The sequence below is a fragment of the Callorhinchus milii genome, unplaced genomic scaffold, assembly GCF_018977255.1.
Source record: "Callorhinchus milii isolate IMCB2004 unplaced genomic scaffold, IMCB_Cmil_1.0 Scaffold4, whole genome shotgun sequence".
NCBI classification, from domain to species: domain Eukaryota; kingdom Metazoa; phylum Chordata; class Chondrichthyes; order Chimaeriformes; family Callorhinchidae; genus Callorhinchus; species Callorhinchus milii.
The window spans coordinates 25,177,630-25,249,718 of record NW_024704745.1 but is presented as its reverse complement, the minus strand read 5'-3'; the positions used below and the strand labels follow the sequence as shown (position 1 = coordinate 25,249,718).

The 72,089-nt window shown below is 42.8% G+C and overlaps 2 protein-coding genes across 2 annotated transcripts; both read left to right on the top strand.

The window, feature by feature from the left end:
* Positions 1 to 16,679: 16,679 nt before the first annotated feature.
* On the top strand, positions 16,680 to 27,571 carry LOC103178632 (palmitoyl-protein thioesterase ABHD10, mitochondrial). Its single transcript, XM_007893477.1, has 5 exons — positions 16,680 to 16,822; positions 19,648 to 19,831; positions 22,413 to 22,524; positions 23,124 to 23,261; positions 25,752 to 27,571. Exons 1-5 carry the CDS (start codon positions 16,681 to 16,683, stop codon positions 26,091 to 26,093), a joined length of 918 nt encoding a protein of 305 aa, XP_007891668.1. The 5' UTR covers position 16,680; the 3' UTR covers positions 26,094 to 27,571.
* A 9,893-nt stretch (positions 27,572 to 37,464) lies between these two features.
* On the top strand, positions 37,465 to 58,065 carry LOC121848892 (uncharacterized protein C3orf85-like). The gene is made up of 5 exons (XM_042334372.1): positions 37,465 to 37,520; positions 39,030 to 39,085; positions 50,363 to 50,487; positions 56,416 to 56,507; positions 57,778 to 58,065. Exons 2-5 carry the CDS (start codon positions 39,031 to 39,033, stop codon positions 57,851 to 57,853), a joined length of 348 nt encoding a protein of 115 aa, XP_042190306.1. The 5' UTR covers positions 37,465 to 37,520; position 39,030; the 3' UTR covers positions 57,854 to 58,065.
* Positions 58,066 to 72,089: the final 14,024 nt, after the last annotated feature.

The window sequence follows — 72,089 nt, the reverse complement described above, 5'->3', positions numbered from 1 at the left end:
CTGTCCTTTCTTCCTCATATTCGCGCCACAACTGGCACCGCCTTCCATCACCTCCGGAACATCACCAGACTACGGCACTACCTCACCCCTCACGCTGCTGAAACTCTGGTCCATGCCTTTATCACCTCGAGGCTGGACTATGGGAAATCTCTCCTCGCCGGCCTTCCCGGCACCTCCCTCCACAAGCTGCAGGTCATTCAGAACTCTGCAACTCGTGTACTGTCCCGCACCAGGCTTCGAGACCACATCACTCCCACCCTCGCTCGCCTCCACTGGCTCCCCATCCCCCAGAGGATCGAATTCAAGATCCTCATCTCACCTACAAGGCCATTCATTCATGGCCTTGCTCCCTCCTACCTCTCCTACCCCTACGTACCTGTCTGTACCTTCCGTTCCTCTGGCTCCGGTCTGCTCCACATCCCCCGCCCAACTGCCCTACCATCGGTGGCCGGGCCTTCAGCCTCTCAGCCCCTAGGCTCTGGAACTCTATCCCCCAGTGCCTTCGCCGCCTCCTCCCTTTCCTCCTTCAAGGCCGGTCTCAAGACCTTTCTCTTTGACCATGCCTTCAGCTCCCCTCTCAACTCTCTACCCCCTCCTCGCTCCCTCCCTTCCCTCCACTCACCCTGACCATTTCCCCCTGCTCGCGTTCTGACCCAACTGTACAGACTCCTTGGGACGTCCTCCCGACGTGAAAGGCTTTCTATAAATGGAATCTTGTTGTTGTTGTTGTAATATGGAGCGTATATTTTGCACAGAGCTTCAAAGCACTCATTCAGAAGCTGTTGGAAAATCAAGTCAGAAGCTTTTATCTGATGCCATTTAATAAGCAGTGTTATTGATGCATAGGCAGACAAACTAGTTCCTTCAGTCAGCCTATATGACTCAGAGTTGCACAGTATGTCCATTAATCAACTGAAAAAGTGCTAACAAGATTTTCAAACAGATTCCATTTTTCGTCCTCAATATATCAAGTGTGTATGGAGGCTTCTTAGTCATATGCGAACCACAAAATACACAGCAGTGGAAAACAGCTGAATAATTATTTTTTCCCATGTTATAACCTTTATGCTGGAACAAAATGTACTTTTAAAAGCACTTCTGATTTGATGTTTCAATTATTTCTATGTATTAGGATTTTTTTAGGGGGGCAAAATGCAGCATGTGATAATTATCATCAGTGATATCACATCATATATAACAATTTTCCTCCTTATGAGGTTTATATACAAGATAAGCTATTGAATTAAAGGGATGCACTTATCCTGGTCCAGAAGTAATTTAATCTCATCTCGCATTCTGTTAAATTGAAATATTATTGACTGGATGAAAAATATTAAGAAGCCAATGATGACTTATACCCATGGTGATATTAATGCTTTAAAATAAAATACTCAATTATGACAAACTATTGCATATTTTGTGATAAATCTCCGGTATTTTGGCAGCACATTTATGCAATATATACTGGGGTTGAGCCTGCACAAAACATGCATGGGACTTGTCATGATGGCCCTAACTGAGATAAAACAACAAAATTACATTTGTTTAGTGCCTAACATCACATCGGGAGGGCATCCCAAGGTGCTGAAATATGGTCTGCACCCCAAGAGATGGTTGCAGGAAGAGTTTGCAATATAAACACAATAATGTAAATCCAACTGGGAGTCACTTCTTTGTAATTTCTTGAAAGTTCTTTGCTGTGGAGTGGAAGGCCCACAATAACTTTCAGTGACCACTGTTTAATATTATTAGAGTCCGTTGCTTGACTAGCTTTATCAACACAATAAAAGTAACCCAATTTCAGAGTTCCCTACAAGCTGTGTTAAGCTCCTATCTAAAATCAGGTGTTTTTTTTGCTTGGAGAGGGAAATAGAAATCTGGCTTCTCTGATCTGTAATTTGCTTTCACCCTCTGGTACTTTTAGTTCACTTTGGAGCAATGTTAAATTTGTATCAGAAAATGTGACATAGTTACAATATTGTACCACTAAGTATCAATTCCTGTCCATTGTGTAACCTTTTCCTCAGTGACAGTGAAACCAGATATGGATCGCAAGTTTGACAGAAGCCGAGAGAAAGAATCCCAGGTTTCAGTCTGCTCCTCCAAGTCCTGCTGACCAGGCTGACTAGTCCATCACTAACAATGCATTTGAGTACTGTGGATCTGCCTGGTTCAGGAACTGGACTGACTTAGAGGAACTTGATTTTGCATTTCCAGGTGAGCGAACTCAGCTCCAAAGAAATCCTGCTTAAAACCCCCACTGGAAGACCGTAAACTGGGACCTTCCTAGTCTATGTAGCTAAACATCACTTGTGGTGGTGCATGGTCACTTCATTTTTGGGATAGCAAAGGCAATCTGCAATAATACAAATGCACATTGGAATGGAGAGTTACTGACAAGGGAATGGTGTATAACCAAAGACATTGCAGTTAAAAATAGTGACAGTTCAAAATGGGATCCCGTTAACAGCAAGACTAGCTAATGGGGAATGCTTCTGGTAACCATCACGACTTCATGGCTGACTTGCAGGACTCCCACTCCCCTCTACCTTACCATAGCTAAGGTAAGGGAGTACGTCCAAATGAAAACATTACAAATATCTACCCTTCAATTATGCGTATGTTTCACAGATAAGTTGTTTATTGTACTGTATTCAATTCTTGCCCTAATTTTTTTTAAGAAGCACAGATATGGGTGGAAAATGGGTGGGATGGTACAGATTTATTTATACTTTACAGGAGAATAGGAATGGTTCTCTTTGCTGTTCCCTCAGGCACACGTGAGATGTTTAATGCTCAAAAGGATATGTTAAATCAATAACTTGAAGCAGATAGACAAAATGATTGTTTCTCATCCTTCATGTTATTGGATTGGAACATCAAAAGCAGGTGATCGAAAGCATGGAAGAGAATATAAGATAGAATTTCCAATGCTAAATACTATATTAATCCCACAAACACTCTCTAGAAGTATGCTGTGACAACTCTGCCTGAAAGTAGATTGGATTCTGGCAGATCCTACATTCAAATAATCCAGGAACACTGACCATCCATATAAAGAATGACCAGTTGCCAGAGATACTCACCTCGGCTGCTGCTATAGTATAGGGGCAAAGGGATATGGGGATAGGACGGGTAAATGGAACTAGGTTAGAAGATCAGCCATGATCTTATTAAATGGCGGGGCAGGCTCGAGAGGCTGAATGGCCTACTCCTGCTCCTACATTTTATGGTCTTATGGTCAAAGGCTAAGCAGAAAAGTGATATTGCCAAGCCTGCCAGGGTCAGGGTGCTGGGCATACAAAATATCAAAATAATAATAACATAGGAGAGAGGATAACAAATATTTTTATACATGAAAGCGGTGACAATATGTTAGGAAACGGAAGTTTGTTGAAGATTAGATACATTATCTGATCCATAATAAATTATGTCAGACATCAGCTTCAATAAAGACAGCCCTTTTATTTTACCCATATAAAACTATGCAGAGGTTGTAAAAGCACTTCTTAGCAAAGTAGTAGCAATACTGACACCTAGCCAAGAGCAAAGGCAGCTCAGAACATAAACTACATCAATTGTTCACTATATATCACACTGATCGACCCTCATTTTTAGGCAATATCAGGATGCCAGATATGGTTTATGTCCTAAAGTGCTTTTTCTGGTGGTAGGTCCCAGTAATGCTATCGCTTTCCTGAGGATTGCTTTTTCAACCCTATCGTACATTTTGTTTCTTGCAGTTCCATTTCACAAGTCACTCTGATCAGGAAATCAGTCGCTAACTCACAGAGCTTTTAAAGTTATCTGTTCCTTTCAGGTATCTGAGAGAAAGCTTAAAACCTGTAAATTCTCCACTGTTTAATCACTGAACTATTAAACGCAGATTGCAAAATAAATCCTCTATCACTCTTTATGTGTATGTCTGTTGTGTACTTTTACGTTTCTTTTTGCGTGTAGAATTTCATACAAGAGCCATAAACACAGCTCTAGACTTTAGACTGTTGCATACAAACATACAAAAGAGAAAAACAATGAAATCAAATGCAAACAGCAGCACACAGGGACGCATGTGCAAGATACTTGTAGTCAAGTAGTCAAACAGCAGTCAATCTCCATTCAAATGTGCGGTATGTTTTTGTGACTCAGTGGACCCAAGAAGATCACATCTAGTTTCTTGTATGTTTACAATGGTTACATAGAATTACATAGAATATTATAGCACAGAAACATGCCATTTGGTCAAAATAGTTGATGCTTGTGTTTATACTCCACATGAGCCTCCTCCCCTCCCAATCCCCTCTCCCAAAACCCAATATCCCTTCAGTCTCATATATGCACCGAGTTTCTTTTTAAATATGTTGATGTTCTGGTTCAACCACAGTTTCCAACATTCTCATCATTCTTTGTGTAAGATATTCCTTCTTAACTTTCCTTTTGATCTGCTGCTGGCTATCTTATACATTGTGGTCAGTGTACATTCCCAAAAGCTGCATGGTGATCCTTGCTGAATAATCTCGCACAACAGTTCTCTGACTGTCTGTTGTTCCTTGTGGAAGATTGGAACTTCAAAGGTGGAACAAGAGCCTTCGACAGCGATGCTCTCTGCTTCTGTTCCAAGGTTCACCAATTGCACGGCATTGGTGTGGACTGCAGAAGGAACAGCAATCGATCAACAACAATAACAACAATGAAATTACATTTATAGAGCGCCTTTCACATTGGGAGGATGTCCCAAAGTGCTGAACAGTCAGGTGTTGGGGCCCAAGCATGGGGGAGGGGGGGTGGTGGTGTAGGGGTGAGGGAAGGCAGAGAGGTGGGAGGGAGACCAAAGGCACGGTCGAAGAGAAAGGTCTTGAAACCGACCTTCAAGGAGGCAAGGAAGGAAGCGAGGCGAAGGGACCGTGGAATGGAGTTCCAGATTGTGGGGGCAGAGAGGCTGAAAGCCCGGCCACCAATGGTAGGGCGGGTCGGGCGGGAGACACGGAGCAGGCCGGAGCCCGATGAACGGAGGAAGCGGGCAGGCTCGTAGAGAGTCAGTAGGTCAGAGAGGTGGAGGGGGCAAGGCCGTGGATGGCCTTAAAGGTGAGATCATGTGGTGGTGAGTGGATCGGCACGCCCTATTCTCTCTAATTGTGTTGTTCAAAGTCACTGGGAAACCTCTGACCACTGGCCAGTCACCTTCAGTGTCAAGAGGGCAGCCCTTGGTCTTCTAGGGCGGAGTGCTGACCCTGTGGCATGGGATGGTTGTCAGGTTGGAGCCGTAGGTGTGCCTTGTGCCATGAGTGATTGTACCAAGGTGCTCCAGCATGCAAGGGGTATCATCGAACATGAAGTCTGGGACCAATTCTGTGTGAGGGCTGACAGTGCGGAATTGACGATTGACGATGTAGCCAAGGACTTTCTTGCTTCTGCAGTTGAGGTTGTAAAGAAATGAAAGCTACAGCCTGCAAGGCATCCATCTTGAAAGCGGGACCCAGTCAGGGTAACGACAAAGGGAAGGAGAGACATTAGACAAAAACAGGGCTTTAAAAGTGGTTCTGGAAGCTTCCTCGGAGCAAGCTAGAACTGCAGCAAAGGCAACTTACGACCAAGCATGGCATGAAGCTAGGAACGTCATCAGATAAATGAAGTGGGATCAATGGGCTGCGTCACTCCAAAAGGGGTTGCAATTGTATAGGACGATCCCAAATCTTTCTTCCGCTGCCTGAAGTCTATTGTCAACCATGGTTGGAGGTGCCCCTCTGGTCCTGCACCATTACTGGACAAGTCCGATGTCTACAACAGACCCATGAGGGTATCCTTGGGGTCTGAAAGAAACATTATGTGCAGTTGGTGTCTGACCCAACAGGCCGTAGCAGCGACCCATCTGCATGGAGGCTAAAAGAGCTGGCGGGAGGCGTGGATCTGATTGAAGGCCTAAATGACCTAATCAGCAGGGAGGAGGTGGACTTCGCACTGTGGTGTCAATGATAAGGCAACTGGTGTGGATGACATTAATTCTCAATTCCTAAAAGCTGCTCTGAGAAAGGAGATGGAGAAGGGTGAGGATCTTTCAGGTCCAAGCCAGGAATCTCCAACTCACCTTGGAGCTGCCCTCCTAGCGCTGATCAACAGGATTCTATCTGAGGCACCCACCCCGTCAGTGTTCCAGAGTGCAATTGTGGTGACTTTCCACAAGAAGGGTGACACTAGTGAAACTGATAACCACAGGAGGATCTTGCTGATTTCAGCGGTTCTTAAAGTGGTGGTTCGGGTATTCACTGCACGTACATCGCACACATTGGAGGCGTGTGGTTTGAGAAGGAAGGAGCAGGCTGGCTTCTGGTGTCGTGAGGAATGGGTGGGACAGGTTGTGGCTCTGTTTGAGATCGCAGAAAGGCGTAAAGGTAAGAGGAAACCCACCTAGAGTGCATTCATCGACATTCGTAAAACTTTCAACTTTGTGCCTCACGGATTTTATCCATACCAAGACCTCAGCTCTCCCACACTATCCTCACTGACAAAAACTGGTTCCATTACGCTGTGCGGATCTGGAATGGAGTGAAAAAATCCCCTGCTCTCTCTGATTATGGTCGTTTGTTGGCCTAACGTGTTTCGTCCGCAAAACATGGAGAAGATGGCCAAATCCTGGATTTTATCTGGAATTGTGTAGTCCAGCTCCAAGATCCGTGTAAGGATCAAAAGTGGATTTACTGAGCCCGTCCCTCTGGAAGGGTGGGTAAGGCAAGGCTGCCCATTGTCACCCACCCTGTTCGATGTGTTCATCAACAATGTGTTGGGTGGCATCGTGGTGGAAGGACTTGGTATAGGCCTCTCTGACAGGATTGCAGCGCTTCTGTTTGCAGATGATATTGTGCTGTTGACGGACTCACCTGGTGACTTTCTGCACTGCACCCACCATCCTAAACACTGAACCAACCAGTGGGACATGGTGGTATGCGCCCCCAAGTGTGGAATCATGGTTCTGGACTGCCCAAGGGAAGACATCAACGGAATTGATTGGAAGATACAAGGGGTGTCAGTCTCAATTGTTGACTCTTATCAGTACCTCGGAGTCGAGGTGGACACCAACTTCAGCCTGGACACTGTCCTGAAGGACTGCGCTGAGAGGGGGTGAAGGGCACTCTGGTCATGCTCATCCTTCTTCAAGGACAGTGAGGTCCCAATGCAGGTCAAGCTTGTGGCATACAAGTCCTGTGTGTAAACATTTCTCCTTTATGGATCTGAGGTCCTGGGGATGCATCTGCAAAGTCTAGGATCAAGCAGTGAGGTGAATTTGTGGCAAACACGGGAAGTGGCTACAGGGAGGGAGGGCTCCGGCCTACACTGACCTGTTGCTAATCATCCTGGAGGTGGAGGCGGCTTCACTGTGGGCACTTCTATTTACCAAGGCCCCTCACATGAGGACCTGGATTAAGCAGTTGGTGCTGAGTAATGCTGGTACTCAGCATTGGACCTGGACCTTGAGATCATTAACATGGCTGGCACATCACAAGCTATAGTGTAAAGATCTGCCCACCATTCTGAAAGCAGATGCCGGCCAGATAGCTGAGGAAATTCTGAGGCTTGGGACGACAGCTGCTGCAAGGTGCTACCTGGAATCCAAGTTTGTGAATCCACGTTTGTACATCCAGCGTCTGGTTGGCCTGCAGAGAGGGAGCAACTGCTGCATAAACTACGCACCTTCAATTGGTGGGAACTATCGCTTAATGGGAAGGGATGTGTGACCCAGCTGTGGACAGAAAGACGAAGGCAATGTTCTCACGCAATTCATGCTGAGATGCATTGCCCACCGGGAAGCTCGGTGTTAACCCTGCAAGCCAAAAAGTTTGCAAGCGGGAAAATTTGCCGAACAGGAATATCAATGGCAAGCTATGCGGTTCTAGCTGGTTAGACTCCAACACACACTCTGAGGTCCCCAAGCCTTGGCTCTTGCCTAATGCTTTCTGGAATTAGGTAAGCAGGATGCGACCCTCCAGGGAACGAGTGTGCATTCCATTCCAACAATCTTTCTCTGGGATGTCCATGTGTAGGTGGGATGCATGGAAATATCAGCTTAGTTTGGATACTCTTAAGCATGGTGATGGGTTTCTGCATTTGTCAGACACCTAGCTGACCAAAAAAATACATTGTGAACTTATTAACAAGTGGAAACACCCTATTTCAGTTGAATGACTGCAAAATACACCCTTAAAAAGTATTATTATGAAGCATAGGGGTGCATGTGTTGCGACAATTATTGCATCTAACACACATACGTCTTTCATAGGGGAAAAGGTACGCTTTGGAAAAGCAGCAAAACAAATCTTTGACTGCCCTCCAGTGGAAAGCACTTGTAACAAATATCATCCTTGCTTTTTTTTGATACAGCACTTTTTATCACGTCCTTGCGATGTCTCAAAGCGTTTCACAGAATATACCGTAAAGTGTAGTTATTGAATATTTGTGGGTGAAACGTGGCAGACAATTGCACACAGCAGTGTTCCCACAAACAGTCGTGGAGTGAGTGACCAATTTATTGGTATTTATTTTGAAAGAATAATTATTGTTATAAATAATTATTATTTAAATTATTATTAATTATGCTTGGAATCTGCAGAACGTATGTTGGGGTACTGCTGGAGTTTAACCAGTTTTACTATGAAAACATTGTCTGTCAAATTTCCCATTGCTTGTCCAGCTCGGATATTAGCACTTTGGCTTGCAGGGTTAACAGGAGCTGGGAAGAATCTCTGGCCCCAGTGATCAGTCTGCTCCTCTAAATCCTGCTAATTAGCCTCACTGGCTTGTCTTGCATCAGGAGGACCCTGGAATATTGAGGACCCACCTGATTTAGGAACCAGACTACCAAAATTTCCACAGACGGTTGATTTGATTCCAATATTCCATTCCCAAGCATGTCACCTTGGAGCCAGGTGAACTTCAAGTAGACCCCGCTTACCTCCTTGAAACACAAAACTACCGTTTAGAGCATAAAAAGCACAGCATAAGGAAACAATTTACACTTGTATAGTGCCATTCAAATAGGATAATGTCTCAAAGTTCTTTACAAAGACAATATAGATCATAGAGGAAGGTGGGGCTTTAAGGATGGTGAACAAAAGTCTGAGTGGGAGCAGGAGACGGTATGGACAGAATGGGACTGGAGGTGATTGTAAAATGTGGGTGGGGCTAGATTATGGGAGTTGATATTCAGGGCCAGAATCCTGAATTTGATATAATGGCCAATGAGACCCAGTGGAGCTGGCATGGATGCAGTTAAAGAACATGTGGAGCCTGGTGTGGAAGCAGATATAAACTGCAGAGTTATATAAACTGGAGCAGGCATGGAAGCAAGGAGAACATCACAGAAATCATGTTTTACAGTAACAAAAGCACATTGTGAAAGATCTTGAATTGAAGCCTCAAGGAGCATGGCTTTAGCACTTGGTTACCAGATATCAATATAAAAGTAATTCTACAACTATAAAATTTAAGTTGCAAACCCATTATAGCAGCTATGATTCCACAATACAAAATCACTTGCTGGGTTACAATCCAGGTACCAAATTTGTTCTAAAACAGTTGAGGGAAAAATAATTCCCCAGAAGCTGGAGGGATGTTCAGTTCAAAGTAATCATTAAATGCACAACATAAACAATTGCAAATTCTAGCTTTATGATGTTAATGATATTTATCCCATCTCAACCTACAAATTTCCCCCCATACTAAATGCCCTTGAGATGCAACCTAATATTTGATTTGCTTTGTTGATTCAGGTTGACTGGAGATGCTCAGTGAATAATCAATAATCACACACAAATGTTTTCCCTTCTCACCTCTGCAAATGGACAGCTCTTCATTGTGTACAAATATTTACTGTTTCTTGTGCCAATAGGCATTACCTTACATTTATCTATGTTAAATCTATCTGACCTCTTTTCCCATCTACTTAAAAGGTCCAGGTCATCTTGAGTGCTATTTGTTCTCCTTTATATTGTTATACTGCCCACATAGTTTAGTAGTGTATGCAAATTGCATCATATTATAAGTAGTGTTCTCCTTCAAATGATACCCAAATGGTATGAACAGCAGGAGACTCTGAAAAGACTTTTGTGGAACTCCAATCGACTTTGCCTCCCAAGACTACTTTTTCCCATTCATCATTTCCTTCTGTTTCCTATTGCAATCCAAATAGCTAATTATGTACTAATTCTGTGAGATTATCCTTCTTTCAAATTCTCGAATGGGGATTTTCCATTGTAATTGCACATCACCAAAGGTCGATATATTTATTGACAGGAGAAAAACATCTCCGATTGTGGATTAGCAGATCATTTGTAAGGTTTATTTATGTGTTCAAAACATATAATATGTAATAATTAACCACATCAATTTGGCAAACAGATTCGTGTGAAATGTATACAATTATTGTCAGAAATTAGCATTGTTTCTTAACATTTGATTTGATAGCTCCAGTATCTTGTCAAAATGTTCACAGGATATGAACCTACCAATTGTGTAGTCTGCTGGGAATCTTATCGACTAATCTAAGCAGATTGACTTCAAGATCCTCATTCTAGTGTTTAAATCCCTCCATGCCTTGGCAACCCCCATCTCTCCAACCTCTTCTCTCTTCACAGTACTACCTGATGCCTCAGCTCTACTGGCTTCAGCCTCTTCCTTTTCCCTCAAATCCTCTGCTCCACCATCAACAGCCATGCCTTCAGCCACTAGCCCCGAGGCTATGGAACTCCCTCCCTCAATGCCTTCACCTTGCCCCCACTTTCCCCATTTTCAGGTTGCACCTGAAGATCGGACGTCTTCCCGAAGTGAAAGGCGCTCTACAAATGTAATTTTGTTGTTGTTGTTGTTGTTCCTCTTCAACTGTGCCTATGGTCACCTTCCCCCTCCCCGACTCGGCATCGGGCTCCACCATTGTTAAACACTCTGGGACACTGCCTGGCATGGAGGGCGCTATATAAATACAACTTGTTGTTAATAATAATAATATTATTATTATTTTTATTATTAACTTGTTGTTGGGAGAAATTCTGTCATTGAGATGAGACATTGAAACTTTTCATTCACTCTTTGTTATGCACTTCTCAGCCTATAATATTATATTTAATGCAATATTTTCAGATGCTGAATCACACTCCGGTGAGAATTTTTTCAAAGCGGTTTTTCTATCATTAAAACCACTGGTTCTTTCTGCTGAGACATGAAATCTCTAGTCACAGTCAATCAATTCATTTTCTTTCTGTCTTTTCCAACAAACACCCATGATTTTGTGGGCAATTCATATTTGCTGCACCAATGTGTATTATCTTGTATTTATCCACATTAAGTGATCTCTATTATTTCTTAGCCCATCCATTTTATTTATCACATCTTTGAATATTCTCATTCTCATTTCTACTAGTCATCTGGGCGTAGCACATAACATGTCAAATGCTACATTTGCTTCTGTAGGACCATATAAATTTATGGCACAGAAGAAGGCCATTTGGTGCCAAATACACAGTTACTAAACTTTGCAATAAATCCTGTGAAATGCTTTTAGACATTTCAATGACATGATAAGGTCCTATATCAGATGCAAGGATTAATATTATATTTAAAGCGAAATATATTCATTGTCCACATAGAGTATAAATTAGTGACTGTTAATTCTAATTCCTACTCAGTGTACTTCCTCTTTGATTCACCTTCCCTCTCTTTCCAGCTCAGGGTCATGCTCTGCCACTGTTAAGCACCTCAAGATGCTACCCCACATAAAGAGTGCTATGCAAATGCAAGTTGTTGTTAAACTGCAATGTATCCTACCTCTGCTTCATCAGCCGTGTTGCCCAAAGACTCTCACTGTTACATTTGTGCAATGTCAATATTGTCAATGTTTGCAATAGCTGTGCTACTTTCAGTTCCGATAATATATGCTCCTTACTGTAGTATTAAAGAATTTAAGTTTATTCTTCAACAATTTCTCATTCTTATTTGAATCTGTTATGATATTTCCAATCTTTTTATAGGATTAACATTATTTCCTGCTGCCTCTTTGTAAACAAAACCATTCCTCAGATATTTTTGAAGTCTGAGCTCTTAGACACAAAATGAGTTTAAATTAGTGCTAATTATTGTTTTGTTGACTTCGGCCAGCCGTTTGCGTACTGTTAGCTTTTACACATATAGGCTAGGCTGACACTCATTGCAGTGCTGAGGGGAATTGTAGGTGGTGTCTTTCAGATGAGATATCATCCTTCAGATGAGATGTCTTTTCAGGTGAATGTTAAAGATACAATGGCACCATTCAAAAAGGAGATTCTATCCATGATGTCCTGGCCAACAATCCCCCAGATAAAATTTATCATTCACTTCATGTCTGTTTGTAGGGCATTGCTATCTGCAGATTCACCTATAAAATAAACAGTCACCATAGTTTACACTATTTATGCATGATATATAATTTGTTCCAGCAAAATATATTAAATCAGAACTTACAAAAATTACCAATAGATGGCAGGCTACTCAAAACCTTTCAACAAAATAAATTCATTTTTAGTGACTCACATAATACACAAGATTGAGGAATTAAAGCAATAGAAAAGAAATATATATGTACTTTAAGTCCTGGTATTTATTCTAAATGATTCAGAAATTGAGATGATACGATCAGGACAGGCAGCCTTACATCTAGTCTATGCATCTGGGCTGATCATTGGTAAATGCAAGTTACTGGATATTGGAAGCAAAATTAGGAGGTGAATATACTCCATTGAAAGGAATAGCCCTTCAAGAGAGGTTGAGAGAGATTTGGGAATGTTAGTTGACTCATTGGTCCTATATCTGAAGATTTTGAGCTTCAGTAAACAAGGTTGCTGGGAAGCAGCTGATGCTGGGCTATGTTGCTAAAATTGCCAGAAGTCAAGCTGAGCCATATATTACGTTTTTTTTGGTCAGCTGGGTGTCCCATCATCATGCTTAAGAGTATCCAAACCAAGCTGAGATTTCCATGTATCCCACCTACACATGGAAATTCCAGAGATAGATTGTTGGAATGGAATGCGCACTCTCTCCCTGGTGGGACGCATCCTGTTTACCTAATTCTGGAAAGTATTAGGCGCAGTTTAGCAATAGCCCAGGCTTGGGGACCCCAGAGTGTGCATTGGAGGATAGTCACTAATATGGACATTTGACATTCGAAAGCACGGGTTTGAGTCCTCACTCACTTGGTGGGTGGTAGGTACAAGGAACTCCCTGCGAGCTTCCCAGTTGGGCAGCGCATCTCAGCATGAAACGTGCAAGGGCATTGCCACTGTCTTTCTGTCCGCAGCTCTGGCACACATCTCTTTCCATTGAGCGATGGTTCCACCAATTGGAGGTGTAAATTTTAAGCAGCAGCTGCTTGCCTCTCTGCAGGCCAATCAAGATTCCAGGGGCTGGATATACGAAGGTGGATACTCATAAGCATGGTGATGGGTTTTCACATATGTCAGATTTGGACTCCAGGTAATACCTTCCAACAGCTGTCTCCCCAAGTCTCAGAGTTTCCTTATCTGCTATCTGGTGGACATCTGTTTTCAGCATAGTGGGCGTACTTTTGCAGGACAGCTTGTGATGGACCAGCTACCTTAATGTTCTTAAGGTCCAAGTCCAATGCCACATACTGGTCTTACTCTGCATCAGCTGCTCATTCCATCAATCTACATTAATCCAGGTCCTCATGAAAGTGGCCTTGGCAAATAGATGTGCCCACTCTGAAGCCACATCTGCCTCCAGGGTTCTTAGCGATAGGTCAGTGTAGGCCATAGCCATCCCTCCCTGTAGCCACTTCCCATGTTTGCCACAAATCCACCTCATTGCTTGATAATAATATAGTGCCTTATCATGTCATTGAGATGTCTCAAAGCGCTTCACAGAATATACTGTAAAGTAAATGTATTTTGTGGGAGAAACGCGGCATCCAATTGCGCACCCTAGACTTTGCAGATGGACCAGAGGAAGCCTCTCCACTGCATCCCCAGGAGCTCAGATCCATAAAAGTGAAATGTTTGCACAGTCTTGTAAACCACAAGCTTGACCTGTATTGGGACCTCACTGTCCTTGAAGAGGAATGAGTATGACCAGAGTGCCCCTCACCCCTTCTCAGTGTAGTCCTTCAGGACAGTGTCCAGGCTGAAGTTGGTGTTCACCTCGCCTCCGAGGTACCAATAATAGCCAACAATTGGGACTGTTGACCGTTGTATCTTCCAATCAATTCCATTGATGTCTTCCCTTGGGCAGTGCAGAACCATGATTCCACACTTGGGGGCGCATACCACCATGTCCCACCAGTTGGCCCAGTGATCACGATGTTGGGTGCAGCACAGAAGGTCCCCAGGTACGTCTGACAGCAACACAATAACATCTGCAAACAGAAGTGATGCAATCCAATCCAATCTCTAGTTACACTTTTGTTAAATCTTTTAATCTGATTGTAAAGACTGGCAAAAAATGGCTAGTGTCAGTTAGCATTTGGCATTTTATAGACCCCATTGTTTCAGAAGGAGCCTTACAGAAGTATATGATATTTAAGAGATAATGAAAGCAAACCGTATAAATACAGAATACATGTTGAATGGAGTAAGCATCTAGGAAACGATCTTATAATAAGAAAACTTCCAAATACCACCTTTCAAGTCAGAAGGATATCTCAAAGCGCTTCACACAATTTACTTTAAGTGTAGTGACTATGTATTTTGTAGGCAAATGTTCCAGTGTTTCAGTAACTGAGTATCATCTGTTTGTGTACTGTATGAATTTGAATTGTATGAGTTTGTAAGAGGTGTTTTTTTTCAAATTCAATAGAAACAGTGATATTTCCATGAACAGGAATGATCTTATTATTACAATACATAAAACAAAATGTGGGTTGATAGGAATAAATAGTTTAACGATTATATTTATATTATTCAACTGGTTTGTTTACACTGATACATTTCTTTCAATTAGGCACTGTTTTGCCAAACATCTCCATTCTGACATTGCCCCTATTAGTTAACAATACATTTGAACAATATATCCTGTTGCCATTTGAAGAATTTGGAGATTGAGACTCAAGGGACAGGACAAAAGTAGTCAAAAAGGCGAATGGAATGTTGGCCTTTAACTCAAGGGGCCAGGAATACAAAGTGGAAGAAACGATGCTTCAGCTGTATAGAGCGTTAGTCAGACCTCATCTGGAGTACTGCGTTCAGTTTTAGGCACCACACATCAGGAAAAATATATTGGCCCTGGAGGGGGTGCAGCGCAGGCTCACCAGAATGTTACCAGACCTTAAGAGGTTACGTTATGAGGAAAGGCTGCGTAAATTTAGATTGTATTCCCTTGAGTTTAGAAGGTCGATGGGTGAATTTATTGAGGTATTTAAGATGGTAAAGTGATTTGATAGGGAAGCTATCAAATCAAATCAAATTATTTGATACAGAGAAGCTATTTCCTCTGTTGGGGGAATCCAACACAAGGGGCATAGTCTTAAAATTAGAACCAGGTCATTTAAGAGTGAAATCAGAAAGCGTTTTTCACTCAAAGGCTGATAGAAATCTGGAATTCTCTCCCCCAAAAGGCCAGGGATGCTGGATCCATTCACACCTTCAAGAGTGAGGTTGATAGATTTTTGGTAGGTCAGGGTATCAAGGGATATGGGGAGAAAGCGGGAAATTGGAATTGAACTGATTAGTTGAGGTACAGAACAGACGTGATCTAATTAAATGGCTCGAAGGGCTGAATGGCCTCCTCCTGTTCCTATGGACATCACTGTCCACTCTGAATTTATTTCCCAGAGTATATTTTAAACGTGAGCATTTCTCCTTTCAGGCGTTTCAAGAAAACAGTAAACCTTGGGCCGATTGTCCGATTATAGGCAAATATATACTTGTAATGGGCAAACCATCTGATTCTCTGTTATTCAGTAAACATAGCAGTGAGGTTATAATGGGAGAATCCATCAAGACTAGGGTCCTTTAGTGTAGTGGTTTGTGCGTTCATTTCGCAAGCAAGCGAGAGGACCCGGATTTCATTCCCATGGGGCTAAACATTACAATAATAATAATAATTATAATCCTTGCATTTGATATCGCGCTTTTCATGTATTCGAGACGTCTCAAAGCGCTTCACAGAATATACTGTAAAGTGAATTGACTGTATATTTACAGTCATTACCATAACGCCCGGTTACCACAGCCCCCATTACCATACCCCCTGGTTACTACACCCCCCATTACCATACCCCCTGGTTACCACACCCCCCCATTACCATACCCCCTGGTTACTACACCCCCATTACCATACCCCCTGGTTACCACACCCCCCCATTACCATACCCCCTGGTTACCACACCCCCCCATTACCATACCCCCTGGTTACTACACCCCCATTACCATACCCCTGGTTACCACACCCCCCCATTACCATACCCCCTGGTTACTACACCCCCCCATTACCATACCCCCTGGTTACCACGCCCCCATTACCATACCCCTGGTTACCACACCCCCCATTACCATACCCCTGGTTACCACACCCCCATTACCATACCCTCTGGTTACTACACCCCCCCATTACCATACCCCCTGGTTACCACGCCCCCATTACCATACCCCCGGTTGCCACGCCCCCCATCACTATGCCCCGCCCCCTCCCCGCCCCGCCCCGCCCCTCATGACGGCACTGCCGGGTTGCCAGGCGCCTGCTCGCTGTTCGCTTGTCATGGCCGCTGCTCTTCGCCGTCTCTCGCTGCTGCCGGGAGAGCGGGACACGGTTTGGCGCTTGTTGTGGGGTCGGGCTGTGCCTCAGCTCGTGGGTGAGTTTGGCGGAGGCCACGATGACAGGGTGGGGGGCCGGGCAGGGAGGGCAGGGCCGGGCAGGGCAGGGCCGGGCAGGACAGGGCAGCGCGGCCTCGGCCTCTCTTGAGCGTCAGGACCCGGGGACCAGGAGCCAGTGTGAGCTCAGCCGGGAGTGCAGTTGTCTAACCCGCTGCCGGGGTTACTGGTCCTGTCTCTGTGCTGTTTGAGGGAGGTGAGCGGGTACCCCCCCGGGGGGGTGGGGGGGGGGGCACTGGCCAAATAATAATATGAAAGATACAATATCCATAGAAATTCACCCACAAAATATACAGTCAGTCCAATTTACAGTATATCCTGTGAAATGCTTTGATACGACGTGTTAAGGTGATGTACTAAATACAAGGATTATTATTATTATATCAGTGTAAATTGTACGCTTACCTCTCGGGTCGGAAAGTTGGAGTGTAGTGACAGTAGCTTCTCCCGGGGTACGGTCAGGTCGCAATCCTTTTGGTAAATTGATCAGTTAGTTAACAGTTGGTTTTGGTACCTCCTAAGTGCAAATTGGCTGCTGCAATTTCCTATAATAATAATAATAATAATCTTTGCATTTGATATAGCGCTTTTCACGTTGGGAGGACGTCCCAAAGCGCTTCACAGAAGACACTGTAAAGTGAATTGACCCTATATTTGTGGGCGAACGCGGCAGCCAATTGCGCACAGCAATGTCCCACAAACAGTCGTAGATTGAAAATGACCAATTTATTATTGTTTGGGGTTTTGGAGGGATTATTATTAGGCTCTGTGTGGAGTAAGGAAACTTGCCCAAGGTTTCGCCCTCTGCCTGGAATTGAACTCAGGTCTCTCACTTGCAAAGCGAGTGCTCTAACCACTGAGCTACAGGACTCCACACAATACAATACCAATACAACAACAAAATTACGATTATATATAGCGCCTTTCATATCGAGAGGACGCCCCAAAGGCAATACACATTTACAGTCACTTACAAAGAAATCTCTTATGGAACATACCTTATCATGTCACTTTTTCAACAGTTTTAAGAATGAACTCCTGTACAGTGACTGGAATTTGTGGGTGACATGGCAGTCAATGTACGCACATCAATCTTCCATAAACAGCCATGAAGTGAATAAGCACTGTTATCAGGCCAGGACACTGCGGTAGAAACTCCCTGCACTTTTCAAATTGTGCCATAAGATCTTTATTATCTATTTTAACAAGCAGATGGGACCTCTTATTTCACGTCTCATACAAAGGACAATACCTCTACATTGCAGCACCTTTAGCATCGCAATAGAGCGGCGTGGTACAACTGGCAGTCCACGGGACGATTTCATCAACCCCCCCCCCCCCCCCGCCGCCCGCTCACCTCCACTTCATCTGGCCCACCCGCTTCCTTTATAAACCTTAAACGTTATGTTATATTTCAGGAAGCGAAACACAAAAAATTGCTTTGCGGCCCGTGAATGTTTCTCAAATAGGGCATCCGTCTCTCAGCAGCCAAAAGATTGGACCACCCTGCACTAGAGTATCAGCATAATAATAATCCATGAATGTGATATTGCGCTTTCACATCAGGAGAATGTGTTAGAGTCTTCACAGTATGTCCACAAACGGTTTCTCCTCTAGTCCCCGCATTGCCTTGTGCGGCGTTCCTCAGGGCTCTGTCCTTGAGCCCCTCCTCTTCAATATCTATATGCTCCCTCTTGGTGACGTCATCTGCAGACATGGGGGTCAACTTCCACATGTATGCGGATGACACCCAATTCTATCTGTCTGCCTCCACCCTTCACTCCAGGACCACTGCTGTCCTGACCACAAAACCAAGGCCCTCCACACCTCAGGCGCTGACAGTATCACCGTCCATGGTTGCACACTCCATCTTACTAAGCCAGACCGGAACTTCGGCGTCTTGTTTGACCCTCAATAATTCTTTCTCCTGCACATCCATGCCATGATCTGCTCTGCCTTGCCCCACTTCTGCATCGCCCTGCTCCGCCTCACACTGTCTCACACTGCAAGCCGCTGAAACCCTCACACAAGCATTCATAACATCCAGCCTAGACTATTCAAACTCCCTGCTTGTCGGCCTCCCCAACTACTCCCTGCATAGACTGAAGATCATCCAGAACTCTGGAGCCCGTGTCCTCTCCCACACCGGACTCCGTGACCCTATCGCTCCCATCCTGGCCCGATTCCGCTGGCTTCCCATCACACAGAGGATGCAAGATCCAGGAGCTTACCTTCAAAGACCTCCATGGCCTTCTTAACCCCCTACCTACCTGCCCGCTCCCTCTGCTCAGCGGGCTCCTGCTTGCTTCACGTCCCCTGCCCCACCATCGGCGGGCAGGCCTTCAGACACTCCCATTCTCTGGAACTCCACCTTGCAGTCTCTCTGCCTCGCCCCTTCCCTTGCCTTCTTCAAGACCCTTCTCAAGACACTCCTCATCGACTGTGTCTTCAGTCACCCTCCTTCCTTCCCCTGCCCTACACCCGCCCCATTCCCGACCCCCAGCTCGTGTCTGAAACACTGACTGTCCAGCGCCTTGGGACGTCCTCCGAAGTGAAATGTAATTTTGTTGTTGTTGATGGTTCAAAAAAAATTCCATTCACATTTTCAACAAAGATTTGTTTTTGCACAGTATTCATATTTTTAAAATTCTGCTGTGGCTTCATAACTGATATCTAAGCCAATTGAAAGGTTGGGTGAATCAGGTTTTGAACTGATCGGTCCAAGTCTAATGCTACAGCAACTGAGTTACATGGGATACCTTGTGTAAGTCTACAAATAAGCTAATTCATGTTTTCTACTGTTAAGGGTGTAGGAATAAATCCTCAGTCCAGTACCTAGTTCGTCCAGATCTACCTAAATTGGCATATAAGAGGATAAAAGGCAAGAGCCCTGGAATTATTTTCTTGCCAGGCTTTGCATCAACTATGAATGCAGAAAAGGCACTGGAACTGGAGGACTTTTCCAAATCACTCGGGCACTCTTTTATAAGGTACTGTATCGATACTCTACAATAGGACCTCTATTATTTATTGGCTGAGCAAACTAGTCATAAATGAAGTTGTTGGCCCACGGGCCACTCGCTGGTTACCCAAAGTCACTGGGTGGGGTGGCTCTGGACGCACATGCGCGGTGCAGTGAAGTGCCAAATGGGCTTCACTCAGAGGCCCCGATGTGGTTATCTGTGTATTTGTGATTGTAAGTGTCTGTGTGTCTCTCTGTGTTTCTGAGTGTCTGTGTGTCTATGTGTTTCTGAGTGGTCTGTGTGTCTCTCTCTGTGTTTCTTGAGTGTTTGTGTGTCTCTCTGTGTTTGTGAGTGTCTGTGTGTCTCTCTCTGTGTTTGTGAGTGTCCGTGTGTCTATGTGTTTGTGAGTGTCTCTGTATCTATGTCATTGTGAGTGTCTGTGTGTATCTCTTTTATGTGTTTCTGAGAGTCTCTGAGTGAATGTGCATGTATGTCGTATGTGTGTATTTATATATTTCTGTGTCTGAGTGTGTGTCTCTCTCTCTCTTTCTCTCGAATGTGTGTGTCTGTGAGTGTGTGTCTCTCTCTGTGTCTGTGCGGTGCCGGCCCTGAGAGGCATGAGGTGGTGAGCTCGTGTAGCCTCACTGGTGTCTCTCCCCCCCCCCCCCCAACAAAAAAAGCCACCCAGTTTACATTAAAGAAGTATATTTTTTGTTGCAGTAATCTAATATGTGTTGTTCCCTTATGTTTAATTTTTATCAATAAAGTGAAAAAAAGTAGGTTGATAGTAAAATGTACCTCAATAGCACCAATCACTCCCTGCAAGTTTCCGCAGCATTTGCAAATCTCTGCAATTTTTTGGCAGATATTTCCGCACTTTTTTATTGGCCCAGCATATTGGGCTTCTCTGCTTTATGAAACATGTGGCTCCAGAAAGGCGCATTTACTTTCTGGCTACAATATATTTTCCTTTGGGAATGCATTTATTCTTCTTCCATTCCCCCATCACCCCACATTCCCTATTGCAGTGATTGGAGATGATATCTCTGATGTAAGTATTGCTGTATGTTCTACAGTATAATTACAGTGCCTCCACACTGATTGCTCTGCTCACAAGAACAAGGATATCCTGAAAGAGCAACATCTCAGGCAGGGAGATCGAAAGCATGGTCGAAGAGGAGGGTCTTGAGATGGGTCTTGAAGGTGGCAACAACAAGATTCCATTTATAGAGCGCCTTTCACGTCGGGAGGACGTCCAAGGGAAGGGTGGGTCGGAGGGACTGCGGGATGGAGTTTCAAGTGGGGATAGAGTGGTGGAAGGCCCGTCTGCCAATAATGGGGCGAACGAGGTGGGAGACGTGAAGCAGACTGGAGCCCGCTGAGCGGAGGGAGTGAGCATGATGCTAGGGTGTAAGGAGGTTGCGGGGGAGCAAGACCATGCAGGGATTTGAAGGTGAGGACCAGGTTCTTGAACTGTATCCTCTGTGTGATGGAAAGCCAGTGGAGTTGGGCAAAGATGGGGGTGATAGGGTCGCGGAGTCTAGTGCGGGAGAGGACACGGGCTGCAGAGTTCTGGATGATCTGCAGCCTGTGGAGGGAGATGTTGGGCAGTCGATTGTTGAACCTTGATGTAATGAGGGTTTCGGTGGCCTGCGGTGTGAGACAGTGGCGGAGCCGGGCGATGTTGCTGAGGTGGGGGAAGGCAGAGCGGGTCATGGCGCAGATGTGGGGTAGAAAGTATAGTTGAGACTCAAACAAGACCCCAAGGTTCCAGACTGGCTTAGCAAAGTGGAGTGTGCAACCATGGATAGTGATGCTGTCAGCGCCTGAGGTGAGGAGGCACTGACTGGAGCCAATCAGGAGAGTCTCGGTCTTGTTGACGTTCAACTGAAGAAAGTTAGCTCTCATCCAGGACTTGATGTCTGACAGACATTCAGTCAGGACAGCAGTGGTCCTGGAGTCAAGAATAGAGGCAGAGAGATAGAGTTGGGTGTCATCCGCATATATGTGGAAGTTGACCCCAGGTCTGCGGATGATGTCACCAAGAGGGAGAAATAGATATTGAAGAGGAGGAGACCAAGGACAGAGCCCTGAGGAATACCGTACGAGACGGTCCGGGTGCTAGAGGCGGAGCCGCCGAGGTTGAGGTGAAAGCAGAGGCGGTGGATGAAGATAGAGTGGTCAACGATGTTGAAGGTAGCAGAGAGGTCAAGGAGGACGAGGAGGCAGAAAGAGCCCTGGTTGAAGATGAACATAATGTCATTTGTCACCAGAAGATAGATTTTAAATCATCTTAATTTTTCTGTGTACGATTTTGTGCTGTATAATTGTTTTTAAGAATTCATTCTGTTCTTCAATGAGTTCTTCTGTAGCCCCTACCTTCAGCTTTGGCTCCCAGTTGGTTATGTGAAGCACTTTGAGACTTCCTTCCAATGTGAAAAGCACTATATAAATGTAAAATTATTATTATTGTGCTCTTTTACCCTCTTCAATTTAGGGTGCTTCCTGCAATCATTACTGTTTTTATCCTAGATATAACTTTACAATTTTATAGAGGTGTCTGCTTGCAAAATTCTGTCCATTGCTAATGTTACTTTTGTCTGTTAAGGTTTGATTATACTGGCTGTGGTGCGTCCGAAGGCGTCTTCAGTGAGTGCACAATAGGTCAATGGAAGAAGGACGTTCTGGCTGTGATTGATGAACTTGCAGAAGATCCACAAGTTAGATTTTAATATTGATATAAATTATTAGGAAGAAATTATGATTGGGAAAGACATAAATGTATTCTGCAGTTATATTTTCAGAATCATTTCTGCAGAACTGATTTTCGATCTTGCAGCGAATCCAGCCATGAGGACATTTGCGAAATAGACTTGAGATATTTTGTTTAGTCATATTTTTATAAAATTTCAATTGCCATCCATTATATAAGCTGGAGCAACGGTAATTTATGTAAAATCTGATTTTATGGAATTTATGTTCATTCCATAAATGCTCATCCAGTGAATGGATCATTTTTAAAAGTGAGTTACATTGGGAAAGAGGAAGGAAAGAGAAAAATCTTATTGCGTGGATCATGTAACTGTTCATTTATTGTGTTAGAATAACATATCCCCACTATTTATTATTTATTTTCTTCCGTATTATTATCTCTTTTGCTGGCACAAGTTGCTGTTTCATTTGCCTCCATAACATTCAGTTCATTTCTAATTAATCTCATTCCGTAAAGCAGTTTAAGATATCTATTTTGCATGAAGGAGGTATAAATATATGGACAAGTTTTTAAGGAGTAAGTGGTACATTTTGTTCCTCTTTTAAGATTCTTGTGGGTTCCAGTATGGGTGGATGGCTCATGCTCCTCGCCGCAATAGTACGTCCTGAGAAGACAGCGGCTCTTGTTGGCATAGCTACAGGAGCTGATTATTTTGTAACTGCTTTTAACCAGCTTCCTCTAGAGGTAAGTTTGTGATGCTCTGAAATGCATTCACTTATTTTTCTTCTTGTGATGTAATCAAAGTTTCAAAATATTGTCCATCTTTCATTTTATTTCCCCCTTCATTGAACTATGAAACTCATTAGTTTACGTCTACCACCTACCCCTTTCTGTGCCACAAACTGAGGCCTGCTATACATCCCCTCAACTACCTTTTGTGACAGATTTTGGCCATTATACTGCTCTGTCTGGAATTTCCTCCTCAAAACCTTGCTCCATCTTACTTTGGTTTGCAAAATCCTACTAAAAACTTACCACTTTACCCAGACTTTGGTCATCTTCCTCATAACCCCTCTTTTTCCACCCTGCTCAGGTTTCCACACCACTTAGGAAAATGTTTTGAGATATTATCCCACATGAAAGATGATATATACACTTTTATAACATGATGGTTGGACCTATAAAATGTGCAACCAGGCGCAATAGCCAATTTCAGTGGGTACAGGTGGCTAGCATACCAGACACAAAGAGAAAAATAGCCAACTTCTAGGTCATCAGGTCACTCCTGACATCACTTCTAGATTCCTGCACATATAACAAGCTGGAAGAGCCACCTGATGATCCACAAATCTCCCTTTTTTAGCAAGAGAAGTTAAAATGGTCGACCTCTGGGTCAATATGTTGCTGCAGAGTCATTGCCTGCTTTTAAGCACTCTGAGACACCACCCCCCAGAAAGGGCACCATGTAAATTTAGGTTGTTGTTGATGCTTTGTGCTTGTTCCTCGCAACAAGAAGTGACGGTTACCTAATGACTTATTGTAGTGCAAAAGCTGGGCAATGTGGGGTAGTGAGTTGGCCAGCTGCATGTGTCTGCGGTGAATGGGGTCCATAGTGCAATCACGATACAAATAAATTCACACGGTAAAGAAGCACATTGTAATGTGACTGCATTGTAAGTCCAAGCTGTTGTTACTATCGACCTGCCAACTTGTGTAAGCCATAAACTAACCATGCATAAAGGAATCTTAGAGAATGGAAGATAATCACTGGGAGAAAGTTTCTGATATAATCTACTGGTGAGAAACCTTGCGTGGCATACCGTGTGCAGTCTTCTGTAATTACATTATGTTTTATGTTTTGGTTGATAAAACAAATAGTTTAATCTTTTGTTTGTAGAATTGAGTTGCCTTCTGCACCATTTATCATCCCAACAGTTTGTGTTGCTGAGGCAGCTGAGTGCTAAGAGTACAGTGTTTGTATTCTGCTGGTATATAAGGAAAATGTGGATGATTCAGTGCTGAGACAGTGAGAGGCAATACTAATATTGCATATTGCACAAATTAAAAAACAGATTTATAGAGAAATTAGCTACACAAGAATGTTGGTAGGATTTATTTGTAAGGAAGGACTATGCATTATGGGTAACACTAATTTGTTAAGAATGGTACGGAATTTACATAGATTGCATAAATTCATAAATATGCCAATCCATGCCAGGGTTTATACTCCACATGATTTGCCACCCACTCCTTATTCCCTCTCATATATTTTTGGTCCTTTTTCCCTCATCTTCTAATCTTCAGATAATTCTTCCCAAATTACATTAATATTGACCTATAAGAAAATTAAATCAATTGAAATTATAGAGCAATTAAAAGAAGCCAATCCAACCCTTACGGCTCAGTACATTTTATTCAGCCAGAAACGAAACCATGGCATAAACAAGAATTGTACCAATGGAATGCCCCAGCATTGAATACTTGTTTTGCAAACTTTAAAGGAAGTGTACAGTGAAGTGCAATTGACAAGGTCCTGGAGAGCAACCAGCATCTGTGGGCTGTACAGATTAGCATCTATAACTGTTATCCCAGTGGAAAGAAAAATGAATCCAGCGCCTTTTGGAGAGGAAGGGGAGTAAATGAATGCAAAAATGGCAAGAGGGAGAGTAAAGTAAAGTTTAAACCTCTACCGCCTTTTCAGGATAATGAACGGGTGTCCCCACATGCTATGATATTTAATACAATAGGTCAGTTATTTTTCCAAAGATAAGTAGCAACTGCCTCTCGTACAAAATCCTAACCATTTCGTTTTCATTAGCTGGATTCCTTTTTCATTAGCCTCACTTATAGAGAGCAGTGATGACTTTCCATCAGGCTGTTTGTATGCTGTTATAAAGAGATTGAACATTTGCCAGAAAATTCTTGTCCAAACCCATTTGAGATTGCATTGTTCAGTGAGAAATGTACAGTGTAGCATATAAGGAATTCCTGCTTTGTGAATAGTCTGTTTCAATAGAGATTCTTAAAGCAGCAAGTATACTGCTTGTTCATGTTAAGTGGTTCCAGATTTAAGCTTATATGTGAAAGAAGCACTCTTCAATTCATGAGAAATATTCCACTACCAAAAAAGTACTGATAATATATCATTGCAGAACCTTTAGGCCAACTGCTGACATAAGGTTTGTGATTTTTTTATTTCAGTTGTGTCCTAAATTATGTTCTTTCTGTTATTAGATGAGGAAAAGAATTGAAGAGACAGGCGAATGGTTTATGCCAACAAAGCAGAAGGAATCAGAATTTTTCAAGATACCATTCCAATTCCTTAAGGAAGCTGAAAATCATTGTGTGTTGCGTAGCCCCATTCCAATAACATGTCCTGTGAGGCTTATCCATGGTTTGAAGGATGAGGATATTCCCTGGCAGATTTCTTTGCAAGTGGCTGACAATGTTCTTAGCGCAGATGTAGATGTAATCCTTCGCAAACATGGGCAGCACCGAATGAAAGGAAAGGATGATCTCAAATTAATAGTATATACAATTGATGATCTGATAGACAAACTTACAACACTTGGGTAAATGCGCATGATTCCAAATTCATGCTGGACATGTATATTACTTATCAGTACACTGAAAAGAAAGAAATTGTCTCCATAGCCAATTCCTGTAATGTGAATAACCTGTTCTGCATTGACCCCTCCAAAAAACTTGCTTTTGAAATGTTGGAGCAAATATTCTATGGATAAAAAACTTTTTCTATGCTATTACCAAGCAAGAATAGATGACAACATTTTGGTAGATATTACATGCAATGCAGTACATGACTGCGTGCAGTTTGATCTGTAAACCTAGGGAAATGCATACAATCTGAGTTTTAAAACATCACTACAAAATCTATTACTGTGAAATAAGATGGTGGCTTTTCAGCAAGGGTTTCAGTATTGCATTTTGTTATCACTGGTGTCTAAAGCACAGAACAACTAACTCCTGGTCGTCACAAGTAGGTAAGCCCAACTAGAGGAACTTCACTCTTGACACAGTCTGCTTCCAGAATGCAGTTCTCACGGGTTGGATTGATGCAGTTCTCTTACCAGCAGAAGTCCATATTTGAATGACTATTTCAGGTGTGAATGTTGTGCTTTAGTCCCCACTTAAGTAGACTACCTAATTTTTCTATATGCCTTAATGTGAGCCTAATAAATTCTGTCCGAGAATGCTGCATTTGCACATAATGTTGTAAATGCTGCTAGCTTCATTGAAACGATCTTTTCCTGGTTTGTTCGGCAAGTACAATTCAGTATTACAATTCTCTGTTTTCTTGTGAATGTACTAGATTTCATTTTGAGAGTTCATATGGGATTTTGTTTTACAGATGTGCCATGAGTCTCAAAATTCTAATGTTACATATGTTTTTACTATAATTTACTTTATGTCAAAATACTTAATAAAATTGTTAACCCCTGTGTACTGTGTATTATGCTGCTTTTGGAGGCCACCTGGAAAGCATTTATTATCTTATTAATTTATCTGTGGATCTAATTAATGTACATTATTTTAAAGGTGAAATGTCTCTTCAAAGATTGTTAAATCAAGGGCCAAGTGAATTAAGGGAATTTAATTACCTATTTAACAATTATTTTGTAGTAAGTCTGACCTTTTTCAGTGAAATAATTCTCTAGTGCAGCTATATATGAGAACTTACACTAAGACTATCCTTACTTAAGCAACCAGAATTACACCAAAATGTTGACCATATGAACACGCTTCCCAGGTTACCTGTACTTTCAATGGGAAAGCTCATAATTATTATTTTGTTAACACCCAGCATAAACTAAAGAGTCTGTCTTTAGTTTTATAAATCTTTTTAGGGGGTTGTTATGTTCCAGGTTGCTACAAATAGTAAACAATCCATTTGCAGTGTATTCAAAAAATCTATGTTAATTTGTTTATATCTGTGTGTATGTTGAAACTTTGGATGTGCCACTTTGTCACAGGTTTTCACCTTGGTGACTGACTTTCTACTGCTTTCACAATTAAAAGAAAACTATGAACTGCCATTAATACTATGTTTTCTTTACATTGTACATCGCTCAGTTTTTTAAATGAGATACCCTATTTGTGGTACATATAAAATGTAAGAGGCTTGTTTTATTAAATGTGTGAACTTGGCATAGTTTAAAATATTTGTAGCTGATTAGGGGGATTCACGACCTTGCTGAAAATTAATAATTGGTAATTGTTGCCTGAAAACCTATTAAGAAAAGAGAACTTGAAACTGATGATTATTTCTTCTGAAGAACATAAATAAGTGAAGCCCAATACCATTTAGTACTGCATACATAGTTCTTAATGCAACATCTCGTATATATATCTAAACATATTTGTTTTAATTGGAAGTTTTGCTTCCTCTCTCTCCTCCACTCCCCCCCTCCCCCCAACATAACAGTGACTCTCGACCAACCAAACTATTAATTTGGTTAACATACATAAGAGTTAGTGACCACAGCATAAAAGTAACACCTCAAGATTCCTTTCTGAGGATCAGATTTTAGTTAAAGTATGGAAATATGTTTAAGACCTGTGCATAGAATTCCCTTTTAGTGACTTAGATTGAGCAATGCTCCTTGCATTATTTTAAATGCCAAGAGAAAACCATACTCTCCGAAGAATCATCATCAGGGCTTTGAATGAATAGGCCAAAAAGTAGACAGAAAATAGATTGGCGCCTCAAAAATGCAGTGTTAGTGAAAACAGCGAAGATGGTATCAATGTGCATAACAACAGTAAATTTGAAGAACCTAGAAAAGTTGCAATGCAGAAAACAATAACACTAGGAAATTCACCAGAGCAGTTCCCTGAGTAGTGCAGCTTGCACTACCACAGGCTGAAATTGCAGATCCATCAGGAGGTCAAATTCCTCTGCAGCAACATTGTTAATGTGTGTTTAGATTAGAAAAATATCATTGGCAAATTTGCTACACGTAGTAGCAAGAGCGATTTCTCCAATGTATTTCATAAATGTTTTCTCCCATCCATAAATTTCCCAGCTGAAGCTTTTTGTCATTGCTTCTCGGCTCAAGGAAATGTGAACATAACATAAGAATTAGGAGCAGGAGTAGGCCATTCGGCCCCTCGAGCCTGCCCCTCCATTTGATAAGATCAGTGCTGATCTTCAGACCTACCTCTAATTACCTGCCCTATCCCCATATCTCCTAATGACTCTATTAAAAAATCTATCAGTCTCAGCCTTGAAAATGTTCAAGGACTGAGCATCTACAGCCTTCTGGGGTAGTGAATTCCATAAATTCACTACCCTCTGAGTGAAGAAATGTTTCCTCAACTCTGTTCTAAAAGGCTGACCCTTAATTTTAAGAATGTGACCCCTGGTTATAGATTCTCCTACCAGGGGAAACAGACCCTTAGTGTCTACTTTATCCAGCACTTTGAGAATCTTATATGTTTCAATAAGATCTCCCCTAACTCTTCTGTACTCTAGAGAATACAGTCCTAGTTTATTCAGCCTCTCCTCATAGGTAAGTCCCCTCATCCCAGGAACTAACCGAGTGAATCTACGCTTCACTCCCTCTAAGGTACGTATGTCCTTTTTTAAATAAGGAGACCAAAACTTTGTTATTGAATGGCGGAGCAGGCACGAAGGGCCAAATGGCCTACTCCTGCTCCTAATTCTTATGTTCTTATGTTCTAAAACTGCACACAATACTCTAGGTGCGGTCTCACCAAGGCCCTATACAGTTGAAGCAAGACTTCCCTACTCCTGTACTCTAAACCTTTTGCAATGAACGCTAACATGCCATTCGCCCTCTTAGTTGCTTGCTGCACCTGCAAACTAACTTTTTGAGACTGGTGTACAAGGACACCCAAATCCCTCTGAACACTAGCACTATCTAATCTCTCCCCTTCTAGAAAATAATCTGTTTTTCTATTTTTTCTACCTAGGTGAATGACTTCACACTTCCCCACATTAAATTCCATCTGCCACCTACTCGCCCACTCCCCTAGTTATCTAAATATTGTTGCAATCTTTTTGCATCATCCTCAGAGCTTACTCTCCCACCTAGTTTTGTGTCATCCGCGAATTTAGATACGTTACATTCAATGTCCTCGTCTAGATCATTGATGTAAATTGTAAATAGCTGAGGCCCAAGCACTGATCCTTGTGACACTCCACTAGTCACATCCTGCCAATTCGAGAATGACCCGTTTATCCCTACTCTCTGTTTTCTACCCGTTAGCCACTCTTCAATCCATGCTAATATGTTCCCATTAATCCCGTGGGCCTTAACCTTGTGCAATAGCCTTTTGTGTGGCACTTTGTCAAATGCCTTTTTAAAATCTAAATATACTACATCTACTGGTTCCCCCTATCTAACCTGCTGGATACATCTTCAAAAAACTCTAAAAGATTAGTTAAGCATGACTTCCCTTTTGTAAAGCCATGTTGACTCTGCCTAATCTTGTTATGGTCTTCCAGGAATCCCATAACAACATCCTTAATTAAGGACTCAAGAATTTTCCCTACCACTGATGTCAGACTAACTGGTCTATAGTTCCCCATCTTTTCTCTCCCACCCTTCTTAAATAGTGGTGTTACGTTTGCAATCTTCCAATCAATGGGAACCGTTCCAGAATCCAGAGAATTTTGGAAGATCAAAGACAAGCCATCCACTATCTCAGTAGCCACCTCTTTTAAAACCCTAGGATGTAGGCCATCAGGTCCAGGAGATTTATCAGTTTTAAGACCTGACAATTTACCTAAAACCATTTCTTTACTAATATTAATTCCCCAAGTTGCTCGCGAACATTGTCTTCTTGGTTCCCCTCTATTCTTGGTAGGTTTTCAGTGTCTTCTAAGGTGAAGACAGTAGCAAAGTACTTGTTTAATGACTCTGCCATGTCTTTGTCCCCTACTATAATTCCCCCGTCTCTGCCTGTAGCGGACCCACATTTACCTTTGACAGCCTCTTCCTCTTTATATATTTATAAAAACTCTTGCAGTCTGTCTTTATGTTCTTCGCTAGTTTGCCCTCATATTCCATTTTCTCCCTCTTAATCACTTTTTTGGTTCTCCTTTGTTGATCCCTAAAGTTCTCCCAATCCTCGGGTTTACTACTCATCTTAGCTGTTTTATAGGCTTCTTTAACTTTATACTTTCTCTAACTGCTCTAGTTAGGCCACGGTTGGGCCACCTTTCCCGTGACATTCTTATTCCTCAAAGGAATAGGTGCTCGCTGAGAATTTTGCATCTCCTTAAACGTCTGCCATTGCTGGTCTACTGTCAAATTCTTAAGTCTAATTTCCCAGTTTATTTTAGCTAAATCCTCTCTCATTCCAGCAAAGTTGGCTCTATTTAAATTTAAGACCTTTGCTTCGGACTTTACTTCTCTCTCTAACTTAATGCTAAATTCCATCATATTATGATCACTTGCCCTACAGGAGCCTTAATTTCCAGTTTACTGATCAGTCTTGCTTCATTACACAAGACAATGTCTAATATGGCCTGTTCCCTGGTTGGCTCCTTGGCATACTGATCTAGATAATTATTCCTGATACATTCTATAAACTCTTCCTCTATCATACTTTTCCCAATTTGGTTGTCCCAATTTATATGCAGATTAAAATCACCCACAATTAACGTTTTTCCTTTACTATATGCTCCACTAATTTCCTGATTTCCTGAACTGCCTGTCACAAAATATAATACACAGACTTCACACCTGTTTCTAACACTACAATTAAGTCATCACAGAACATTGAAAAAGAAACTCTCTGCATATATCAGGGAGAAGATAACCTGGCTGAATTAGTAGCATTCTTGCCCTTGAGTCAGATAATTGTGGGTTTCAGTCCCATATCGGGACTTTGAACTCGTATGGTGTAGCCTGACACTCCCAATGCAGTGCTGGGGTTGCACTGCATTGTGCAAGGTGTCATCCTTCAGATGAGGTGTTAAACCGAGGTCCCATCTGACAGTTTAGGTGAAATTAAAGATCCCATGGTACTATTTGAAAAGATAAGGGATTTCTCTCGCTGTCCTGGCCAAGAATTCCCCAGATAAAATTTGTCATTCATTACCTGGCTGTGCGCATATTGGCTGCTGCATTTCTTCAAACTTGCTGCATTTACCTTTTCAAAAATACCCAGTAACCACACTTTGAAGTTAATCTTATCAGGCAATTTGAGACATCCTCCCAGTGTGAAAGTTGCTATATTAACACAAGGATTATTATATTTCTAAATCTTCAAACTGTTTATGCCACTCCACTGGTACCTCAGAAAAAGTCGTCATTCTGTTTGTATAAATCCAACCGTTTCATAGTGAGTATCAACAAATTACATGATGGCTGTATTCTAACTAATTTAATCAATATTTGGTTACTGAGAACATTTGCATACATCCAAGATTTATTTGCAAATACCTCTGAGTATTTTAGAAAGAAAAGTTAATTATTTCAACAGATCACATATCACTAACATTGAAAGTGTCTGTTATAAACACTACACAGATGTTTGATTCTACTTTCCCAAGCCCCAGGATACCAATGATCACTTTGAAGTTATACTCGCTGGAGTCTTCATCTATCCAATATGAGTAACATGAATTTTATTTCAGTAAATGTCCAGTTTGTTTCATTACATATGTGTTGTGCTGGAAGCAACACACCATGCAGCTCGTTGATGATGCGTCTTGCTTTCTTCAGAATGTTACCATAATACACTTCCAATCACTAATTCTTTTTGAAAAGTTGGTATAAAAGTGTCTTATTTCCTCCAAACTATCAGCAATTAAGAAGTTTAGCAAGGGTGGTTTGGAAGAAAGTTTATCTCATTCTCTTTGTTTCACTTAGACTAACAATAATAATTCTTACATTTGATTTAGCCAAGTCAGGATGACATTTCAAAGCATTCATAGGATTTACTGAAGAGCGTAGTGACTATATTGTGTATGCAATTTATATAGTGTTATTCATGTAAAATAAACATCTGAAAGTAATTAACAGAATGAGATTGATTAGAAAGAAATTGAATAATGTAATATTGGCAAATTATGTTATGTAGGCAAAAGGTGTGGCAAGCAATAATGTTCTGAGCTAATGTTAATAATAATGTTAATTTGAGATTTGGGGTTAAATTATATGTGGGTATAAACAACAGAAAAAAGATTACTTTGCTTTGAAATTATAGCAGAGAGATACCTCAATGGTTACTGAATCATCAGGTCAGATGAGTCCTAAACTAATATTGAAAATTATTGAAATTGAAAAAGGAGAGATCTGGAAATAAATAAAATTGTATTTCAAGCCAATGTCTCTGGACACATTTATCTGTTTAAATGCGATAAATGATGCACTGAAAAAGTGATATTCCATCAATGAGATCTTTTGAGAAGACTAATTTTTACCCAGTGATGTATATTTTGTTAAGTCCTCTACGTATTTGTGTGTAAATACGTATAAATATTTGTATATAAAAAAATCTAGTATCATTGGCAATTTTAGAGAAGATCCCCTTGAAACCCTATTTATTTCCGAATTATAACCATTGATGGAAAACAAAAGATGACCTAGCCAGTGAACAAGAGGATTATCTATATGTATCCCAGCAAAAAAATAATTTACCACTTCTCTCTTTCTTCTATCTTTAAATCATCCCTCTAATTTACATTTAACACCATGCGCTTTAGTTTTAATAACAATAATAATAACCCTTGCATTTGATATAGCACTTTTCACGTCGGGAGGACGTCCCAAAGCGCTTCACAGAACACACTGTAAAGTGAATTGACTGTATATTTGTGGGCGAACGCGGCAGCCAATTGCGCACAGCAATGTCCCACAAACATTCTTAGATTGAAAATGACCAATTTATTATTGTTTTTGGTTTTGGAGGGATTATTATTTTCTTAATCAGTCTCTTTTATTGCCATGTTATCAAACACATCCTGATAATCCATACAGTGGAATCTTGTAATAACACTTAATAATAATAATAAAAATAATCCTTGCATTTGGTATAGCACCTTATCACGTCTTTGAGACGTCTCAAAATGCCTCACAGAATATACTGTAAAGGGAATTGACTGTATCTTTTGCGGGCAAAATGCAGCAGCCAACCTCGCAATGCAGTGTCCCACAGTCGTGTTTCGAATAGTGTCATGGGAATTTTAATGTCCACTTAAACTGAGGTCATTTCTGCCTATTCAGGAGGCTTTAAGGTTCCCATGACAGTATTCAAAAAGTGAAGGGAGGGTCTCAGTGTCCTGGCCAACAATCCCACAGATGAAAGTGGTCATTTAACTCTTTGCTGTTTGTGTGGCATTACTGGGTGGAAATTAGTCTACATTGGTCTTTTGTAGACAACTAGCCCACAACACTCTTTGTTAGTCTAACACAGGAAGAATGAGTTTGGCGAGTTACTAGTAGAAGAACACATCAATCTGATCCACATCTCTCAGAGATTAGGGTGGAGATGAGAAAATTACATTTTGACAAAAATCATAGGAGAGTCTGACAGCAGGTTCAGTTTTTCCGACAAACAGGAAGAACCTGCTTCCAAAGCTCATCTTATATTGGCTGCTAGGGTGTTTGGACTTGGAACTGATGCTCTATGTGTTGTGGTGTGAAGTTTCACAGCTCTATCTGTTGTTTGTACTAGTTTAAAAGTCTACAGATAGTCTTTGGGTGATATGTCATTTAACCCTAACTGGAATGATGCTCTGCAGGTTTATATCAAGTCACTGTAGTAAAATAATTATCTTTGCATTTGATATTTGCCTATAGCATTGAGAATATCTCAAAGCATTTCATAACCTTATCTGTAAAGTAAAAGTGACTTTGTATTTGCATTAAATGCAGCAGCCAATTTTGCACAACAATGTCCCACAAACAGCCATGAAGTGAATGACCAATTTTTATTTGGAGGATTGTTGGCAGGATGCCAGGAGAAACCCCTTTCTCTTTTCGAATAGTGGCATGGGATCTTTACCATCCATCTGAACAGTGTGAATATTAAAGATCCCATGTGGGTTTAAAGTCCTTATGTGGGGCTTAAACCCACAGCCATCTGATTCAGCAATGAGATTGTTACCAACTGAGCCAGTCTGACACCTGATCAGGACAGAAAGGATGAGACTTAGGAAAACCATCTTGGTCAGCAAAAGCTCCTCTAACACTAAGAAGTGTGTCTGTCTACATGTCTGTACAACTGAAACGAATGAAGATATGACAGAGAAACTAAATGATGGCTGGGAGTGTTATAACTGACACCAGCTGATACGGTATTGCTGAAGCTTGTTGCAAGCTATACTACAGCAATGGAATTATAATCATGTTGGAACCATGGATTGAAGCTCAGATGTTTTATTAATGCCATCAGATCACAGATTGTATTACGACCCTTCTCAACTCTCCCAATCATCAATCTTACCTGTCAGATTTGTTTTTCAAAGGCCCAATGGCTTCTCAGTTCAAAAGTAGTTAAGGTTACCTTACAATGATTGAGAACACTCTCACAAGATGACTCACCCACACTACAATGCCACCACTAAACACAAATTACTCTGACTTGAGAACTTCACATTCCCAGGCTTTCATTTGGGTTGTGACCAGAAAACGCCCTAGGTTGTCACTCAATTGATATTTACATAGAGTTTTGTTTAGGGCTGCACACCCACTACATTTCTTTCTTTAAAAGGAATGTAAAGGCTTGTTTGTATTACAGATCCAACTTGGAAGTAAGATTTTAGGTGTTGACTCTGGATCCCAGGTTCTACAGAAACTGGCACATCTATACAGTGGGGCAGTTTCTACAGCAGCCAGAAAAAAACATAAATACTCTATGTCGCCGATTCTTAACCATGGTTCATCTCCATCCTGCTGTATTTTGTCCAATTGATATTCAGGGCCCAAGCAACCAGTGACCAAAACCATTTCAAGCTGTTATAGGAGGGTGAAACCTTAGCTATCTCTGCCTCGAACAACAAGCCCAGTACAGTTTATATTTCCATCATGGTTCTATGGTGGCTCTCGAGATGCCCAGTAAAACCAGTAGTTTTAGTTTGTGTATTATATTCTGAGGAATCAACGTCAGTTACACTGCTGGTTTGTCACCATTGGAGAAGCTGCTGTGGAAATTGAAAATCATCTCCTGCAAAATATGAAGCATTCAACGCAGAAGATTTTTGATACTGAGTGAGTCAAAGTGTCTCAGTTGCTTTCCGGAATTAATTTATTGACAGTGTTTTGACATCTAGCTTTTATAGGCAGAAGTTCAGATCTATCCAAAAATAACAACTTTCTCTTTGCCATCAGAAACGATGGAAACTCAAAGCCCATTTCTGAACTGACACTGAGTCAATCAGACTCACCTCAACAGTAAGCCTCACCAATGAACTAAGTTGGATACCTTTCAATATAAACTGGAAGTTGAATTTGGAAATCATGATCCCAGATGCCTACTCTGCTTGATATCACACATTGCTTCCTACTTCTTCATCTTCTCCTGTCAATGTTCCCACCCCCACATGGCTGCTTGATTTAAAACAAATGCGAACATCGAAATGGAAAGCTGTCTCTGGATTTATATGTATGTCTACTTTCTCCATGTGCTGATATGGAACAGAGATGTCAACATCAGGAAAATGTTGGCACTGTCATTTATGATTAGCAAGATTACCATATATAACAAACCATTTAAACTTCTGGTCCTATCTTATACTGCTAGGCAAACCCCTGTACCCCCCCTCCCCCTGTACCTAAGGTTTGGACCCACTGGAAATCGAATCCAGGTCCTCTTGCTTGCCAGCCGAGTACTCTCACCAATATGCTACAGGACTCTCTAGATATTGATGGATATCTGAGGTGATTACAAGAAACAATCACATTCAGTTACATTCTGTCTATTATTTTGAATCTCTTGATCAGATTACAATAGAATGCTACTTATCTACATTTGTGCTTTGATCAAGTTGGGCTACAATGCAGCAGAAAGGTTTACTAGCTTCATTATTCTTCCCAAATTGCTTCGCAAATTGGAGGTTTGAGATGTAATACAGAGAGGCTGACAAAGTCACTGTGAGGCGAGAGAAAATGACTGGGATTGTGTGACGAGACCTGTAAACTAGAGAGAGAAGTACTAACGCTATATACTATTATGCTAATATAACTGTTGGTGGAATATTTTGGTTAGTATTGTATATTATTAGCATAATGACCCATTATCTGAACTATTTTCATTCTCACAATAGGGTTTGCCTTAATTAGTCAGATAATGGACTCAATCATAGATACTGTTATCATCTGTTGTATTCCCAAATACATGGTACATTTTCTAACATGAATAGTTTCCCTCCTTGGATTCTTGGATTTATACGGCCAGCAGTAGATGGTAAGGGTCAGTGTGTTCCCTGTATGGTGACTCAGTTGGTAGGAATCTTGTCCTTGCGTCAGAAAGTTGTAGATTCAAATCCCACACAGAAACTTGAAATCACGGTCTAAGCCGACATACCAGTGCAGTACTGGGGGGCAGGGGGGAGTTGGGGGGGTGCGGTGGGTGTGGGGGGGTGCGGTGGGTGGGTGGGGGCGGAATTGCATAGTTGGAGGTGCATCCTTCAGATGAGATATTAAACCAAAGTTCCATCTGGCTGTTTAGGTGGACGTTAAAGATCCTGTGTCACTATCCTAAAACGGAAGGGAGTTTGACCAACAAATCCCCCAAATAAAAAAAATGAGTCACTGACTTCATGGTTGTTTGAGGGATATTGCTGTGCGCAAACCGGCTGCCGAGTTTCGCCCACAAAGTACAGTGAGTCCACTTTACAGTGTGAAGCACTTTGAGACATCTTGATGACCTGATAAGGTGCCCGCTCTATCAAATGCAAGGAATATTATTATTATTATTATTATTATGGTGATGATTAAATGGACTTCAGCATGAGGGGACTGATACACAGCACGTCTGGTGGGCCGTTCGCTATCCTGAAACCATCGGGTTAGAAACCGACACCTTATAATTTCTTCAGTTTTGAATCCCCCCCCGACCCCCCCCCCCCCACCCCGACCCCCCCCACCCCCCCACCCCGACCCCCCCCCCACCCCGACCCCCCCCCCCCCCGACCCCCCCCCCCCCACCCCGACCCCCCAACCCCCCCACCCCGACCCCCCCCCCACCCCACCCCGACCCCCCCCCCCCCGACCCCCCCCCCCCCCCACCTCGCTCCTGTCAAGTGAACAACAACAACAGCAGCAGCAGCAACAACAACAACTTGCGTTTATATAAGGCCTGTGGCAGGTGGGGGTGCAGTCCCAGACCCTCAAACGTTACCAGGAGAGGGTCACTCCGGAGAAGCGCTGCGACGGCGCCTCCTCCACTGCCCTCAGCTGGAAACAGAGAAGCTTTGACAGGAATGAGATGCCCGGGGGGCCTGGGGGGCCCGGGGGGCCGGGGGGCCCGGGGGCCGGGGGGGCCCGGGGGCCGGGGGGCCGGGGGCCGGGGGGCCCGGGAGGCCGGGGAGCCTGGGGGCCCGGGGGCCCGGGGGAACCTTCTCGGTGGTTCTGTGGGCGGGGGGGGGGGGAGTTACTGGCAGAGGTCGGGGAGGGGTGTGGGGGCTCCTGAGGGGCCGCCAGTGTCTGGGATGAGAAGCGCTGCTCGTTGTGCGCTTTAAAAAGGAGCCGAACTGCAGTGAACCTGACACAGACCTACACTGCCCAAGTGAGACCCCCCCTGTACCCCCTCTCCCCCTGTACCCCCTTCCCCCTGTACCCCCTGTACCCCCTCTCCCCCTGTACCCCCTCCCCCTGTACCCCCTGTACCCCCTCTCCCCCTGTACCCCCTGTACCCCCCTCCCCCTGTACCCCTCTCCCCCTGTACCCCCTGTACCCCCTCTCCCCCTGTACCCCCTCTCCCCCTGTACCCCCTCTCCCCCTGTACCCCATCTCCCCCTAAACCCACTCTCCCCCTGTACCCCCTCCCCCCTGTACCCCTCTCCCCCTGTACCCCCTTCCCCTCCCCCTGTACCCCCCCTGTACCCCCTCTCCCCCTGTACCCCTACCCCCTCTCCCCCTGTACCCCTCTCCCCCTGTACCCCCCTGTACCCCCCTGTACCCCTCTCCCCCTGTACACCCTCTCCCCTGTACCCCCTCTCCCCCTGTACCCCCTCTCCCCCTGTACCCCCTCCCCCTGTACCCCCTCTCCCCCTGTACCCCCTCTCCCCCTGTACCCCCTCTCCCCCTGTACCCCCTCTCCCCCTGTACCCCCCTGTACCCCCCTGTACCCCCTCTCCCCCTGTACCCCCCCCCTGTACCCCCTGTACCCCCCCTGTACCCCCCCTGTACCCCCTGTACCCCCCCTGTACCCCCCCCTGTACCCCCGCTGTACCCCCCCTGTACCCCCCCTGTACCCCCTGTACCCCCTGTACCAGGGAAATCTCGGTCGGATGCGCTCAAATCCACTTCCAGCAAAAGGATGAAAACTAACTGAACGGATGGTGTTTTTTCACAGTATGAGCTCCGCCGCTGTCCGGGCGCTGCTGCTGTTCGCGGCTCTGATCGTCTACGGTAAGATATTAAAGGCTGCGCTGTCTCTGGTCACCGCATCAAACCCGCTCCCAACTCGCTGTCAGACAGGACTCTGGACAAGACAGTCCCTCCCCGGCCCGGCTCAGCCCAGCTCAGCCCAGCTCGGCCCGGCCCGGCCCAGCCCAGCCCAGCTCAGCCCAGCTCGGCCCGGCTCAGCCCAGCTCAGCCCGGCCCAGCCCAGCTCGGCCCGGCCCAGCCCAGCTCAGCTCAGCTCAGCTCAGCCCAGCTCAGCTCCCAGTGACTGTCAGCCCAGCTCAGCTCAGCCCAGCCCGGCCCAGCTCCCAGTGACTGTCAGCCCAGCCCAGCTCAGCCCAGCCCAGCTCCCAGTGACTGTCAGCCCAGCCCAGCTCAGCCCAGCCCAGCTCCCAGTGACTGTCAGCCCAGCCCAGCTCAGCTCAGCCCAGCTCAGCTCCCAGTGACTGTCAGCCCAGCTCAGCTCCCAGTGACTGTCAGCTCTGCTCAGCTCCCAGTGACTGTCAGCTCAGCTCAGCTCCCAGTGACTGTCAGCTCTGCTCAGCTCCCAGTGACTGTCAGCCCAGCTCAGCTCCCAGTGACTGTCAGCTCAGCCCAGCTCAGCTCCCAGTGACTGTCAGCTCAGCTCAGCTCAGCCCAGCTCAGCTCCCAGTGACTGTCAGCCCAGCTCAGCTCCCAGTGACTGTCAGCTCAGCTCAGCTCCCAGTGACTGTCAGCTCAGCCCAACTCAGCTCCCAGTGACTGTCAGCCCAGCTCAGCTCCCAGTGACTGTCAGCCCAGCTCAGCTCCCAGTGACTGTCAGCCCAGCCCAGCTCAGCTCCCAGTGACTGTCAGCCCAGCCCAGCTCCCAGTGACTGTCAGCCCAGCCCAGCTCAGCTCCCAGTGACTGTCAGCCCAGCCCAGCTCAGCTCCCAGTGACTGTCAGCTCAGCTCAGCTCCCAGTGACTGTCAGCTCAGCTCAGCTCAGCTCCCAGTGACTGTCAGCCCAGCCCAGCTCCCAGTGACTGTCAGCCCAGCCCAGCTCCCAGTGACTGTCAGCCCAGCTCAGCTCCCAGTGACTGTCAGCCCAGCCCAGCTCAGCTCCCAGTGACTGTCAGCCCAGCCCAGCTCAGCTCCCAGTGACTGTCAGCTCAGCTCAGCTCCCAGTGACTGTCAGCTCAGCTCAGCTCAGCTCCCAGTGACTGTCAGCCCAGCCCAGCTCCCAGTGACTGTCAGCCCAGCCCAGCTCCCAGTGACTGTCAGCCCAGCTCAGCTCCCAGTGACTGTCAGCCCAGCTCAGCTCCCAGTGACTGTCAGCCCAGCCCAGCTCCCAGTGACTGTCAGCTCAGCTCAGCTCCCAGTGACTGTCAGCTCAGCTCAGCTCAGCTCCCAGTGACTGTCAGCTCAGCTCAGCTCCCAGTGACTGTCAGCCCAGCCCAGCTCAGCTCCCAGTGACTGTCAGCCCAGCTCAGCTCCCAGTGACTGTCAGCCCAGCTCAGCTCCCAGTGACTGTCAGCCCAGCTCAGCTCAGCCCAGCTCAGCTCCCAGTGACTGTCAGCTCAGCTCAGCTCCCAGTGACTGTCAGCTCAGCCCAGCTCAGCTCCCAGTGACTGTCAGCCCAGCTCAGCTCCCAGTGACTGTCAGCCCAGCTCAGCTCCCAGTGACTGTCAGCCCAGCTCAGCTCCCAGTGACTGTCAGCTCAGCTCAGCTCAGCTCCCAGTGACTGTCAGCCCAGCCCAGCTCAGCTCCCAGTGACTGTCAGCCCAGCTCAGCTCCCAGTGACTGTCAGCTCAGCTCAGCTCCCAGTGACTGTCAGCTCAGCTCAGCCCAGCTCCCAGTGACTGTCAGCTCAGCTCAGCTCCCAGTGACTGTCAGCTCAGCCCAGCTCAGCTCCCAGTGACTGTCAGCCCAGCTCAGCTCCCAGTGACTGTCAGCTCAGCTCCCAGTGACTGTCAGCCCAGCTCAGCTCCCAGTGACTGTCAGCCCAGCCCAGCTCCCAGTGACTGTCAGCCCAGCCCAGCTCAGCTCCCAGTGACTGTCAGCTCAGCTCAGCTCCCAGTGACTGTCAGCTCAGCCCAGCTCAGCTCCCAGTGACTGTCAGCCCAGCTCAGCTCCCAGTGACTGTCAGCCCAGCTCAGCTCCCAGTGACTGTCAGCCCAGCTCAGCTCCCAGTGACTGTCAGCCCAGCTCAGCTCCCAGTGACTGTCAGCTCAGCTCAGCTCCCAGTGACTGTCAGCTCAGCCCAGCTCAGCTCCCAGTGACTGTCAGCCCAGCTCAGCTCCCAGTGACTGTCAGCCCAGCTCAGCTCCCAGTGACTGTCAGCTCAGCTCAGCTCCCAGTGACTGTCAGCCCAGCTCAGCTCCCAGTGACTGTCAGCTCAGCTCCCAGTGACTGTCAGCCCAGCTCAGCTCCCAGTGACTGTCAGCTCAGCTCAGCTCCCAGTGACTGTCAGCCCAGCCCAGCTCAGCTCCCAGTGACTGTCAGCCCAGCTCAGCTCCCAGTGACTGTCAGCTCAGCTCAGCTCCCAGTGACTGTCAGCTCAGCCCAACTCAGCTCCCAGTGACTGTCAGCCCAGCCCAGCCCAGCTCCCATTGACTGTCAGCCCAGCTCAGCTCCCAGTGACTGTCAGCCCAGCTCAGCTCCCAGTGACTGTCAGCTCAGCTCAGCTCCCAGTGACTGTCAGCCCAGCTCAGCTCCCAGTGACTGTCAGCTCAGCCCAGCTCAGCTCCCAGTGACTGTCAGCCCAGCTCAGCTCCCAGTGACTGTCAGCCCAGCCCAGCTCAGCTCCCAGTGACTGTCAGCCCAGCTCAGCTCCCAGTGACTGTCAGCTCTGCTCAGCTCCCAGTGACTGTCAGCCCAGCTCAGCTCCCAGTGACTGTCAGCTCAGCTCAGCTCAGCTCCCAGTGACTGTCAGCCCAGCTCAGCTCAGCTCCCAGTGACTGTCAGCCCAGCTCAGCTCCCAGTGACTGTCAGCCCAGCTCAGCTCCCAGTGACTGTCAGCTCAGCTCAGCTCCCAGTGACTGTCAGCCCAGCTCAGCTCAGCTCCCAGTGACTGTCAGCCCAGCTCAGCTCCCAGTGACTGTCAGCCCAGCTCAGCTCCCAGTGACTGTCAGCCCAGCTCAGCTCCCAGTGACTGTCAGCCCAGCTCAGCTCAGCTCCCAGTGACTGTCAGCCCAGCTCAGCTCAGCTCCCAGTGACTGTCAGCCCAGCTCAGCTCCCAGTGACTGTCAGCCCAGCTCAGCTCCCAGTGACTGTCAGCCCAGCTCAGCTCCCAGTGACTGTCAGCTCAGCTCCCAGTGACTGTCAGCCCAGCCCAGCTCCCAGTGACTGTCAGCCCAGCTCAGCTCCCAGTGACTGTCAGCTCAGCTCAGCTCCCAGTGACTGTCAGCCCAGCTCAGCTCCCAGTGACTGTCAGCTCTGCTCAGCTCCCAGTGACTGTCAGCCCTGCTCAGCTCCCAGTGACTGTCAGCTCTGCTCCCGCAGCACTTTGCTGGCTGTCAGTTGCAATCTTTTCTCTCTGGCTTTCCTTCTTGATCGGTTGCATTTGACCTCAGCCAAAAACACACCAGGACGTTTTTCAGCATCGTCACTTTCTTTTAAAGATAACGTTTTATTTCAGATCCAATGCATGACATTGGCTAAAAAATTAATTGCTCACACTCAGGACTTAACGAGAGTGCAATTTCCCTTTATGCCACAAGGTCTAATACAATCTAATTCTTTACTACAAAAGTGTTCAGTTAATTTTCTTCAGGTTTGCTCATTACCTGGAAATAATTTTGAGATATCCCGTGTTTGTCAGTATTGAAAAGTGTATATATTTATATGCTCTGTGTACAAGTTTCTGTTAACAGTGGGATCGAATAATCATAGTAATAATAATCCTTGCATTTCATACAGCACCTTATCACGTCTTTGAGCCGTAACAAAGTGCTTCACAGGATATACTGTAAAGTGAATTGACTGTATATTTTGTGGGCGAAATGCGGCAGCCAATTGTGCACAACAGTGTCCCACAAACAGTTATGGATTGAATAACCAAATTATTTTTTTTATTATTTTTTGAAGGAATTAGTACTCCCGGAAAAGCGATCCACCAATCGACTAATAACTGGGTTCCCTTTATTGCTAGGTAAACAGAGGCGTGTGGAGTAAGAAAACTTGCTAACGTTTCACCTTGCCCGGTAATTGAACCCAGGTCCTCTCGCTTGCGAGGCAAGTGCTCTAACCAATTCTCTACAGGACTCCACATTAGTGAGTGACTGGTAGGGGGAGATTCTGCTTAACAACAGCAACAACAAAATTACATTTGCATAGCACCTTTCATGTCCCAAGGCGCTGGCAATCAGTGTTTCGCACCCGAGCAGGTGGTCGGGCTTGGGGAGGGTGGAGGGTAGGTGGGGGAGGAGGTTCAAGGGAGGCAACACTCAATTAAAAGGTTAACATGACGTATAAAATTCGGTCGGCGTCGCTGCTCATCCTACAAGTGTAAAACGTCAAGCAATCAACAACAACAACAACAAGAGTACATCTGTATAGCGCCTTTCATGTCGGGAGGACGTCCCAAGGCACTGTTCAATAATATCTATGCATCATTTCACATTGGATATAAACTGAATACACGGTATTCATATTTTTTAGCATCTATGTTCGCAAAGTATTTCATGACAGTTCATGCTTTTCTACACATAATGTTCTTCCGTTTGGACCGTTTGGAGTTGGATCAACAGATTTTTATTTTGAGGTTAATGGTTGCCTAGTGGTCCCTACCAACCTGCCCGCTCCCTCCGTTCAGCGGGCTCCGGTCTGCTCCATGTCTCCCGTCCAACCCGCCCTACCATCGGTGGCCGGGCTTTCAGCCTCTCTGCCCCCACACTCTGGAACTCCATCCCACGGTCCCTTTGCCTCGCTTCCTCCCTTGCCTCCTTCAAGGATGGTCTCAAGACCCTTCTCTTCGATCGTGCCTTTGGTCTCCCTCCCACCTCTCTGCCCTCCCTCACCCCTACACCACCCCTCCCCCATGCTCGGGCCCCGACACCTGTCTGTTCAGCGATTTGAGACGTCCTCCTGACGTGAAAGGCGCTCTATAAATGTAATTTTGTTGTTGTAGTTGTTTGGGAAAATTAGATAATGCAAAAATTGTGATAATTATCACACTAAATTTTGCTGTCGTATTTGCCTACAAAATACAGTCACTGCACTTTATCCTGCGAGGCGTTTGTAGACGTCCTCCCAATATGAATGGCACTATGTCAAAGGCAATGATTATTATTATTACAACATTTATACTTCATTTTATTGGACAGCTAAATTCTCCAGTCAAGACATTTGGTGAAAGACAATGTTAGCATTCATAAGAAGCATATAAAGGGCAAACATGGCATGTAGAAAGGTATCACACTGTGTAACATCTAAGGTTATCACATTTCATGTATTTTTCCATAACCTGCCATCACAAGGTCATGTGTTCCATGTACAATACTGACATTCTCTGTCATACTGTCAAGCAAAATAGTATTAAAAATGTTGCCAGAAAAATAAATCATTTAATTGGATTTCATCTGCAGTAAATACATTCAAATGGCTTTACAACCTGCTTGATCTATGCAAATAAGTTTCTTGTCCCAGTACGCTGTTGCAGCAACTAGAACCTGATGTCTAGTGAGCCTTAATATCTCTATAACTGTTTTTTAATACTACCTTATAAACTGTCACAAATATTCAATTCTACGTGGTATTCCTCTATCAAATCCCCTTGGTAGCCTCTTTTTTGGTCACTACCAATTTCATTGACATCCCATTCAGAGCTTGTTTTACAGGATGTGCTATTTGCATAGGTTTTGACGTTTGTGCTTGATTGTTAGCTGACAATTAAACACATTGTTCATTCCCCACGGAATAAGAACGGAAGTATAATAATCTTACCAATTCATTTTCCAATTAAAAAATAAAAGCTTTTAATTGTGTCTTTCACGTCAGGAGGATGTCTCAAAGCAAACTCACAGTAAAGTAAAAATACTAGATACCTATAAATAGTCCCCTCTGAAATATCTCTTTCAAGACTACCTATTGTGAAATACAGTATCATTTTGTGGTCTTACGTGACTTACAAGAGGAAAGCTTGAAATCATCGAAATTCAATTTGACAGGTAGTTACATTTAGTGAGCTCAACTGTCCAATGTTAACACTGACCCATCAATTCCTCTTTATAGTGGATAAAGTATTGCTCTTCACAATGCGAATCTCATGGTCACTGGTACAATCCCAGCTCAACACTGTTCTCCCCCAACCCCCGTCCCCCACCCCGACATGCCCACAACCTGGTCAGACACCAGCTTGACTCTTGACTTGTCCCAGGTTGACCCTCACAGATGGATAGATGTAGTACAGTATTCTGCAAACAGTACGTTAAGAAACATCAATAACAGGATGTTTCTGAAAGGCAAATTGCAGCACAAATATTGTGAAGGAAATGTAGCATTCCTCTGGCAAGTTGTGTGTGTAAATAAAATTTTGAAGGAGCAGCAATATGTTGTTGGTTTTGAAATACAAGGCAGCCCTGTGAATGGGTGCAAAGGTCCTATTAATTCGATACTTTGCCTTTTTTTTGACATTTGAAAGAAAAAATAGGTTCTCAAAGACACTTTTCTTCACAGATTGACTTTTAAAGCAACATTCTGAAGTTTGCCTAAGTGTGTTGGCAATGTATTTATACAAATGTAGCACTGAGGTAGTATTGATGATATTGGCAGAATTCACAATATTTGCTCAAATTATGGTACTTTATACTTTTATTGCTTGGATGAGATGATTAAAATATTAAGGAAATTATATGCTACAATGAAATCACTAAAACTTTAGTTAGTTGACTTCTAAATGTCAGTTTATTTCATAACTATCTAATACAATATAAAAAAGGCAGTCTTGGTACCTAAGTCTATTTCTGTTAGTACTGATGCTGGATCATGTTCCATCATAAGGTTAAAAATGACTAACAGTGGAGATAACATCATACAATCTACAAGTATTTAGATGCAGTTTCCGATAATTGTTGGAGCAAATTATTTAAAGGTGGATCCAAATAACTGTAGAAGTACTGCACATTAAGAATTCTAAAATACCACCAGCATTTTAAGTTATGTGTAGTCAGTCCTTGGATTGAAGTTAATACAAGCACAATTCTGGACATTACTGTAATAGTTTCACTCAAAAAGGTGAGTATGCTACATACATATCTAAAGACAGTAGGTACCTTTTTTCCTCAAGGTCAAGGTAAATATTTTAGGTGAATTATAGTTTTATTTGTACTTTTATATCTTCACATAAATATATTTATCACACATGTAACTTTAGAGTAGTTGTACAGAAAGCAGAAAACATGATTTTTAGTTTTTGTGTGCAGTATACTTTTTGCAGTGTTACAGTAGTCCTGTGTGTTATTGGAACAGTTGAGTGTTTGCCCTCAGAAAGTTGCTGCACTCATGGTGAAAATATTGTAATGTGCCCTCACCTTGCAAGCAAGAGAACTGGGTCTAATTCATCGCAGGGCGAAATCTTGGGCAAGTTTCTTTACTCCACACGCCTCTGTTCTGTTTACCTAGCAGTTAGATGGAACCCGGTTGTTGGGCGATTGGCGGATCGCTTTTCTGGGGGTAACAATCCCTTAAAAAAAATTATAAGTTGTTCATTCAATCCACGACTGTTTGTGGTACACTGCTGTGCACAATTGGCTGCCACATTTCACCCACAAGATATACAGTCAATTCATTTTACAGTATATTCTGTGAAGCGCTTTGAGATGTCTCAAGGATGTGATAAGATGCTATATCAAATGCAAGAATTATTATTATTAATTTCAAAGGTCATTATATTACCATAGTTTTGCCTACCAACTGTTTGTTGGATTTTTGGCCCTTTTGTTGTACTGATAAATGGCTCAAAAGCAAAATCTTGGCCATATTGAAAAAGCAGATATCTCTATTTATACCCCTAACTATTGGAAACAGTAAACCTGCTGAGGCTAAAGACACATGTTGTTAAAGATCCCATGGCACTATTTGAAAAGAGAAGGGAGCTTTTTCCAGTGTCTGGGAGAAACTGGTCATTTATTTTAAAGCTGCTTGTGGGGACATTGCTCTGTTCAAACTGGCAGTTGCATTCATCTGCACTAAGCATAAGCACTACACTTTACATCACTTTACTTCCTATTTTGACAAAATGATAAGGCACTATATAAAATACACAGATTATAATAATATTATTATTAATCTTATCCATGATAATTCAATCAAAACATGGAGCTCATTACATGAAAAATAAAAGGCCTGTTAAATAAATCACTGTAAAATCGAAACCACTCTCTTCAGTCTTAGATCAAATATGGAAGATTAAATAGAATGAATGCGTGATTTGCTCACTTGCTGTACAGAGATGGAGACATTCTGGACTCTTAGTGTAAAGCTGTTTAGTGAATTGACAAGTTTTTGAGCTTGTATTCGAGTAAGTCTAAAGTGAAGATTGTGCGACAGATTTTCTTTCAACCATTGGATGTTTGTACTCCTGTGTTCACACTAAATGCATATTATCAGGTTAAACAACTGATGTGAGTCCTGACTCCTATATCCCTCTCCCCACTGCCTCCAAACCTATTACCATCTCCTACCGCCCGTGGAAGAAGATCTCCCCGCAATCCCTCTCCGCTGCCCTGGAGTCCTCTGAACTCCTCCGCCTCTGGCCCACCTCTTGCACCAACCCATCCTCTGTGTTTACTCTTCTCCACAGCACCCTCTCCACCACACTCGACGCCCTTGCCCCCCTCACCTCACGAACTGCCTCCTTATCCTGATCCTCACCTGAGTTCACCAGCCACCTCCGCTCGCTCAAGGGCCAGGTGTGGGCTGCCGAACGCACTTGGCTCAAATCCGGCCTAACGATCCACTGCCACATCTGGCTGGACTTTATCAAGACCTACCGCTCTGCTCTCGCCTCGGCCAAATCATCCTTCTACTCCAGGTTAATCCTGGAGGTGAAGGGCAACCCCAGGCTCCTGTTCTCCACCACCAACCGGCTCCTCCACCCTCACTGCCGCACCACCCAGATTCTTTCCTCTGACTCTCACTGCAAGAAAATGCTGGACTTCCTCGAGTACAAAATTGAGGGAATCCGCTCAGCTGCCACTGCTCTCTCAACGTCCACCCCCTCCCTACCCCTCCCTACATCCAGACCACTACCTATCCCTCCTTCCACATCTTTGAACCTGTCACCGCCTCCTCTATCATCACTACCATATCCTTCATGAAGCTCACCACCTGCTCCCTGGACCCCATCCCCACCCCTCTCCTTAAATCCCAGCTCCACCTCCTTGCCCCACTACTCGCCGACATCATCAACCTCTCCCTGTCATCTGGCACTGTTTCTACGCCCCTCAAAACAGCCACTATCACCCCCACCTTGAAGAATCCTTCCCTTGACCCATCACAGCTGTCCAGCTACCGGCCCATCTCCAACCTCCCTTTTCTGTCCAAGGTACTTGAGCGAGCCGTCATCTCCCAGCTTCGTTCTTTCCTCTCCTCCCATTCCCTCCATGAGCCCCTCCAATTGGGTTTCTGTGCTGCCCACAGCACGGAAACTGCTCTGGTCAAGGTCATAAATGACATCCTGACCATGTGTGACCAGGGCTCCCTCTGCCTCCTCGTCCTCCTCGACCTCTCTGCTGCTTTTGACACTGTGGACCATTCAATCCTCCTCCACCTCCTCTCCTCCCACCTCAACCTCCTGGTTCAGGTCCTACCTCTCACATCGCCTCCAACAACAACAACAAGATTACATTTGTATAGCGCCTTTCACATCAGGAGCCTCCACTTTGTCTCAGCAAACGGCTTCTCCTCCAGCTCCCACACCGTTTCTTGCAGCGTTCCTCAGGGCTCTGTCCTCAGTCCCCTCCTTTTCACCCTCTACATGCTTCCCCTTGGTGACATCACCCGCAGACATGGGATAAATTTCCACATGTATGCGGATGATACCCAACTCTATCTCTCTGCCTCTACTCTCAACTACAGGACTACTGGCGTCCTGACCGACTGCCTGTCCAACATCAAGTCCTGGACAATGAACAACTTTCTCCAGCTGAACGTCAGCAAGACCGAGGCCCTCCTGATTGGCTCGCGCCAGCGCCTCCGCACCTCAGATGTTGGCAGCATCAGCCTCTATGGCTGCACACTCAACCGCACTAAGCCAGTCTGGAACCTGAGTGTCCTGTTTGACCCTGAACTGTCCTTTCCCACTACATCAACGCCATGACTGGCACTGCCTACCACCCCCGCAACATTGCCAGACTCCTCCACTGCCTCACCCCTCAGGCTGCCGAAACCCTTACCCACGCATTTGTCACATCAAGGCTCGATTATGGAAATTCCCTCCTCATCGGCCTTCAGAACTCTTCCCTTCACAATCTGCAGATCATCCAAAAATCTGCAGCTCATGTAATAATAATAATAATAATCCTTGCATTTCATATAGCGCTTTTCACGTCTGGAGGACGTCCCAAAGCGCTTCAACAAAACACACTGTAAAGTGAATAGACTGTACATTTGTGGGTGAACGCGGCAGCCAATTGCGCACAGCAATGTCCCACAAACAGTCGTAGATTGAAAATGACCAATTTATTATTGTTTTTGGTTTTGGAGGGATTATTATTAGGCGTGTGGAGTAAGGAAACTTGCCCAAGGTTTCGCCCTCTGCCTGGAATTGAACTCAGGTCTCTCGCTTGCAAAGCGAGTGCTCTAACCACTGAGCTACAGGACTCTCGCGGACCAGGCTCCGTGACCCTATCATTCCCACCTTCACTCGACTCCACTGGCTCCCCATCCCCCAGAGGATAGAATTCAAGATCCTTGTCCTCACTTTCAAGGCCATCCATGGCCTTGCCCCCTCCTACCTCTCTGACCTGCTGACTCCCTACTAACCTGCCCGCTCCCTCTGTTCAGCGGGCTCCAGCCTGCTCCATGTCTCCCGCCCGACCCATCCTACCATCAGTGGCTGGGCTTTCAACCTCTCTGCCCCCATACTCTGGAACTCCATCCCTCAGTCCCTTTGCCTCGCTTCCTCCCTTGCCTCCTTCAAGGCCGGTCTCAAGACCCTCCTCTTCGATTGTGCCTTCGGTCACCCTCCCACCTCTCTGCCTTCCCTCACCCCTACACCACCCCTCCCCCATGCTCGGGTCCTGACCCCTGACTGTCCAGCGCTTTAGGACATCCTCCCAACGTGAAAGGCGCTCTATAAATGTAATTTTGTTGTTTTTGTAGGGGTGGCAGCTGCACCATTTTTGGCTGAAGAAGAAGCACATAATTTCATCCGAAACAAACGACAGGCTGGGTACTGGGACCCAAACCATCCCAATAATGTATGGGGCATTACTGCTGCTGAGCAAGTAAGAAACCTCTATCTAAATGGATGATCTAAATATTCGCAGGTGCTCAGCACCATCTCTGAAAAGTGCTTCAAGACGTTACTCTACATGAAGGGAGCTATATAAGTGCAAGTTGTTGCTGTTATTCCATTTCCTAGTCTCATACCCAGTCTTATCTCCAGCGTCTAAAATTTTGCCAAAATGAGCTATGCACATTGAGTAATAATAGTCATGGAACTGTCAGTCATGTTGGATTAACAATTTTAATCTTTTAATTTTAAATCTCAAATATAACATTTCCCCAAAGCTGGCAGCTCTAGGTAATAGAAGATTCAGAATCATTTTCTCACATTTGCAGTGCTATTTGTTTGATATTACGTTCAATAACAAAGAAAAAGTATTTTGAATTATTTTGGCAATGCTTCAGATGTTTAAAAAAATGTCCGAAATATAAAATCAAACCATTGATGATGATTTTAGCCTGAATTGACTCAATCATCATAAGAGACAAAGAGAGGTGAGTTTTGGTTTCTTTGGAAATGTATCAATCGTTGGTAGCGTGGGAGTAATTTAGTGTGCAATTACCAAAGGCCAGTAAATGTACGGGCAAGTGGAAAACAAACTCCCACAAGGTAAAGCAATATCAGAAGCATTTTTCTCTAGGCACTAGAAATACAAATAATTCTTATTTAAGTACCTATGCCCGTATCAACCATATGTATCTCGCAATACAATGTTAGAAATTAGCAATGTAATCTCATTTAGAGATTACATTGCTAATGTAATCTCACTTAGAGATTATTAGGACAAGCTCTTTGGCTGAATTAAAAACAATGTCATTTTGACCTTGAACGATGGCCATAAATGTGTCCAATGCCATCTTTTGTATAATGACTTTCTTGATTCATATTTTCATTTGGAAGCTGACTTTCCATAAAATAGCCTCAAAATTAAGATTAAGAAATTTCCACAATTCAGCACAATCGAAACAAAATGGTTTTAGAGAGTAAGACTTCATGGAATTTGGGTTTTCTGCTGCATTTTTGCTTTGAGAAATAGATGAATCTGGAAGCTTGCAATATGTTTTCTGGTTTATTTAGAAACATATAAATCCATTGAATTATATAAATGCATCACTTGCATGTGACATTATTGTGAGAAAAAATGTACTCGCTTGGCTCTATTCAATACGGATTGGCAAACATGTTTTCATAAATGTAGCAGTGAATCTAGTGGTGAATGCCTGAGTATAGTTAAATAGAGTAGATAACAACATGCCTGAATAATAACTCCTGGTGGCATGAGATAGACGTTTGGGCTTGCAGTTGGCTGCAGTGACCTGTAAGGATTGTATGTGATATCAAAAATGGTGATCCGCTCTGCAACTGATGTACAGATATCATTGGTAAGATTAAAATGACCAAGAAATGTCTGTTCTATCAATGTCAAACCGTTGATTTTTTATCTCTAGGATAAGCCCTTATCTCATGTATTTTTCTTCCTCCATTTCCCTTGCTATAAAGACTACTTTATCAAATAAATCATTGTGTTAATATGATACACTGCTGCTTTTCAATAATATGGTTAAAGGAGTTTATGCATGTAAGCACATACTCTTTTAAACCTATCGTAGAGACTCATAACATTGAGGCTTGGCTATGCAAACACCTTGCTTGTCTGCCTCCCCAACTCCTCCTTCCATAGCCTGCAGATCATCCAGAACTCCGCAGTCCGTGTCCTCTCCTGTATCAGGCTCCGTAACCCTATCACCCCCAACCTCGCCCAACTCCACTGGCTTCCCATCACACAGAGGATACAGTTCAAGATCCTGGTTCTCACCTTCAAAGCTCTCTATGGCCTTACTCCCCCCTACCCCTGCGACCTCCTAACCCCCTACCATCCTGCTCGCTTCCTCTGCTCAGAGGACTCTGGCCTGCCTCACATTCCCCACCTTGCCCATCCACCATTGGCAGGCAGGCCTTCTACCACTTTGTCCCCGCGCTCTGGAACTGCATCCCGCAGCCCCACCATGTCGTCCCCTCCCTTGTCTCCTTCAAGACCCATCTCAAGACCCTCCTCTTCAACCGTGCTGCTCGGATCCGAAACACTGACTGTCCAGCACCTTGGAACGTCTTCTCGAGGTGAAAGGCACTTTACAAATGTAGTTTTGTTATTGTTGTTGTTAGTCTCCTTATGGATTATATTGGTGTTCACAGGTGTTAGTTTAGTCAGATCCATCCTTCAATAATTGGTTAAAATGATGTTTTAGAATTTAGATCTAACATGTGGAAACTTTTAACAAGATTCCTTAATAAGAACCTGGAAATATAATGCAACGTGATCCACTTTTTGAACAGAGTTAATGTGATTTGGTGTGCATTTTTAATAATAAGAATATTAAGAATACTTGCATTTGATATAGTGTCTGGTTACTGTTTGATTGACTGATTAAGGAATCCCATTAGAAATCATTGTTATGAGCTAATTTACTCAATGTAAATAAATCTAATCCTGCTCAGATTGTGCAGTATACCAGAAAAAAACTGAAAAACAGCAGTGGCTGGAAATCTGAAATAGAAACAACAAACAACAATGACAATAAATTGCATTTATATCGCCCCTTTCACGTTCGGAGGATGTCCCAAGGTGCCAAACAGAAATAACGGTGGTGGAAATCAACAGCAGATCTAAGTACATCCAAAAGTGAAAAACAAATCTACATTTTGAGCACGACTCTTGATTTGAACATTCCAACAGAGGGTCATGTTAACTTAATTAACATGAATCCATTAACCTAATAATGTTATGCCCCATAGAAAGGAAAAAGGATCCAAAAGAAAGTATTCACCAGGGAAATAATCTTCTGACCTACACTGATTTAATATCATTTATGCACAATCAGTCCAATAATAATAATAATCCTTGGATTTGATGTAGCACCGAATCATGTCTTCTCGATGCCTCAAAGCACTTCATAGAATTTTGCTATGAAGTGCAGTGACTATTTACTTGTAGGAAAATGTAGCAATCAATTTGCACACGGTGCCTGTGATGGCTAAAGAAGTAACCTGCTCAGCCCAAAATGTGGATAAAATTAGTAGGATGGCCACTCGAACATTTTATAAACTCGTTCTGAGTTGGATGAATATGTGGTTTAGGAATAGGTTGAAGGTTATACGAACAGATGTAAAAGGTGATATTGAATGCTATATAGGGCAGATGCGACCTTGAAGGAGCCATAGTGGAGGCGTTAGAGGTGAATTGTAGTCCTGGAGTCCACTGAGCTACAGTCCGTGGAGTCCTGTAGCTCAGTGGTTAGAGCACTCGCTTTGCAAGTGAGAGACCTGAGTTCAATTCCAGGCAGGTCAGGGCGAAACCTTGGGCAAGTTTCCTTACTCCACACGCCTAATAATAATCCCTCCAAAAAAAAATAACAATAATTAAATTGGTCATTTTCAATCTACGACTGTTTGTTGGACATTGCTGTGCGCAATTGGCTGCCGCGTTCGCCCACAAATATACAGTCAATTTACTTTACAGTGTGTTCTGTGAAGCGCTTTGGGACGTCCTCCCGACGTGAAAAGCGCTATATCAAATGCAAGGATTATTATTATTATTATTATTATTATAATTGTGTCCAGTGTGGGTTAATATAGATATTCTGAAGTTTTATCACATTGACTTGGGGCAGGGTGAAGAATAGAGTTAAACATCAGAACTTTTCTCCTAGGGATTAAATAGTTTAGTTGGGAGACAAAGGACAACAGATTGAACAATCTCTGTGAAGAAAATGAGCAGATGGAATAAATTAACTTATCTCGCTTGCCTTTCTACTATTCTTAGCTGCCACCTTTTATAGATGGATTATTCTTAAGACCATCAGTGGTTCCCAATATAAATGCAAGCAAACGACTTGATGTGTTGCTCATTATTAAATAAGGTATTCCAACACCAGACAAACAGAAATTAAATGCAGTTTGTCTGAAGCAATGGCATCTTCATAACTCTATAGGCCGAATTATCTTTAAAATCAGATTCATAATGTACATTTTGGAAAAAATAGAAAGTTCTCTTAAAATCCAACTTTATTGCTGTTTAAGTACACATTTTAGTAGTTTTGCACAAAATACTACAAACCATGGATTATTATATTAAAGGGAAAAACTGCTGCCTCCAGACTACACATAATATATTTCCGACTTAGTAATAAACAAACTGATGTTGTTCCACGTTTATTGTTCTCTTTATACTGCTGCAATTGTTGTAACTTTGCTTCCAGCAATGGATTGATTAAGAGTGGGAAGCCTGATTTATACTTACCACTTCCCAATTGCTCTTGCTGGGAGCTAACTGGCACTGAACACTGGTCAGTTTTTAGTTTTATTAGAGAGTTGGGCACTGTAATAACATTAATAGTGGTTCCTTTAAAATTCTTAGGCAGTCAATAATTTAAGGGGCCAGACTTTAACAGATTGCGCTGCCTATTTTTCTGCTGCAGTAGTGCAAATCAATTTGCTGGCAAAATCTCCTACTCCAGGTGGTTTCAACAGTAGAATCCTAGCTTGAATCACTTTACAATTGTGTTCTCCAAACAAAGTTTATACCTCACCCCAGTACAACCATGAGTGGCCATCTTGGCTGGAGAGGACTGTGTGGTGAGCAGTAAAACTCCAACTGATTTATCACAAACATCCTGAAGCTACACATGATAATAGACTGAGAGAATTCTTACGGTACAAATATTGCAAACTTGCATCGAACGACAATGGAATGATTAGTGTTGTTGTCTCTCACTGTACTGGGAACAAAACACAAACAAGTGTTATTCACAATTAATCCTGATTGAATCTATATTTTCTTTGTTTAGTCAATTTGGCGACTTTAATTTTTAATGCATGGCAATATAAAACAGAGTCCATTTTGAAGATGCACAGGGTGCAATTTATATCTCACTCAAAGCAGTCACCTAAAGTACAATTGATTTGTAGCTTATTAGTCAATTAAGCACGTTCAGAAATGAAGACGATGCATAATGTATCTTCAGTTTACAGACACTAGGCATGATATGCAAGATAGTATTAGTTTTTAAGATTATCTTATTATAAAATTTAAGGTATCATAGAATTCCAAATTTAAGTTCAGTCTTAAATTTGGAAGCCAGTTCTTTTTCAGAACTATGAAAAATCTAATTCCAATTGAAGAGTGAATTTATTTAAGGGTTTTCTGCAATTCTGTGTGCTCCTGGTTTTAAGCTGAAATGGTCTTTCAGGCTGCCTAAATGACATTTCAGTATCTGATAACACTGGGCACATTTGTTAACTTGTTTAATCTGTAACAATCTAGAACCCCTCTCCATCTAGTTGCTGACTATCCAACCTGTCCCTGCTTATCTCTATCCAGTTAACCTGTCCCTCTCTTCCTGTATTATCCTCTCCCCTTCAAAACCACTCAAAACCAGGTCAGAAGATTTTCCCACCTTTGCAAAAAAAACTATCCTCAATCCCTCCAAACTCTTCCTTTCCAAACTGATTGTTGCCATTCAACTTCGCTACTTCACTTCTTGCTTGAACCTCTCTAATCTGGTTTCCACCCTGCCCATAATACCAGAACAGCCTTCATCAATAGTGCCATTGATCGTATTCTCTCTGCGATCAGAGTTTCTTCTGCTTTCTTGTCCTCAGCCGCTCTGCTGCTTTTGATATTGCTAACCCACTCCATCCTCCTCGATCCCCTTTCCTTCCTCATCTGCCTCCATTGATCTGCACTCTCCTGGTTCCAAACCTACTTCACCCACTGCTTCCATTTTGTGTTCTCTAACTATATCTCCTCCCACTCTTGGATGGTCAACTTCTTCCTCCTCTTTTGCTTGGAATCCGACCCAGTCTGTCAAGTGCTCCGGGATATTATCCTGCAGGAAGGATGCTATATAAACTTGTGTTGTTGTTGTAGGCAAGTGAATACTGGACATCCCTGAGAAATACAGCACAGTACAATATAGATTTGGGTTCTTTTGCTTTCGCTGGTGATCCATCTGCTGCAGAGTGAGTACCCAAACAGTAATAATTCATGTTTTTAAATATATAAAATTGATAACAATAATGAAATAATAATCTTTGCATTTTATATGAAGCCTTATCTTGTTGTTGAAAAATCTTAAAGCACTCCATGAGGTTGTACTATAAGGTGTAGTGATTGTGTATTTTGTAAGTAAACATGGCAGCCAATTTGCACACAGCTATGAAGTCAATGATCATTTTTATATGGAAGATTATTGGCCAAGACTCCAATCGAAACTCCCTTCACGTTTCAAATATTGCCAGAGGATTTTTAACTTTCACTTGAACAGGCAGATGATACATTGGTTTAACATCTCATCCTACAAATAGCATCTCAAACAATGCAGCTGCCCCAACGATGCACTGGAGTAGCAGCCTCGACTATTAACCTTTGAAAAGATATGGGTGAAAATAAAATGCTGGTTAATAAGGCAAACTGCAATGTGCAATTAAGGAATTGTTCAACAAATTTCTATTTAGTTAGGCTTTTCTATTTGACCATTTGCCAACACTGCCATGTGTTATCTTTCAGAATTTGGGGCTAGATTCACACAAATGACATTTATGATGGAATTTTTTTTCAAAATTTCAAAAGTATATTATTTACAGCATTTATTTACAACATTTCTGTCTGTGAAATGTATTTCACAGGGTGAGTATTCAGTCCCTTTGAAATTATCCAGTGATGCTATGATTGTCTTCAGAGGTCAGAGGTTGCAGACTTATCATTGTATCCTGAGGAGAACTGCTTAAGAAGTTATGTTAAGAAGTTATATGAGAGAATTTTAAGTTCGAAAAGTAACATCTTGCTGACCCTAGTTTTTAAATTAAAAATAAATCCCTCTATTCTTCCAGTCCTTTACTGGTAACACCAGGGGAAGCTAGAAATGGCATTTTTCCAAAGATGCAGAATTTGGCTTGGAACAGGTCCATTTTCTGAGACGTTAAATCACTTCATAACAACCCTTAACATTTAGAACCTGCTCTAAAGAATTTGTTGCACTGTGATTTATTTCAGACTGGTTGGGAGATGAGGTTAGTTGCTGTCCCCATTGACTTGAAATCTATAGCATTTTTGGCCCCTTACAACCCCCACATATGTACACTCTAAGAACAGGATGGAGGCCCAAAAAAAGGTCAATTAGTGACAGACTTAAAGGTCAAAATAATTTGATACAAAAGTTGTGCATTCCTACAATTTTCATGTATTTTGTTACAATTCTAAAATAAATCTATTTGAATTTTTTTTATATAGGGATCACATCAGGGCCTACATGGATTACCTGAGACAGATGAGCACTTACCTTCAGCCTCATCACCCACGCAAGTGAAGGAAAACAAAGAGAACAGAAAGACATTATTTTGAAATGAATTTAAAAAGGACAATGATGTCTCATACTAATCAATTGTTGTACTGTAATCTGCAGCAACAAAAGTTGTAATGATAGCTCACTGAATTCCAACTGTACCAAAATCTATCCTGAGAAAGGGCCAGGTTTCAAATAGTCTTGGAGAAAGTTGAGCAATAAAATATTAAACATTTCATTTGTATGTTGTTACAATTTCCTTCCCCCCAAAAAAAACATACACTTGTTTGTACATAAAACAGAAAACACTGCAAATCCAAAATGTAAATGGATTGTTCTTTCAGATTTGACTGACTGATTGGCCTGCTGTGAATTTGAAATATTTTCATTTTTTATTTCAGGTTTCCAACATTCAGTTTTCTTTGAACCTTTCTGTTTTGGTGTCATGACAATATGTTGAAAGACATTACTGCATAAATTAAAATATCCAGCACTTTGGGACGTGCTCCTGACATGAAAGACATTATATAAATGCAAAAGTTTATTGTTGTTGTTCTTATTGGGCTAAACTTCAAAAGGACATTGGAAAGAATTTGAGAGTTGCAGTGAGAAACAGCCAGGATGATTCTGGGACTTGGAGCTGTAAGTTTGAGAAGCGACTCACAGTGGATCTTAATAATAATAATCCTTACATTTGGTATAGGGATTTTCACATCTTAAAGCACTTCACAGGATATACTGTGGTGACTATATGTTTGTAGATGAATGTGGCAACCAACTGGCACACAGAATGGCCCATAAACAGCCCACAAAGTGAATGACCAATTTTAGTTGGGCGGTTGTTGACCAGGACACAGGGTGAATATGGGATCTTTAACATCCATCTCAGCAGGCAGACAGGGCCTCAGTTAAATGTCTCATCCAAAGGATGGCACCCACAACAATGCAGCTTATGCCCAGCGCTGCATTGAAGTGTCAGCTTAGACAGACTATATTAGTTCCAAGTTCTGATGTGGGGCTTGAACTCACAACTTCCTTCTGACTCAGAGGCGAGAGTGCTACCAACTGAGCCAAGCTGACACACTTGTTCTCATTAGAAAAATACTGAAGGAGGAGCGTTATCATCCAGATCTGTAAAATGATGAGGCACATAGATGATATTGATTCAGACTTTGGCATAAAAGCAAAAATCCAGAAATAGATTTAATGTTGTAAAAAAAACACTCAAGTGGGACAAGATATTGAAGGCATTTTTTATTACAAAAGTGAGGTGTGGAACAGGCTTGCAGCAGGAAAAAATGATGTTTCATTGGTTATTTTTTTCAAAAGAAATCTAGATAAGCATCTGCTTCAGTACACAGGAATAGATACAACCTGAAACTAACTGCTGTCCTGCACTGAATAATTTCTGTCCTGCTTGATGGTGGAAGGGTCTTCTCTTTAGAGGGGCGATGCCGGGGTTGAATATCAGATATTCTGCATGGATGATGTTATTTTACTTGATTAGCTTTGTTTCAGAGAATATCTGTCCAATATGTTGCTCCAAGATATATGGGAAGGGGTGAGAGTGAGATGGGGTGAAATTCATGATAAGGGACATTGTACGAGGATGTGAAGTAGTGGGTTTGATGGACTGAATGACTTTAAAATATTCGCTTTTATATTGACTTGTTTTTGAAAAATAAACAGCTGCATAAACCTAGGATCATAGAAATTTACAGCACCGAAGGAGGCCATTGAGCCCAAGTCTGTATCATCTCTCAGACCAAACTGTCCATTCTATCCCACAACTCTGCCCTATCTCACATACCACATTCAAGCCATTTTGTTTCATGTACCTATCTACTCTCTTGAAATCAACTCAACATTCTTAGCAGATACGAGCGATGCCATTTTCTTAATGTATCCATAAATCATTTTCAAAATGTACCTAAAAACAGAGTCAGTGTTCAACCACTCAGGAGAGTAGAGTTTAAATGCTCATCATGGTAAGAAGTGTTAGTGTTGGAGAATGGAGTACCCATGGAGTTCACATGTTTTTAAGACTCTGTGGGGTCGAGCATGTGGTTTACATTTAGAAATTCTGAAAGTGTCAATTAGAGATTATCCAGATGTGCTGGAGGAAGAACGCCTCCCCTTGGAACATGGTCTCAACCATTATGCCTAAACTGATAGTTTCTGATTTCCACTCTCCCCCACACGCTTGCGATAGTGGATAGTCCCCAAAAAATCTCCATTCCATTACTGCTTCCAATCGCTGAGCTCACCATTGAGCAGCTAAAAATAGGATACTGACTTAACCCCATTCAGTCTCTTGTTGCCTTCAGGATCAAAAAGACACTTGGGTTTTCTAAACAGTAAATAACATGGCAGCTATTTATTTAAATTAAGTATTGTACAGAAGTTCAGCGAGGAAGGAGGTATTGTCACAGTTTTTACCTCCTAATGTCAGTGGATAATTTCAAATGGTATAAGATTATTGCCAATTTCAGTGACTTTGCATTAAGTTCCCTCTGAACCATTTACTGTTCAGTTCACCAGCAGATGTCACTGTTAGCTTCTGTGAACAGGATTTGCAGTTACTCTCATAGGAGTTGTTCGGCTTTGTGTTTTTCACCTTACCATGAGCAGAACACTATTCTGCTGCATTCACTAAGTATTCCATCGCACTATTAATAACACTCCAGTCAGCCTGGCTCATCAGCAGGACTCGGAGAGGCAGAGCAGCCACAGGGAGCAGAAATCAATCCCACTCAGCTCTTGTTGAAGCCCTAACAGCTGGAGCGGTCCTAGCAGGACAAAGCAGCAGGAAACTTACCAGACAATGCTCTCAATGGCAAGCCATTTTTAGCTGGTTACATTGTAGCACACTCTTAACACACATTATGGAGATCCCAAGCCTTGACTCTTGCCAAACTGCGACTCTACTAATACAATTCCAAAATCAGGTAACTAAATGTGTCCCTCCAAAGAGAGAGTGAAATTTCCATGTGTAGGTTGCATATATATGGAGAAATCAGTCTGGTTTGGATACTCTTAAGCACGATGAAGGGTTTTTGCACATATCAGACACCTGGCTGACCAAAACAAAATTTGTAATTAATTATTTGACGAAAAGTAATTTTGTTCTAATTTTGGACATGCAATCATGCTACTCTAAATGAGTGTCATCGACAACAGGAGTGGGGTACCAGCCTTCCCAGTGGAGGATATGGCACTTGATTCATTTAAGAAACAACCTGTGAAAAATTTGGGTGAGTATTCATATGAGGTGCCCTTGACAATGCATGATTGTAATGGGAAATCCCAATTCGGGGGGCGCAAGTAACGCTCACTAATTTTTCACTAAGCGCTCTGGGAATCTGCCTGGCCTGGAGGACGCTGTTGTTGTTGTTTTCTCCATTAATGTGTTTTATGAAAAAATTTGGTATTCCAGAAGCATCAGATCAAATGCGCCTTCTTTATCTGAGCCTGTCTTGTGATCTTTCTTCTATCTTGTGAAAACTTAAGAAAGCTCTGTGGGGTATTTCTGCTACTCCCACTATGTGGCATTTTTTCACCTGCTCCATCTGCTACATTAATTGTAAGCACAAGACAAAATATTCACAAAACATATTGAATGAAATAGAATTGATATCTAAAAATAAGTAATTTGCAGTGTTACAAATTTATATGGTTCTCTGCCCTGCACAGATCAACAATTCATTAGATTTCGTTAATAAAACAGAATTACCTCCCCTTTCCTTAATGTTTTACTTGGTAAAATTTTAGTAGCTTAATGTTTATTACAGTATACTATTATGTATGGTCTAATGTTAGATAATTCCACCTCATTACCATTCATAATGTCTCTACCTTTATTATTTGATTGTGGATTATGTTTTTTTTTCAATTTGTTGTCCTATTGATAAAAATGAAATTTTAAAACAGAACCATTAATATTTTATTAATGATCCAGGTTGTGTAGCATTTGAAAACAATTCTCATGTGATGAGGATTGCTGCTGTTTTTACCCGCTGTATCAAGTGCAAGGATTATTATTATTATTATTAAGGTGGGGATGATTAGAAAAACCTCCTGTGTTCCAAATATTTTAGATTGAAAGCACCTGAGAACATATTCACACCATTCCACACAATACACAGGTTTTAAAGTGGCATCACTATCTCCAAAGTATTTATTTTCCATAATGGGATGTAATATATCAGCATTTTTTCTTAAGGTCAAAAGTGTGTAGATGTTTTTATTTCAATAACTAGAAGTATTTTTACTGGTATGTCAAAGCATCAGTTTCTGTTGAATTATATTTTCTCAATTTATTCTAATATTGACACAAACAAAACAGGCTAAAAGGCAAGGAAGCTAAGTGTATATTTTATTGATGATTTAGGTGGTTTGGCATTTGAAAATAATGCTTATGTCATTATTGTTCTCCATTCTTCTTAAAATATTTTTCATTTTGTATGCAAGGTCCCATGTAACAGACCTCACTTCTCAGCCATAAAGGTTGGCAGGTGGATTATTTACCATTAAGCTTTCTTAAAATTTTGCTCATTAACCAGATGCTGGGAGGCTGGTAAGAGATGTTCTGGTCAACTCATCATCTCGAATCATTATCAAGATTTTTGCCACCTTCCCTCCTACCTCCCATTGATTTAAAATGGGGAGTGAACTCCACCCTATGCCTTTTTTTTAAACAAAAAATCTGATCTTGCTACATTTGGTTATTTGAAGGCTGGTAAGTTGTAAATCTAAAAGTAACCTTGCTGTGATCCATTTATCAGAGGCAAACCTCTGACACATGCATTTACTATTAAGCAAGTCAATTTATATTAATCTAAGGCAGCAGAGAGCAGACATTAATGCAAATTGAATCCAGAAATGTTAACTTAAAGTGGACTGCCCTTTTAAGCACCACGGGAGTCCATCTGGAACAGTATCCATTTTTTCCCGTTTGATATTCAGAGACACAAATTTTATAGTCATTTGTTCAGTCCAAATTTCTTCTTTGAAAGTTTGTGGTGGTGGAAACTGCATAAAGGTTCTGACTCATAATGGACCACAACAACCAACATCTGACTTAATTCTTATGATAAATATTTTCCCCTGCGGTCAGAAAGTCACCTCGTAATCAGGTGGATAGGTGTAAAGCATATGTTCTGCACATGAGTCAAAAAGGGACATGAATAATAATAATAATAGTAATAATAATAATAATCCTTGCATTTGATATAGCGCTTTTCACGTCGGGAGGAAGTCCCAAAGCGCTTCACAGAACACACTGTAAAGTGAATTGACTGTATATTTGTGGGCGAACGCGGCAGCCAATTGCGCACAGCAATGTCCCACAAACAGTCGTAGATTGAAAATGACCAATTTATTATTGTTTTTGGTTTTTGGAGGGATTATTATTAGGCGTGTGGAGTAAGGAAACTTGTCTGCATTAAGTGCAGTCTGGCTAACCTTGCAATACGTCAGATTCAAGTCGAGTCAATCCTACTTTAGACAAAGAGCACCACAGTGTTGAAGGAAATCAGCATAAAGTGAATTACACCTTGTCCCTCTACATGGATGCTTGAGGGGAAGCACTAGTACCCAAATAGTCGAATAAATAACAGAATGACAAAAGGTTTGTAGAAGAACAATTGCTGAATTAGTATATTCATCAGTGTCCAGGCAAACCTTATTTGTGAAGGGACTACCGCGATGGGGTAAAAATATAATAAGTCAACAATCTATTAAGAAAGATTGTAATTTCTATCTATTCCTAAAGACTGACATTTTTCATCTTTCCTAAAGTGTCTTCTTTTTTTAATATATGCAGTTCATTATACTGTGAGTGTGATTTAAATACCATTTCCTAGTTGTGTGGGTGACTGACACTTCACTTTGCAAGATAAGTCCCAAAAAACTTTTGAATTATGAAAGTCCCTATAGCAACCTTTATCATTGTGTCAGTTGCCAGGATTTATAAGCATCTTGCAAGTTTTTAGAAGAAGGAATTATTATAGTATAAGCAACCAGTTTCGATCTAGCAGGTAAAAGGGAAGGAGTTCATGAAGAGATCGATTATTAAAAGGTAAAGGTATTGTCAGGCTTATAATTTTTTCTTCAATAAAATGGAGAACTGTCATAGATCTGAGACGGGTGTATGAAATATTAATTTTCTTATAATTGAGAGTCATCAAAGTGCCATATTGCATATGTCAACCAGAGGGACATTGCTTTTTGCAGCTGAGAGCTAGCTGGATAGCTTCTTACTATTTCATTACATTTCTTAATTTGCTTTTCAATTTTGAATAAAATAATGGGATTCTCAGATCTTGGTGTGAAATTGCTTCGCAAAATATAACTAGGTGAGAGTAAGACTTCTCTTTTGCTTATTTTTTCCTTCTTTTCCTCGGTGGGGCTCATCACACTGCACATGGTCCCTGATGAACAGGCCGGATGAGTTACCTGCTCTTAGTCCACTGTTCTGCCTAGCCTGCTGTCACTCAAAGCCAGATGTGACAAAACACATTATGATGTCTTTATTTTTAAGTAGGTCCAATCCTGTGAAGATCTGCATGTCCACCAGTGCTGTGACAAAATACAATATATTGCATAAAGAAGTAAGTAAAAGGTGCAATAAGATGAGAATGGACAATTAAACAGTTCACAGTTGGTCAGCCAGGTGTCTGACACATGTGGAAAACATTTTTAAAAGTATCTAATAATCCTTGATTTTGGGATAGGGCTTTTCGGTCAGGGGGACTTCTCAAAGGGCTTCACAGGATTTACTGTGAAATTGAGTGATTGTGTATTTGTAGGTGAACGTGGAAATCCAGTTGTGCACTGCAATGTCCTACAAACAGCCATGGAGTAGGCGACTAATGTTTATTTGGGGGACTGTTGGCCAGGACACCAGGAGGAACTGCCTTCTCTTTTTGAATAGTGCCATGGATCTTTAATAGCCATTTGAACAGGCGGACGGTATCTCGGTTTAACATCTGAAGGATGGCACCTCTGATAATGCAACCCTCCCCCCACCCAGCAACATCAACAACAACAAAAACAACATTTCCTTTATAGAGTGCCTTTCACGTCGGGAGGACGTCCCAAGGCGCTGGACAGTTGGGTCGGGACCCGAACAGGGGGGAAATGGTCAGGGTGAGGGGAGGGAAGGGAGGGAGCGAGGAGGGGGAAGAGAGTCGAGAGGGGAGCTGAAGGCACGGTCAAAGAGAAAGGTCTTGAGACCGGCCTTGAAGGAGGAGAGGGAGGAAGCAAGGCGAAGGCACTGGGGGATAGAGTTCCAGAGCCTGGGGGCTGAGAGGCTGAAGGCCCGGCCACCGATGGTAGGGCGGTTGGGGCGGGGGATGTGGAGCAGACCGGAACAAGAGGAACGGCGTGTACGGGCAGGTAAGTAGGGGATAGTAGGTCGGAGAGGTAGGAGGGAGCAAGGCCGTGAATGGCCTTGTAGGTGAGGATGAGGATCTTGAATTCGATCCTCTGGGGGATGGTGAGCCAGTGGAGGCGAGCGAGGGTGGGAGTGATGTGGTCCCGAAGCCTGGTGCGGGACAGTACACGAGCTGCAGAGTTCTGAATGACCTGCAGCTTGTGGAGGGAGGTGCCGGGAAGGCCGACGAGGAAAGAGTTCCCATAGTCCAGCCTTGAGGTGATAAAGGCGTGGACCAGAGTTTCAGCAGTGTGAGGGGTGAGGTAGTGCCGTAGTCTGGCGATATTCCGGAGCACTGCGTTTGGAGTGTCAGCTAAGACTATGTGAGTTCATATATATATATTTCACCCACAAAGTATATCGTCAATTCACCTTACAGTATATACTGTGAAGCGCTTTGAGACGTCTTGAAGATGTGATAAGGCGTTATATCAAATGCAAGGATTATTATATATATATATTTGAGTCCCACGGTGGGATTTAAACCCACAACTTTCTGACTCTGAGGCAAGTGGACTACCAACTCAGCCAGACTGACATATCTAGCACCGCTTTAAAGGCACTCTACTTCTGTTTAATAGCTCTGTTTCCGTTTGCAGTCACCTTGACAGGATTCTACTTTATGGATGAGTTGTTAGCAGTTTGCTTACAACCTCAGCTGCAGAAGCAGGAATATAAAGTGAACTAAAAGAACTTTGCACTGGAGCACACTGCACTATCAACAACATGGCATGAGCACAACCTACCTATTCGAAATCTGCCTCTATTACAGATGGAAATTTAATCACAAATGTTTTGCAGTTTGGAAGTAATTTTGTTCAAACACTAACTTTTATATTTAGTGTATTACTGTTTATTATTCTGCAGTAAAGTACCACCAACAAAGAGCGAGATGATCAACTCGGGAAAAGGAACACTTGTATAAATGAAATTTTCAGTACTTTGTAATAGAAGATTTATCTGTCCTATTGATATTGCATATGATGAATGTTTCTGTGCTCCAGGGTTCTTCACAAGCTAATGCACATATTTTAACCATTGACTGCCTGTGTTAGATTGATACTCACCAGCCACTAGGTGGGGCAATTAACCATAAGAAAATGGTAAATATCCAGAGAAGCAAATTTCTTTGGATAAAGATGGAAAGAATGACGTTAGCATTGTAATTTCAGCAGGAGTTTGTGATCCATCAATTCTCTTCCCAGCTGTTGAATGACAATTGGACATAAACAGGTAATGGGGAGCAAAATAGGAGTAACGTTAGAAAATAAACAAATAGATTACACAAAGGAATGAACAAAGAACAGACTGAGTAAAGAGTGAACTAGCTAAGAATAGAATGTGTGATTGAATGATGCAAAAACAAATTGTGTGACTGAAAAATGGAGGGGAGGAAAGGGAAATCTTACAGAATAGAGCAATCTGGCACAAAGTATACACGCATCAAACCTTTATGCAGATTTCTTTCATGCTTCGTCTGCTGTCAGATCTTGAAATTGTCAATGGTGTGTGTTATGTGCACTGTAAAAAGGAACATTTAACAGTAGGTGCAAAAGCTTTGGAAACCAACATGGCTATAATTGCAAATGTCTTTTCCTCAATTCTACAGACCTGGTTCAATTCCCAATGGAGGCTGGCATCAGAGTGCTGTCAAATGTGTTATGAGCTTGTCAGTTCTCAACCTTTTAGTGTTAAACTGACAACCTTGGCCAGGCAGCCTGAAGGACAGGGAGGCCTTTGAAACTTACCACGTGGCCAACTTCCAGTCAGCAAACTAACAGCTGTGCAGCTGGAGTACAATCAGGCAAATACAGTTAAAAAGAAGATTGTCAACATCTCCAGCAGGAGAGTGCCAGTCCGAGTGACCTGCAACCTGGAATTGTTCTGCTTTCAAAAGTTGAGTCATTATCTCTCACTGAAAACATCTCTGTGAATTGTTTTTATGTTCTATGTGCTTCCTCTAATTTAATTGCACTTGGCACTAATAAAGTTCCTGGCTTGTTAAACCTGCTAAAGATTTCTTTTGCGATTTTTTTTGAGAGTTTATTGGAAATGTTATTATATAAGGAGCTACCAAGAACTCATTCTGTAACCATTAATTTGCCATATATTTTTTAGTCAGAACTGCTCCTGACATCCTCAAAGCTGATCAGAACATGAGTATTAAATACTGCAATATGGATTTTTCACTACTATAGTATTTTCTTTGCACCACATATCCCCGCTGCCTGCTATTATTGTTTATGGAAGGATAGCAATAATTTGTGAATCTAGCCTTTGTTTTCTTTCCAAATCCATCCATTCAGTATCGTTGTCTTGTAGGTTTTCAGGCAAGTTGACTATAACCTTCTCTTCAGTTATTGGTTCCCATTTTTGATCGAGGAACGATTGGATGATCATGATGATGATTCAACCAAACCACTGTTATCTCATTTGCTCCTCCTCGATCCTCCCCAGTTTGTGACTTGTTGTCCAGGATTATACAGGTAACATCAAAAACTAATTACTTGTGTATTACAGTGTAAAAATTTCTGCTGAAAATCAAATATATGTGTAGTTAATAATAATAATTAATAATAATTTCAGCGCCTTGGGACGTCCTCCCGACGTGAAAGGCGCTCAATAAATGGAATCTTGTTGTTGTTGTTGTTGTTGTTGTAATAGTTGATTTGCATCCCGGTCACTGGATAGCTAATATTAGGATAACCAGCAGAATCTTAGATGAAGCAATGTTATAAATACAGGTCTGCAACCCAAGTTGAATAATATAGTTATATTGCATAGCACTCAATGATCATTTCAACAGTAATTGATTTCTTACTGGGTTTTCACTAGATAATACAACAAAAACAACAAATTATATTTGTACCGTGCTTTTCACATCAGGAGGATGTCCCAAGGTTCTCGAATATTTGACAAAGATAGTATTTTCTGTATTCAAGTAAAAATTAAGAGTTCAATAAAAAATGTTCATAATGCTAAATTGGACAATAGCAATATTAATTTTTCTAATAAATAATTGTTACAATAGTTTATTGAGATCAAAACTACAATTGACATTCTTAGATAGTAGACCATCATAAGAAATTGGATTCTTATGGGCTATGCATCGCAAAGGACAGATGCCACCAACCCTCCCAATCCGACTTTCCATACTTTGATGAAGCTCATTAACTCTTGGTCAGGACTCCATTGTAAACTGTGTCTGCTGAGAGTTCGTGGCAGCTGTTTAACCACCTGCAGACATATCTGCTATTTCCTTTCATCTGTGGAATTACTCAGTCCACCAGTCAAATGTTTGGTGCTGACAATTAAAAGCACCACAATTGTGCACTTGGATGCTCCAAAGACAGGAACGCAACTTCTTTTTCAACGTCTGAACTTTGAGTATAAGATTCTTCCTTCAATATTTGCTTCTAACTTCTGACTGGAATGTTTAAGGATAATAGTTGTTCAAAGTGATGATTGTTTGATATAAGGAGTACAATATCAAAGCTTGCTTAATCGAAGAAGATTATCCCGTCGACTGTCTGACTTGACTTCTGAAAATAAATTGAACAAGTACCTGTGAAGCATTAACTAAATCAGGGGGTGGGCGGTGTGAGGTGACTATAAGCACAGTTGAAAAGGAAGGTTTTCAGGTGGGGCTTGAAAAAGGTGAGAGAGGGGGCAAGGCAGAGAGATTGAGAGAGAGTATTCCAGGGTTTCGGGGATTAGTGGCTGAATGCATGACCTTCAATGCTGGAGCTGAGGGTGCAAGGGACAAGCAGGAGGCCGGTGCCAGTCGAGCGGAGGCGCCGGGTGGTGGATTGGGGAGTGAGGAGGTTGGAAAGGTAAGGAGGTGCCAGGGAGTGAAGGGATTTAAACGCTCATGTTCACGTGTCACCAGTTCTGACCAGGCTCCACTGATGGGGAGTCAGTGGAGCTTGGCCAGAACTGGTGAGATGTGGGTACAGAGTTTGGTGCGGTTAAATATGCGGGCAGCAGAGTTCTGAATGAACTGGATTTTTTGAATAGTGGAACTGGAGAGACCGGCGAGGTGGGCATTTGAGTAATCCAGGCGGGAGGTGACAAACACATGCACAAGGGTTTTGGCTGCATTTGGGGTAAGGTACAGTCGGAGGCAGGCAATGTGGCGGAGGTGGAGGAGCTCCTGGTCAGGGACCGGATGTGAGCGAGGCAGGACAGCTGGGGGCCGAACCGAATGCCTAGTTTGCACACTGGTTCAATAACTCTGAGGGAGACTCCAGGGAGGTTGAGGAGTTCAGATCCGCAGGAGTGAAGACGTTGACGGGAGCCACAGATATATCCTGTGAATCAATGAATAATCAATGAAGAAACATTCATTTTATTGCCCACCACTGTGTTAACTTTTGACAGTGATGGTTTATGATATCTATATTTATCTGATATGATCACCAGTAGTGAGTCAGTTATTATCCAATTTGACCCTTCAAGAACTGAAACAGTTTCTTGCACCAAGACCAAAAACAATAACAGAAAACAGTAACACAACAATAAGGAATGATTCTAAAATGCTTTTGTAGAAGTCAGCACTGAAGAAGACAACACACTTGAACTTTACAAACAGCTCACATCCCTTCCCATCATTCACAGGATATGCATTACCGTGCAGAAACTGTCAACCTCATGGAGACTGTTAACTGATGGTTAAAGTAAATGTGCACACCTACAAATAGCATTGAAATACAATGTCAAACAATAAGAAAAATCTTCTGTAAAAGCGAAGTATTAAATCATAGATTAATGTTCATCTTTTCAAAACTTGTACAGCTAAATCATATTTCTTCTGCACAGTGTTGTGTCTTTTGAATGCCTTTTTTAAGAAACAAAATAATAAATATCACACACTCTCTCATCTTCAAATCTGTAACGGCAGGTTTCATAGATAGAAAACCACACCATGAAGACATCCAAACTATTACTTGTTGTGTGATTGCTTTTGTAACACAGTATCGCTCGTCTATTGGGAATATCTGCTGAAACTGGTGTGAAACAATTCACAAGTGAACTCTACAAACAAATGAAGCCCTACATCAATCAACTGGAGTAATGGTAAATCAGTATTTTCACTCAGAGAGGACAAACGGAAGTGAAAATTTCACATTGGTTCAGTGCAATAAAGGGTGTTCTTCTGAACTTAGGAAGTTGGTCCTGAAATTACTCTGATCTTTAAAAAGGGTCACCAATTCCACTAACTATAGCAGAACCCATTATAACTGGTTGTTTGAATATATGAACTTCCAACCTTCTTATAATGGTTATTAACCTGCCTTATTGCTTCACAAAGGAAGTGACCTCAGTGGTGGTTCTTTACACATCGTGCACTCAGGGGCTGCTCTAGGTATAAGCAACTCTCTGCAAACCAATCAAGTTGGATTCCAGCCACTGGATGTATGAACAAATGCTTACAAACTCAGGCTCCAGGTAATGCTTTCCAGCAGCTGTCATTCCAAGTCTCAAATTTTCCTCATCAACTATCTGATTAACATCTGCCTTCAACATGGTGGGAGGATCTTTACAAGATAACTTGTGATATGGCAGCCACCTTGATGTTCTTGAGATCCAAATCCAATGCTTACTCAACACTAATTGTTTATTCCAGGTTCACATTTGCAGGGCCTTGGCAAATAAACGTGCCGCTGTGATGCTGATTCCATCTCTAGGCTGCTTAGTGACAAGTCAGTGTAGGGTGGACACTATCCTGTCCTTGTCCATCAGGACGAGGACAGCGTGGTTCCATCAGGACAAGGACAGCGTGGTTCTATCAGGATAGTGTCCAAGCAAATGTTGATATCCATCACGAGCCCCAGGTACAGATAAGAATTAACAATTGGGACTGGTGTTCCTTGAATCTTCAAATCAATTCCCTTGATGTCTTCTCTTGTGACGTGCAGAACCCTGATTCATAACTTGGGGGGATCACCCACCATCATGTCTCACCAGTTGGCCCAGTGTTCAAGATGTTTATTGCAATGCAAAAGTCCCCCAAATGAGTCCGCCAGCAAAACAATATCATCCTCAAACAGAAACGTACATTATAGTTCAATGTAGATGTTTAAGATGCTAAAACATAACGAGAAATGTTTAGTTATAGAACTAGGAGAGATGTTGAAATCCCACCGTTATACCACACATTTGTCATAAATGCATATAAGTGTCTGTCCAGTGAGCATAATTTTAAGTTTGTCATTTATACTCCCAAAGTGGAACAGTCACACTGTCTGAGCTTGCACATGAAGTATAGCCTTTTAAGTAAGGCGCTGATGGGTGAATGGTGCCGATGCAATCACATACAAGACTTAATACATGTATGGCAGGAAGAAATAAAATTGGAAGGGAAAACTTTTTTAAAAATTCTTGAAAATGGAAAAAACAATGCCTGAAGGTATAAGTTTGCCCTAAAATTACAGGAACCATGGATGCAAAGCTGAGTATTAGGTTTTAGTGATGCATCTGTGAATAGCACTAATATATAACAGCTTGCAAAGTATTCTGTTTTATAACTTCTTTCCTGTTGAGTGTGTGTGTTGGTGGGGGGTGGAGTCAAAGTGCAAAGAAACATGCTGTAATTCCAATGGTTAATGGTTGTCTCTGTGCTGTTGGCCAGAGGATGAAGAAATGTGAAGTTGTCAGGCAGGGGGTTGGAGGGGAGAGGGAATTATTGCGTTCAGAGCAGGGTTGATGTAGAACAGCTTTATGTTCATTATTAGCTGGTGAGCAGACCAAAGGTTATTGGAACATCCCTGCCATGCCTGCTACAGTCTTTCTAAACAAACTGATTTAACTTTTAACAATGGGGTA

Bases quoted from the DNA above. Each gene is read 5' to 3' on its own strand.
- LOC103178632 (XM_007893477.1), top strand. From the start codon at position 16,681: ATGACGGCACTGCCGGGTTGCCAGGCGCCTGCTCGCTGTTCGCTTGTC. The intron at 16,823-19,647 runs GTGAGTTTGGCG...TCTACTGTTAAG, and splicing joins GGCTGTGCCTCAGCTCGTGG to GGTGTAGGAATAAATCCTCA. The intron at 23,262-25,751 runs GTAAGTTTGTGA...TTCTGTTATTAG, and splicing joins TTAACCAGCTTCCTCTAGAG to ATGAGGAAAAGAATTGAAGA.
- LOC121848892 (XM_042334372.1), top strand. From the start codon at position 39,031: ATGAGCTCCGCCGCTGTCCGGGCGCTGCTGCTGTTCGCGGCTCTGATC. The intron at 50,488-56,415 runs GTAAGAAACCTC...TTGTTGTTGTAG, and splicing joins GCATTACTGCTGCTGAGCAA to GCAAGTGAATACTGGACATC. The intron at 56,508-57,777 runs GTGAGTACCCAA...TTTTTTATATAG, and splicing joins GGTGATCCATCTGCTGCAGA to GGATCACATCAGGGCCTACA.